The sequence below is a fragment of the Quercus lobata genome, chromosome 1 (assembly GCF_001633185.2).
Source record: "Quercus lobata isolate SW786 chromosome 1, ValleyOak3.0 Primary Assembly, whole genome shotgun sequence".
In the NCBI taxonomy this organism is placed as follows: Eukaryota; Viridiplantae; Streptophyta; class Magnoliopsida; order Fagales; family Fagaceae; genus Quercus; species Quercus lobata.
In genome coordinates, this window is record NC_044904.1 from 26,897,381 (window position 1) to 26,955,301 (window position 57,921).

At 37.1% G+C, this 57,921-nt stretch overlaps 3 protein-coding genes across 3 annotated transcripts; all 3 read right to left on the reverse strand.

Annotated features, from left to right (window-relative positions):
* Positions 1–328: 328 nt before the first annotated feature.
* On the reverse strand, positions 329–3,429 carry LOC115985245 (transcription factor DIVARICATA). Its single transcript, XM_031108213.1, has 2 exons — positions 1,929–3,429; positions 329–1,455 (listed from the first exon to the last, which is right to left on the reverse strand). The coding sequence occupies exons 1-2, from the start codon at positions 2,360–2,362 to the stop codon at positions 939–941; spliced, it is 951 nt and encodes a 316-aa protein (XP_030964073.1). The 5' UTR covers positions 2,363–3,429; the 3' UTR covers positions 329–938.
* Positions 3,430–36,959: 33,530 nt separating this feature from the next.
* LOC115991864 lies at positions 36,960–37,829 on the reverse strand. The gene is made up of 2 exons (XM_031115860.1): positions 37,444–37,829; positions 36,960–37,186 (listed from the first exon to the last, which is right to left on the reverse strand). Exons 1-2 carry the CDS (start codon positions 37,766–37,768, stop codon positions 37,170–37,172), a joined length of 342 nt encoding a protein of 113 aa, XP_030971720.1. The 5' UTR covers positions 37,769–37,829; the 3' UTR covers positions 36,960–37,169.
* A 1,121-nt stretch (positions 37,830–38,950) lies between these two features.
* LOC115951731 lies at positions 38,951–42,964 on the reverse strand. The gene is made up of 2 exons (XM_031068885.1): positions 41,162–42,964; positions 38,951–41,074 (listed from the first exon to the last, which is right to left on the reverse strand). The coding sequence occupies exons 1-2, from the start codon at positions 42,962–42,964 to the stop codon at positions 38,951–38,953; spliced, it is 3,927 nt and encodes a 1,308-aa protein (XP_030924745.1).
* Between the last annotated feature and the right edge of the window lie 14,957 nt (positions 42,965–57,921).

The window sequence follows — 57,921 nt, forward strand, 5'->3', positions numbered from 1 at the left end:
TCAGATACTAAGCAAAACCAAGCTGAGTGCTTAACTGACTCGGCCAATTTTAAATGAGCATCCAATCTATTGGTTTAGTTTTGTGACTTTTGTCCCAATAATACGTGTAAAGTGCACAAATTAATATTAGACTGTTCATAGACAAAACACTATTCCATTAGGCAAAGCCACCTAGGATTCCAAAAATGTTTTGATTGGATTCACATAACTCATAAGGAGCTTTTGCTCTTGAATTCAGCCATGCCTGCAAATATTTGAGGTTCGAGTCATTTGACAAATTTCACTTAATTTTCTTAAGCATGATATTAACTGGTCATGTGAAATGCGCATAGAATTTAATAACCCTTCTTTTGCAAGTTGAAATATGTAGACAGGTCTATCCTAAAACATTCTGGAAAAGGATCCTCTCCAAATGAAATAGATACAATGCCTTCAACTTATGATTTAAGAAACTTATCTCACTAATGCCTTCATCTCTCCATGCAAACTTGGACTTTCATAGGTTTGCTTATTAATGCATAATCACTCTGCATTCTAATCTCATCTTAGACAGAACCATTCTTGAGGTATCAAATGATGGACTGTCAACTGTGTGATTGACCTTTTTGCTTCAAAAGTATTTCCTATGTCTTTGCAGGAACTAGCATTATTAGGTCCTCTGAGTACAAAAGAATGTGACCTATCCAAAAACTTCAGAACTCCCATTTATCAGTCCCATGTTTGAGACTCTTTTCCACTCAATTTCACAGTTCAGAATTTGGAAGTTTCATGAGGAAAAGACAATCCTTGTCCACTTCAAGTTGATATACTATGGACTAACCCATGTTCTGAATAACATATTCACATAAAACCATGAAAAAAGCACAAACACAGCTATACTAGCAAATAGAATAGAGAGATGGCGGTTCAAGCCATTAAGAATCAAAACAACTGCTATCTCATCCATGGGAGTAGTGCTGCGCAGAATGCATTTGGAAAACCATATTTTGAGGTCCAATATTGTAAGATTCATGAGCAACACCTCTGTGCAGATTTTGACCCTCCAATTTTATCCCATAAGAGTTATAAGGAGTGGTCATGAACACATTCCCATATGCTTGGTTGAAAGCCATGGTTGCTCCACCTCCACCAATTGGCTGATTCCATTGAAAAGGTGTTCTGCCCGTGGCTGCGGAATTTGACTGCTGCTGGTTGTGATGGTGGTGAAGCACTGTAGAGTGTTCCGGGGATGGGGGTCTTTTATTGTCTGGTGAAGGACTTTTCATGTCAATGAGATTAACAGTAGTAATATCATGGATGCTTGCTCTCCGCTTATCTTTCCCTCCAGAAAGCTGCCTGATGAAGTACTTCTGAGCATGGCTAGCCACCTGAGTTGGTGTCCTAGTCACAACAAAATTGCGCGAGATATTTCTCCAGTCCCCTTTGCCATACTTTTTCAGTCCCATCAGAAACAATCTGCAGGAGATGATTAAAATTTCATGTCAAAAAAACATGGGAAAAACGAAGATCAAAACGAATAACTACCTGGAAAAGTTCCTCCCCTAAAACAGTGAAGTAATTTAATGAACTACAAATGAATGAAAAAATCCTAACCACAATCTCAACAGTGTTTTGGCCACTGGGTCACATGTACATGCATAAAATACCATAAACTTCATAAATTATATATCCCCCTAAAGACAATTCCAAGAATTTATGCTTTGTTGTTATGACTTATAAATTATAATATCATATCATATCCTAAAAAGTAGATTTTTATTGATCTCAAACGAAACCAAACCAAACCAATCCCAGTTCAGGTTCTGAACTATGTACTAAAGTTTTGTGCCGTATCAGATATCACATTTAAAACTCTAGCATTACGTAAAAAACAAGCAGAAGCAAGAAAATGAAACAAAAATGCAAAACTTATAATAATAAAGACTTACTTATGCTCCTCCTCTGTCCATGGAACCCCTTTCTTTCTCTCCTGCTCAGTTGGGCGGGCCGAGGAAGATCTCTTTCCGGCGATGCTATAGGTTTGTCTAAACCCATCATAGGCAAGGGCATGGCTATTCCAATCCAATGTGAATGGTGAAGTGGAGGTAGTGTAACCAGGAATTGGTATAAGCCCTGCCTCTATATTATTAACATCAACTTCCAAGTCTCTGTATTGCTTCATCACATCCCCAACAGTCTTTCCGGGGATCATGGCCGCCACTTTGAGCCATCGATCCGGGGACTCCTTGTCGTACACGGCCAGCGCGTTTTCGAACAACTTGTTCTCCGCCGGAGTCCATTTCGAGCTCTTGCTCTCGTGGTCCAGACCCCAATTAGGGGGCAGAATTTCAGTTTCCCACTTCATCACGTCCCAATTTACCATGCACCAACTAATTCCGAGACCAATCACCTCTCGCAAACCCCGCAGAAGTAGGAGCTTTGTGAACTGGTTACTGGTTGCGACTTTTATATATGTTTTTGTTTTTTTTTTTTTTTTTTTTTTAATTGCAAATTTGAGGTTTTTGAATATTGGTGAAAACAGAGGAAAAGGCAGAGAGAGACAGAGGAGAATGAAAATGCAGAGTGGTGGACTGGAGGTTGAGGTTTCAGGGAAATAATAATATCAATGTTAAATCATGAAGCATTTTGAAAGGAATCAGAATACCTTTTCCTTTTTTGTGCATAGCAATTGCATAGGCATACCATGAGAAAGAGGAATCTAAAAAAAAGGCCCACCTTTTCAAAGAACCAAAAACAAAACAAAATGTCACCAAATTAATTCAAAATTGAAAATTAATTTAGCTGCTCCATTATTATACAGCCCTAGAAGTACCACAAACTGACGAGTACTGACAACTGAGATCTGAACCCAATGGCCTTCCAAGGAAAACAAGCAGAAATAGAACCAAACAGCAAGGACCCAGATACTATTTCAAGAAAAATGGAGCAGAAAATTGACCAGAATTCAAAAGCTGAGAACTTTCGAGTTAGAGTTAACTAACACTTGTATCTTTAAATAGCTGAACACCCTTGAAATCCCAATTCCAATTGGGTAAGAAAAAGGAAGCTGAGGACTCAGAAAAGGAATCAAACAAGCTAGAAATGAATACCCAATTGGCTGTTGAAGTTGAATTCTCAAGGAAATTAGAGTTCAAGAAAAAAAGGCTGGTCAAGATCTCTTCTTTCTTTCTTTTCACTGTGGCCTGAGCTACAAAGAAAAGAGAAGAAAGAAAAGAAGTAAATGATACTAGAGAAAAAAAAAATTAAGAAACTGAAAAGCAAGTTTGGTAAAGCTTCGAGGAATGAATCTAAATTTTGCTTAAAATCTTTGGGAGAGAGAGAGACAGAGAAAAGCTGGGTTTGAAGGTGGTGGGCTATGATTGGTTGGGATAGCGTTTGTGGATAGTGCAACTTAAGGAAAGTTTTCCCTTATTATGATACACCCTCCCTCTGTTGAAGACTGCTCTCTCTCTATTTGTTTCAAAAATTAATTTAAATTAAATAAATACTTAGTGAAGGCCATTTTTATTTTTCTTTCTAAGTTTGATGTGTGGATAAAACAAGGACTGGCAGCCCATGATGAATGATGGAAGCTCACCTGTACTGCACTTTAGTCATTATTGCACTTACCGTATGATGACATGACTTTAGGAAAATACTCTTTGACCATATTTGATCAGATAATTATTGTGTTTTTTTTGTTGTTGCTGTCAGATTCAAGATGTAGCCTAGCCGTTAAATCAACGGTCCAGATCAATGGTAAATTAGTAAAGAGAGATGTGAAGGGCAATCGGTGCTCAAATGGATAAAGAGAATAAAATGAGTCTTGCTCTTCCCTATATGTTGAAAGTCAAAAAAAGTAAATAGAAGTTGGACTAAATTATTAGGAAATTAGGAAATTTTCGAGTAAGATGTGTTTTTATTCTTTCATGTTTGTAATGGATCATATCACAAATGTTAGAAAATGAAACACCATATTACTATACTTAATAATTACTTCCAAAAAATTGTTGAATTGTGGAAATTTTACTTTAACAATTGTTGGTAGAAAATTATTAAAAAAAAAATTATCGGTACAAAACTCTAAAAAGGTATTCTCATTTGGTGCTTTAAAATGTGGTTGTAACTATTTTACATTTATTGTAGGCAAAAAAACACAATTTTGGTCCCTACATTTTAGTGTAACAGTCAATTTAGTCCCTACATTTTGGTAGCGGTTAATTTGGTCCCTATTATTTTTAACTTGCAATCAATTTGGTCTCTGCCGTTAATTCATTAACAAAAAATGCGTACGTTACAAACGTTTTACATTGTTGATGCACATGTGGCTAAAATAATAATTTAAAATAAAATAATTAAATATTTAAAAAATCCACGTATGCATTTTAATAAAAAAGAAAATTCCACTTCAAACAAGGAATTCTGAAAAAACTAATTGAAAGAAACAAATAAAGAAAATGATTTTTTTTTAAATCCACAATTTCTTTTATTTTCTTTTTCTATTCTTCTTACGCTTTCATACCTCCCACACGCAAAGCAATTTGAAAATCCCAACATTATGAAACCCTTTACCAAATTAAACACACAAATAGAACCTAGCAAACACCAATCACGAACAAACACTGAAAAGATCTCAACTTGCCCAAACCATATCAATCCTTTCACCACTCTAACGATTCCACTTCGCGAGTATGTACATGATATTATTATCCTTACCTATGGCTATGGCGGCTAGCAAGTGAATGAAAACAAAAGAAACACAAAAAATAAGCAATGGATGAGTGTGGATTTGATTAAGGAAATCATGAACTTTGTGGACAAATTTGGGATAATTTCCTGACGATTTTATTCAAGAGTGCTCTACTAGTTTTTTACCAGAATTTACAACATAATCTTCAAAAGAATAAGGGCTCAAATAAAAAATAAAGGACTCACAACAACTACTACTACTACTTAGCAAAAGACACTAAAGCGCCTGATAATGTTAACATTGAAATAACAATTGGAATTGAACTCAAACTCTAAACTAATTGAAGATGATATGATGATATCCCACAAGACCCACATCTGGATCCTAATCCTTTGTCGTTTCAACACCCACCCGCGTTGCTCAATTGATCTGAGCAGACCCACCACCATCAAGCCCAACACCACTGCCTTGACCCATCGAGATTGAGATTCCCCATCAAGCCCAAGCTCCACCGTGACCACTCTGAACTAAGAGAGGAAGAGAGAGAAAGAGAAAGAGAGCTAGTCTGTGAGAGAAGGGTCTGAGTCTATTTGCTGGGAAATATAAGAAAAGAGAAAGAATAGAAATGAACATTTGAGTGTTGATAATTGTGATTAGTGTTTGGCTTCAGATTGCTGTGTTTGCTAGGTATCGTGTTTGGTAACTGAGAAAATGCAAAAATACAAAAGTAAATAAAAGAAATTGAAGAGTTTTTTTCAATTCACTTACTTTATTTGTTTCTTTCAATTAATTTTTTCAGGATTTTTTGTTTGACGTGAAATTTTCTTTTTTATTAAAATGCATACATGGATTTTTTTAATATTTAATTATTTGATTTTATATTATTATTTTAGCCACATGTGCACCAATAATGCAAAACATTTGTCACATACGCATTTTCCGTTAATGATTTAACGGCAGGGACCAAATTGATTGTAAGTTAAAAATAACAGGGACCAAATTGACCGCTACCAAAATATAGAGACCAAATTAACTGTTACACCAAAAATATAAGGGTCAAAATGGTGTTTTCACCTTTATTGTAATACCAATTGCTTAACTTACGCAGGATGCTTTAACACGGTAAAGATTTTTGAATTTTGCCACGATAACATCTAAAAATAGATGTCCATTGTAGCAACATCTCTATCGTAAATACTATTATTTTATTCCACCCATTTATTTTAATCTCATAAAAAGAATAAATTATAGAATGCAAAGCACATAATTATAGCGGTAATAATAAGAAAGTCAAAATATGAGATATATGGTGTATCATTAAAATAGAAAAATTAATGGGTAATTACACTAAACCCACTTGTGGTTTGGGCGTTTGGGCGAAAATCACTTTGCCTACCCGTGGTTTAAAAAGTGTCACTTTACCCACCTGAGGTATGTTCTGTTTGTTTTCCATAACCCACCTCTGTTAAAATCATGGGTAAATAGGTATTTTTGCTCAAATTTTATGTCTCTCTCCTCTCAAAATAAAAAATAGCACAAAAATGCAAGAGAAACAAGATTAAAAGGGAGGGTTTTGTGAAAATTTATCTCACTCTTTCTTTCCTCTTCTCAGTCAAAATCCCTTTCAATTCTCAGAACTCTTCACCAGAATGGGTCTACTGGCATGGGACGTGGGCGTTTGGCAAATTGTAGTGTTAAGATCGATGTGCGTGGGGTGGTGGAAAAGGGAGGGTTTTGTGAAAATTTATCTCACTCTTTCTTTCCTCTTCTCTGTCAAACTCCCTCTCAATTCTCAGAACTCTTCACCAAAGTGAGTCTACCGACGTGGGCTGTGGGCGTTTGGCAGATCGTGGTGTTGAGATCGGCATGCGTGAGGTGGTGGAGATGTGGCAGATCAGTGTCTCGTGGTGGCATTGGTTGCTGGGTTTGGTACAGTGGTGGGTTGTGGTTTGGGTATGCGATTTGTGTCGTGGTGGTTGCTAGGCTTGGTTCATGTGTTTGATTTTAAGTTTCGGTGATTGCTGAGATTTTTTTTCCAGAATTTTGTTTGAGTTTTGGTTGCTGGGATTGTTTTTGCTGGAGAAAGAATTTAAATAAAAACAAAATTAATTCTACACAAGATCTAACCCATCCACAGTAAAGTTGAAAAGAAAATCAAAAGCTAAAAGAAAGACATGGAAGTGAAAAAGAAGAAGAAAACATAACTCAAAACCCAGATCCAACCCAACGTCATGCTCCTCATCAAAACCTAGACCTAATCCAACACCGTGCTCCTCCTCAAAACCCATACCCAACCAACACAGCCAACTCATACTCCTCCACAGTCATCACCTAAGCCACCACGACCCAAAACTGCCGACGATCTGAACTGGAGTGTGAGAGATGAGAGAGACATGTACAGAACACAGAGAGAGAGAGAGGGGCAGAAAGAGCGTGAGGAATAAATTAATGTATAGCGAAGAAAATAAGTTAATGGGTTAAGTAAAATTTTCCTTTTGTGTTATTTTCTTTTGAGTGTGTTACAAAAATATAGTTTATGATTTATTGGAGTTCTTGAGACAAGTTTCTAAATTTTTACAAATAGCGTCTTTTGATCTTATTTTCTCTTGTTTTAGTGTCTTTTTTTTTTTTTTTGGAGGAGAGAGACATAAAATTTGAGCAAAAATACCTATTTATCCCTGATTTTAATAGAAGTGAGTTACAGAAAACAAACGAAACATACCACAGGTGTTTAAAGTGACACTTTTCAAACTATAGGTAGGCAAAGTGATTTTCAGTCAAGCCACAAATAAATTATGTGTAATTACCCCAAAAATTAATGAATACCTTAATAGTATTAGTTGAAAAAATTTTATGAAAAAAAAAAACTAATTTTTTTGACAATTTTATATTTCTTTCTTATGAAAGTGATATTAAAACAATTAATAAAGTAATCTATTAATAAATATTCTAAAAACACGTGTTAACATAACATAACCCTTATTAAAATAGTAAAGTAAAATAAATAAAATAATTTTTTGAAGATGCAAATTTTTATTTTTTTTATTTTTTTATTTTTTTTCTGTCGTTTGGGAGTGTGAATGCTCTAAATAAGTTTACCCCTAGCATTTGCAAGTTAATGCTGTGGGCCCCCCCCACACTGTTACAAGTTACTAGCGTTCTCATTGGACAGCCTCCCCCACATAATTGAATATATGGGTTATGATCTCAAGGCAGAGAGAGAACCTGGGCCCTTCACAAGGGCACTGATTCTCACACACGTGGCACTATTGCATCGGTTCAAACAAGCTGCACTACTCAGTCCAAGGCAGAAGCTGACAACTTGGGTTACCCTCCAATTAGCTAAATCCACGTCAGAACGTTAAAAACTCTAATCATGGGACCAACCACACATAATTGTAACTCTTTGGCTATAGCCAGCCAACCACCGCCTCTCACATCTCTTCACAACTTTTTTTTTTTTTTTTTTTTTCTGCGTTGTTGGTTAGTGGAATTGAGTAGGAGAATTATTATATACTCCACGCGCTTTGATTAGCGCGTGTAGAAAAGGCACTAATCAGAGACCGACAAAAGAGTAGGACCCACGAAACACCAGTTAAAAAGGTTCACATGTCAAACTCGTAAACGGAGCGTGGGGCACGCGCCGACCAAGTTGGTTGAGCTCCACCGTCACTCTTTCTCTCTCTCTCAACCAATACAACCAAGCGGTCCCCTTCTTGATGTGACCAACTGCTCCACTGCTTATGTCTTTGTCCTCTCTTTTCTCTCTGTTGGAAATCTATACGGCTTCCAGGTCCCCAAAACCGCCTTCCTCAGTCATTGTTATTATGGTAGCACCTTTGAAATTTTTGTTGGAATATTACTTTCTAGTACTTTTCTTTTTCTTTCTTCATATTTTAATTTTAATTTCTTTTTACATTTACCAATAAAACAAATCAAAGATTTATACAATAAAACAAATCAATGATTTATAGATAGATTAAAGTTTTTAGAATTTAAATTCATGACCGAAATACAAATTAATAGTATAAAAAATTTTGAAAAAATTTAAATTTAAAATCTATATAATTATTATAAGGGCACGTTTTGCTCCCCAAAGCCTAAGTAAAATGGACAAATATCCAAAGAGCCTAAAACAATAAATTTGTAAAGAGTGAGTTAGAAATTGAACTCTAATAAGTTCGACAACAATTACAGTAGACTGAATGTTACTTGAAAGTATAAATAAACAGTTTTGTGAAAGGAAAATCCTTCTCAGCAAAGTCCAAAGAAGGTTGTTTTTATATATTTCTCTTGGACCCAAATAACATTATAGTTCTTAAGTGTACAGTCCCTTTCTTACAGATTCTCTCATCCCCCCTTTGTAATGGGGTCTTTCTTATTTATATTCTCATTTTTTAGTCCATCTCAGTTCTCCACGTGTAGATCAGATTGCTGGCTTTGATACTTGTCTCATTAGCATCTTCTTCAAGTCTTTATGGGTAGCTGTAAGGCTGAATGTTATTGTTCAAGTATTACCTCTACATTAATGCGGCCAGGAAGTTAGTTGCAGAGCATTCAATGCGGTAGTAACAACTTTCTTCTTAGATATTTCTCAACTTTCCTTTGTCTTATCCCCTTTTGATGCTTATCCTTACCAGTATGATCGTTTGGTGCCTTGATCTTGACGAAAGGTCGGACTTTTAACCTCTACTTTGCTTAGCCGAGGAGGTATTTCTCCTCAAACTACACTCCTAATCCCTTATGGCAAGACTTCTTCCACGGACTACTAACTTGTATGCCTCTGTTCGTGTCTACCTGTCCTCAGATGATTTAATATCCTCGGACATAGCCCACGGAACAATATCCATTTTTGGGCCCTCTATCTCTACAATTATGATACACATTTTATAATTACACAATAAAAAAGTGAAAGAGACAATTTTTTTTACTAACTACTGATGTGGTGAGTGATTATTAATAAATGAAAATATGATGTTATAATTTAAAAATAATGCTACAAATACAAACTATTTTACAACATTTTTACAAAATGCTAGTGTGGCTTTAGTATTTTCCAAATAATTATGAGTAAGAGAAGTGTTATATGCACAAACTATTTTATAACATTTTTACAAACTGTTGATGTGACAAATGTCTTATTAGTTTTTATCTAAACCCACTATTAATAACAATTTTTCATTTACCAATAATCATTCACCACATTGATGAATGTTGTACTCAGCCCTAATTACGTAGCCTACATTATATTCTTTTGCTAGGTAATTGTTTATGCAGGTGTAGGGGCTCGAACCCCTGAGCTGAAGGTCACTAAGGAGACTGGGTACCACTTGGGCCAACAGGCCCGGTGGTAAATAAATGATCTTACTTAAAGATTAATGTAGCATATTTTCCAAATTGTTTGACTACTCCTAAAATGATACATTCTTTTTGAAAACTTCGTTTACACTTCTGTTCAAATAATAAATAATTTACCCTCTTTTATTTTGAATGATATTTAAAAAAAAAAAAAAAAGGGGGGGGGGGGCTCTTAGAATATTCATCAAATTGAAGCTAAATGAACAACCTCATGCCATAGCACCTCACACCACCACCACCACCACCACCAACCTCCATGAACCCACATTTTGCCGCACAAAACCCTATCAAGCCAAATCAGTCCATCATGTTATCCCCCGACAACAGCCACTGCCAACCTACATCACTATTTTAACCATGCCATACCTCAAGCCCCATCTTTTTCTATTCTTTGATGTGGAATTTGTGGCGGACTAATCTACCTTCTGGCCTTACAACTCGGCCCAACAATCACCATAATTAAACCTATACTTCAACAACAAACTAACTCTCCTCAAATAGATCAACATCAACACCAAAAAACCTAGTTCAGCTAAGCCTAAATCTCCACACTATCTAAGACCTAACCTCTCATGCCTGATGCCACATTGCCACCTCAATCATCGTCCAATCAACTCAATCCATTGTCCGATAACAACAAAACCCAAAGAAGTCACCGTCTACCATTCAAAATGACCTTTTAAGAGAGAGAGAGAGGTTGGAAGTTTTTTCTTTTTCTTTTTTAAAGAGAGCAAAAAATGAGGATAATGGAAAAAAAAAAGGTGGGTGAAGATTTTCCTAGGGATCCACCAAAAACCATTCTCACAAATGGGAAGAAAAAGATAAGAAAAAAAGTATAACTTTAAATTTATGCAAATCGGTTTTTGTTTTGTTTTGTTTTGTTTTTGTTTTTGTTTTTTTTTTTTTTTTTTTTTTTTTTTTTTTTTTTTTTTTTTTTTTTTTTTTTTTTTTTTCACTTTTCCATCATCATTAGGAAACATATATAAGAAAAAACTAAAATATTTTCTATCATTTTTCTATTTCATTCATCCAATCAAACACTCTGAGATCAATCTCTTAACATGTGTTTAGGCTAGTGTACAAGATATAATATTCCTAAGAGGGTTGACTGGAAAAATCAATGAAAGAGTGGGGGCGAAATTTTAAAAAGAGGTTCACTATTCACGCTTCACACACCAAAATGGAGTTTTAACTTTTTATATTACTAAAATTGGCTGATGTCGATCAATGTTGGTGACCTAAAAGGTATTAATAGATCTTCATTCACATGAAAAAGAATTGTTGCAATAATTGTTCTAGTTGTCCACCAAAATTGGAATCCGTTAGAATGTTAGAGGCAATGCACCGAGTTATCATTTTGAACTCATATTAGAATTTCATTTCATTTCATCTCTTATGTATGTTTTTTTTTTTTTTTTTTTTTTTTTTTACCTACAATGCATGGAAACTTTATTTGGAGTGTCGTGCTAATGTCATATCTGTATCATACTCGTATCATAATGATGTCTTATTTGTCATATCATGCTATAATCTTTCAAAAATTGCTTATGCCGTCGTACTGTACCTGTACCCACAATGGCAAAGCTAGAAAATATTCTCAATGGAGACCAAGCCAAAGCCCTTGTCTGCTATGGGCTATTGGCAAGAATAGACTTGACCTCCGCTTCGCTTCGCTTGCTCTATCGCTTCGCTTGTTTTACAACTTCGAAAGAACCTGTGAGAATGCACTTTGCTTAACACAGGCTTTTTCGAGTCCCTATGCCTATACCGGTAGTGAATTAGAGCAGCAACAACCCTCACTCCGGAAGAGGGGGGGGGGTACTGTTTACCTTCCCGTAAGGGGGTTGTTAAATAGTTAGCTCCATAGGAATTGTATTCCTTAAGAAGAGCTCAATAAAAGCCCTATTCTCGATAGATGATATATATTATATTTCGGTGGCTTTAACTTTCTCAATATAAATGTGTATGACTTTATTTTTGGAAAGAGTAATGCTACAGACAATACTATTTTAACTTTCTCAATATAAATGTGTATGACTTTATTTTTGGAAAGAGTAATGCTACAGACAATACTATTTTATAACATTTTTATAAACTGCTGATGTGGCTTTAGCATTTATCAAATAATTATTGGTAAATAAAAATGTGATATTAATGATAGTCCAGATTAGAACTAGTAAGAATTTGTCATATTAAAAGTTTGTAAAAATGTTGTAAAATAGTTTGTACATATAACATTACTCTTTTGGAAACAACAAAATCTTTTGCTAAAGAGATTTACTTATAGTATTTTTTTTTAAGTGTATTGTTAACCAATACCCTAAAGGCATTAAGTTAAAAACAATTTTTAGAAATATTTTATGGAAAAATGATAAAACAATTAATTTTTCTAATATATTTTTATGTTTCCCATAAAAGTGATATTAAAAATTTTCTAATATAATTTATTATAATTCACCATAAGAGCACCTGTTAACATGACCATTTTTATAAACTTATACTTTAAATACTCCTTAAAACAAATAAAGGGGAGCATTACCTAAAATTTATTTAAATATTTTAAAATTTTAACATTAAAATAGTGGAGGAAAGGAATTTTTAGAAAATCCCAAGGGGTCTTGGCCCCTCCAACCCCTCCCCACCATCTGTTATGCATACCCACACCCATGTTTTTTTTTTTTTTTTCTGAGAAACCCATACCCATGTTCATGTTTTTATTCATGTCCGTGGTGTCCGTATCATGTCCGTGTGTCCATGCCATTATGTTCTTTTACTTTGAGAAAGTGGAAACCAATGTCACAAAGTACAGGAAATTGCAAATATCTGACATTGGGCTAGGTATTGTTACAGGCCCAAAAGCAAAGATGCTTTGCGTCACATGTAACATGTTCTCTTGTTGACTAGCTAAGCACCTAGGCCACCATCGGTCACCTCACCTCGAATCTCTCACACCCTATTCAATGGGGACAAAGTGTCCATTAATAAGCCGAGCTCTACAAAATGTCACAATTGCCCTTCTTGTCATCCATCCATGTTCCCATTGTGCTGGTGTCATTATCGGAGCAGAATCAAAACAGTGATGGGTACGGTAAATTTTTATTATTATTATTATTTTTTTTGGTAATCGGTAAATTTTTATTATTATTTTTTTTGTTTTATGGTCTTCTTATCAAAATACCGGTTTTGGAGCTCAACATTATTTATATGTATTTTGATTAAGATAACTGCAAAATCCTTCCTTTCTTGGGGGACCAGGTTCATAGTATTCATTTTTTTTTAAAAAAAAACCCAACTGAGTGTTTACAGTTTACCTACCCATAGCAATAAAATGAGTATGAACGAAAACATTCTTAAAAAGTAAAAACTGCCTTTTAGCTTAAATTATTTGCACAGTACGAGGTCTTAAAATAAATAAAATAGAAAGACGTGCATTTTGGATGAGTTGAACTTTTACATTAACATCGTGTTTGGTTGTAGTTATTGAAAGGGAAAAGAAAGGAATAGAGGAAGGGAATAAAAAATAAAAGAAGAAAATTCATTTTGATGTGTTTAGATATAGGAAAGAGAGGAAAGACGAAAATATGAGAGTTTTATCTTTCCCTTGTTTGTTTGCCAAGGAAAAAAAAAATACATACTTTTACCTTTGTGCCCTTATTAGTCAAGTGAAAATTCATATATTAAACCATTTATAATTTTTTAAAAATGTTAAGGACAAATTAGTCATTTTATAGTATAAAGTGGTGGATCCCAAGCAATTAATGCTCTCCTTTCCTTCATTTTTGCTCAAATTGGGTAGATACCAAAACAGTGGACCTGCGAAAATATCATCAGTTCATCACTCCACCTCATTCACTTTTCTCTTCCATTGTATAACCAAAAAGAGGAAATGATATCACTTCCTTCCTTTTCCCTTCTTTTCTATTCTCTTCTCTTAGGGCGGTAAATGAATCTAGCTGATCATAAATAATTCGGGCTCAGCTCGATAAAAAATGTGTTCATATTTGTTTGTTTATAAATAAGCTAAACTTGAGCCGTAGTTTTGGCTCGTTTGATAAACAAGTCGAGCCCAAGCAAAAAAAATTTGTTCATGAATAAACTCGTGAACTATTAGGCTTGATACACAACAATTTAAGCATAGATTCATTTACAAGTTTATATGTGTTGGCTAAATATACTCATTACACACATCTTAATAATGATATGGCTAACATGAGACCACTACCTATATTACCTTAATTTTTTCCTTCCCTTTAAACTGATCAAGAACCAATTTAGACTATAGTTACATTTAAAAATAAATAAATAATTAAGTAGGCCACATATAATACTTCCCTATCAATCATCTAAAGTAAAGTTATGAAACATGTTAGTATTTTCTCATTCATAATAGTTACAAACATGTATTTTTCTAGTCCTTCACTATCTAACGTGAATGTAAAAATTGTATTTTGAACAATTATTGAAGCTGTAGACAAGGAATGATGAATGAATGAATTTAATTATGTAAATTATTAATTTGAATAATAGCTAATCATAATTAAGACTAGATGCATGATAAAATGAGTATACTATTTTCTTTTTATTTTTTCTTAATTTTAGAGACTTAAGCATTTAATAATGTAATTTTTTTAGATCTCAAACTCAAAAACTTGATTTGTGCTCGAGTTTGAGCTTGACATTAAGCTTGAGTTTTACTTGACTAATTAATCAGACCAAGCTAAGCTAAGCCAAGTTCAAACTTTTTGGTTTTCCCACGAGCTCAAGCTCAAACCAAGCTTGAGTTTTTTATTTTTCCTGACGAGCCAAGCTTGAACATTCACTACTCAACAAAACTCGATTCGTTTACAGCCCTACCTTCTCCCATTTCCAAACATAGTGTAAAAAGAAAAGAAAAGTTGAACTTTACTATTCCTTAGAGAGAGAAAGGAGTGTTAATTCCACAAAGGTGAAGAGTTGTGAGATTCAATTTGGTTAGAAGGCTAGAAAATATTTTATTTTTACACCAAATGTGTTTGGTATGAGAGATTAAATAGTGTAAGGATAGAAATTAATTTAATGTTATTTTTTCAAAAAAAAAAATAATTACTATTATGTATTTATTGTGATTTGAAACAATGTGGTAATATTATGGGTGTGCATTCAATCCACTTATCTGACAAAACCGACCTTACTCAATCCAACTTGACGTTGTGGGTTAGAATTTTATTTTGAGTTTGAAATTGGGTTGGATTCAGGTTGATAGGTATTTGTAAGGACTCGATTTGTAATGACCCCAGAATGATATTGGATTCACACGTAAAAAGGCCCAAACAATATAATTTGTAGAGCGTGGGTTTGAAAGGCTAGGCCTTGGTCACCGAACGGTAGTTAATCAGGGTCTCCATAGCGATTTGCACCAGGATGAACCTGACGTGTTCAATAATAATCTATTCCGGTATGTCATGAATGGCTCCAATCCTTAGACCTTGTCCAAGGAGCTTCATGTCCTTATTCTTCTCCATTTTTTAGGACTCCATCATCTGGAAGCCCCCTTTTTTTAGCGCATAGGTCTTCACGTTATATAACCCCTCTCGGTTGATCTTGACCTTCCACCTGTTGATCCGGCAGGTCCCTATTCAACTACATGTCCCATCAGCTGCCTCCCCCTGCTTTTTGTTAGTTGCGCTAACCAAAACCACACTGTTCAGGTGTCTTTTCTCATTAATATGGCTAAGACGTTTGTGGGCGCATTCAATACAGAGGAGATGTATTTACCTTGAACCACCTCCATTCTGTACCCCTATGTGGGTCCCATTCTACTCGTTTCTTCTTTTGGGGGCCTTTTGGAGGCTGCCTTTGACGACATGTCGCTCTTCCCTTTGAAGTCTTGGGATGCTGAGGATAGGGTCATCCTCGGCTGTGTCTCTAGGCCATTTGGTCTTTCCCTACTCGTCCTCGGCAACTACCCTCCTCAGCACGGGCCTTGGGCCCTAGTGGAAAGTGGGCCGGGTCGTAAGTTCTTTGGCCCTACAATAGCCTCTCAAAATCCTGCTATCCGGCTCCTCAGACGGATAGGAGAGTTTTGATGACATCAGGCGTCTGTCAATGCTTGTCAATCCTTGTCACCTATCGGTTCCCGAGACTTTTCGTCTACCCGAGACACGTTCTTAGAGCCTTTGGAAGGTGAAACGTGTCCTCATTAAATGCGGGCAACTTTGTGCTTCCCACTTTCAACGGCGTGATGGAGATCTAACGGTGGAGATTTCCTTGCCTTTATGGGCGGGAAAATTCGTGCAGTTACTTTCGATGGGAGGCACAAATGATTTTTGGAACTGATTGGTCTCTTCACTTTTGCGCTTAAAAGTTCTAGCACACATATTCTGGGTTCATCCAAAATTTCATCCACATTCAAGTCTATCTCTAGCACAAAAAGCCCGTCCGAGGCACCTTTCCTCTTTCCTGTAAGTTTTCTGCCTTCACTAACTCGTGCTTTTTCTTTTCCGGTTTTATTTTTCTCTTGTTCCTCTCCTTCTCCCGTCATTGGTTGAGTCTATTTAGTAACTCTTAGAGATGGTTAAATTGAGACTGAGGAAACTGGTTGATACTGAAGAGGCGATGGAAAAGTTCATCGCCGATTATAGGATTCCCCCCAATGTGAGTCTGAGGTACTGTAAGATGGGAGAGTGGCACCTTCTGAGAAGGACGGGCGAGGTGGTAATTCCTATTCTCGCCTTTGTAGAGGGGGGTATGAGAATCCCCCTAGGGCCGGTAACGAAGGGTTACCTTAGGCATTTCCGATTAGCCCCCACCCAGTGCACCGGCAATATGTTTAGGATTCTGGGTTGTGTGGATGCCTTAAATGAAAAGATGGGGCTAAGATTGACCCACCATGACGTGAATTGGTGCTATAATCTCCAAAATTTGAAGGGAAAATCCTATTACATGAAGACGAGAGACGAGAGACGAGAGAGTTCGACTAATCCAATGCCTCCCTGATTCCAACAAGGGGTTAAATAAGGACTTCCTTATCGTATCCGGTGAATGGCATGATGGCGTTCCATGCCCAATGGTGGAGGGAGAACCAGGTGGGGTATAGAGAATGGAAGGGTGCCGATACTTTGCGCCATTTGAATTTGATGTGGTTCGGTTACTAACCGTGTGCATGTCTTTTTCTTGCAGATCCAAACGCCTTTCACCGTCACTTTCACCTAGTTAACCGGGTGGACTTGGAGACTGTTCTTCAAGCGGCAGTTTTTGTAAATGACAATGATGGTTAAGTCAGAGCTACTTACAAAATCTTAAGGTACACTCCCGTTCAGAAGTCATTCGCCGACCCAAGGCACGTGATCAACGCTAGACATCCTCGGCTTCCAAAAATTACCATAGTCGAATCAGGATTTTCAATCTTCGAAGGATCTTTTGTCCCAGAGGGCATCCCATTAGTGGACCTCTCCCCATCTCACCAAGCAGCGGAGGACGAAGACGAGTTGGGTCAGTCTGAGGAGGGATTTGGGGTATTTGACCAAGCCGACCCATCCGAGGATCCTTCTGGTGATTTAGGTGACCTAGCCTTGTCCGAAGCGGAGTTGTTGTCAGTGGGAACATCCTCCCGAGCCGAGATGGGTCTTAAGAGAAAGCCCCCAACCAGCTTATTCGACCTCATTGAGGGCTAGCCGGGGAAGGGTGCACAGGGAAAACCGCAATCCAACGATTCATCTCCACCACCTCAGCCTTAAACCATCCAGACTAGGTCATCCTCCACTAAGTCGCAGCCACAATCTTCCCGCCCCAAACTTCCTGCTCCTCATCAATCAGCTCTGCCTCCTCAGCCGGAGCCTATTGACTCAAAGAGAAAGAGGAGTCCTAAGGGGAAGGAACCCATGGACGGGGGAAAATCCCAATCCTCTCAGGAGAGGGATGAATCCTCGCGAGTTCAGAAACAGTTAAAGATTGGGCACTAGAGCAAAGGGAAAGGGACCGAGGCCCAATCCGCCCAAGGCAAGGGGAAAGAGATCGAAGCCCAATCCGCGCCGAGTGCTTGGCTTCCTGCCCCCATGCTTCACGGGGGGCCATTGTTGGAAACCGCATCCATGAGGGACCTTAGAGATGGCGAGGGCGGTTATGTGGCTGACGCGCTAAGGAGAACCATGTTGCTTCCCACCGATGTGGATGAGTTGAAGAACATGAGGATGCAAGAGGTTTTCCTCAGCACGAAGAGGTACTTGGGTATGGTAAGACTCTTGAAACCTAAAACTTTATAAACTCTTGCTCTCGGTCTTTCACTCACGATGTATTTATCTCACTTGACAGGCTCTCCAGGCTACCTATAGGATGGAGGAAGAAGTAAATAAGCAGAGTAAGGCCGTCGAGAATAAACGCGCCAAATGCATAGATGCTGCGCGGACCCTCAAAGCTTCCAAGACTGACCTCGCAAAGGCTAAGGAGGACTTAAAGGAGGCTATTCGAGAGAGGGATAATGCCTCGGCGGGTTTAAATGGCGCCCAAAAACAGGCCGAGGAACAGACAAAACGTCTACTCGAAACTGAGGATCAATTGCAGATAGCCAAGGAGCAGATCAGTGATTTGAAGAAAAAACTGATCATGGCAGAGAATGCTAAGGGAGTGGCGGAGTTTTCCCGGGACGAAACCGTGAGGGCCAAGCAGGAGGCTGAGTTTGCCAGAAATGAGGCCGAAGCTGCTAGGGATAAGGCCGAGGAGGAGGGCTACGATACGGGGGTAGCTGAAACCCAAGCCTTCCTTAAAGCCCAAATTCCCGGAGTGTGCAGGCTATACTGCTCCCAAGTTTGGGAAAAGGCCTTAAAACGAGTTGGGGTGGATGCTTCGTCTAATTTGTGGAAGGTGGAGAGCATATTTTATCCTCCAGCCATCCGTGAGACTGCTTCCACCAGCTCCGAGGTTGTGAGCGATCAACACAAGGCAGGGGTTACTCAGTCAGAAGTTGTACAGATCAGCATCCCTCCTGGCGAGTTACTTGAAGGGGAAGAGCCTCATGATGCGATAGTAGCACCTGGAGGTATGAGTCCCGAGATGCCCAAGGAGGTTGCCGAGCTTGCGGTCGGAGCTCAGATTCCTGTTGTCAAGGAGCCAGCCATTCTTGTTCAGCCCCTACGAGCAATTCCCTTTACTGAGGTCCCCAAGAGCATCAAAACCGACCCCGCTCAGCCTTCCCAAGAAGGGGATGTCACCCTGGGCCCCGAGACTAGTCCTGCTCTGCCTTCCGAGGACGTGGACAAGACGATATTGAAGAAGTAGCAGCCCTGGCCGACCTTCATATTTGTTTCCTGTTTAATTACTTAACTCGTTTCCCTTTTGTTTTGAAAACTTTGTAGTTTGATGGTAGTTGAACTTATTAACCATATATATGAAATTCTTTTCTTTCTTTAAATTACATGTTAGTTGTCCTTGCTGATGCTTACTATTGTTGCGGATCTCCCGATTTTTGAACTAGTTATCTTAACATATATGAATGGTTGTGCATATGATATATTTGGAATAATATCCCGGAACTCTAACTTACTCACACCCATAGGATGTTGAATTCGTGCCCGAACCTACTTCAGTGGAGATATAGGCATCATCCGAGATGTCCTGTGTGTTGTTAGGACCAACTTGGTATCCAAATTTCCTTTAGTAGTTGGTTTCCCCATAGGTTTGAGTCCGAGGACTATGCAATACCTTGGTTCTGTCCAAAACTTAGATTTTTAAGTAGTTGGTTTCCCCATAGGTTTGAGTTCGAGAACCATGCAATACCTTGGTTCTGTCTAAAACTTAGATTTTTAAGTAGTTGGTTTCCCCATAGGTTTGAGTCCGAGGACCATGCAATACCTTGTTTCTGTCCAAAACTTAGATTTTTAAGTAGTTGGTTTCCCCATAGGTTTAAATCTGAGGACCATGCAATACCTTGGTTCTATCCAAAACTTAGATTTTTAAGTAGTTAGTTTCCCCATAGGTTTGAGTCCGAGGACCATGTAATACCTTGGTTCTGTCCAAAACTTAGATTTTTAAGTAGTTGGTTTCCCCATAGGTTTGAGTCCGAGGACCATGCAATACCTTGGTTCTGTCCAAAACTTAGATTTTAAAGTAGTTGGTTTCCCCATAGGTTTGAGTCCGAGGACCATGCAATACCTTGGTTCTATCCAAAACTTAGATATTTTCCTTAAGTTTGGGGGACTAGCCCCTCGGCCAAGGTGTGGGACATTGGTTTGGGGGGACTAGCCCCTCGGCCAAGACCCTATAACCATCCGCGCTACTGGCGCTTCGAAGCGTAGCCCCTAATAAAAAAACGTAGCCCCTTGTGGAACTTTAGCAATAAGCTGTTGGAAGTGATGGGGGGACTTTCTCGACCCACCGCCTGTGCCAACACACAAGCCTTCCCACAGACGGCGCCAATTGTAAGGACTCGATTTGTAACGACTCCAGAATGATATTGGGTTCGCACGTAAAAAGGCCCAAATAATATAATTTGTAGAGCGTGGGTTTGAAAGGTTAGGCCTTGGTCACCGAACGGTAGTTAATCAGGGTCTTCATAGCGATTTGCACCAGGATGAACTTGACGTGTTCAATAATAATCTATTCCGGTATATCATGAGTGGCTCCGGTCCTTAGACCTTGTCCAAGGAGCTTCATGTCCTTATTCTTCTTCCTTTTTTAGGACTCCATCGTCTGGAAGCCCCCCTTTTTTGGTGCATAGGTCTTCACGTTATATAGCCCCTCTCGGTTGATCTTGACCTTCCACCTGTTGATCCGGCAGGTCCCTATTCAACTACATGTCCCATCAGCTGTCTCCTCCTGCTTTTTGTTAGTTGCGCTAACCGAAACCACACTGTTCAGGCGTCTTTTCTCATTAATATGGCTAAGACGTTTGTGGGCGCATTCAATGCAGAGGAGACATATTTCCCTTGAACCACCACCATTCCATACCCCCATGTGGGTCCTATTCTACTCGTTTCTTCTTTTGGGGGCCTTTTGGAGGCTGCCTTTGACGACATGTCGCTCTTCCCTTTGAAGTCTTGGGATGCCGAGGATAGGGTTATCCTCGACTGTGCCAACACACAAGCCTTCCCACAGACGGCGCCAATTGTAAGGACTCGATTTGTAACGACTCCAGAATGATATTGGGTTCGCACGTAAAAAGGCCCAAATAATATAATTTGTAGAGCGTGGGTTTGAAAGGTTAGGCCTTGGTCACCGAACGGTAGTTAATCAGGGTCTTCATAGCGATTTGCACCAGGATGAACTTGACGTGTTCAATAATAATCTATTCCGGTATATCATGAGTGGCTCCGGTCCTTAGACCTTGTCCAAGGAGCTTCATGTCCTTATTCTTCTTCCTTTTTTAGGACTCCATCGTCTGGAAGCCCCCCTTTTTTGGTGCATAGGTCTTCACGTTATATAGCCCCTCTCGGTTGATCTTGACCTTCCACCTGTTGATCCGGCAGGTCCCTATTCAACTACATGTCCCATCAGCTGCCTCCTCCTGCTTTTTGTTAGTTGCGCTAACCGAAACCACACTGTTCAGGCGTCTTTTCTCATTAATATGGCTAAGACGTTTGTGGGCGCATTCAATGCAGAGGAGACGTATTTACCTTGAACCACCACCATTCCATACCCCCATGTGGGTCCTATTCTACTCGTTTCTTCTTTTGGGGGCCTTTTGGAGGCTGCCTTTGACGACATGTCGCTCTTCCCTTTGAAGTCTTGGGATGCCGAGGATAGGGTTATCCTCGACTGTGCCAACACACAAGCCTTCCCACAGACGGCGCCAATTGTAAGGACTCGATTTGTAACGACTCCAGAATGATATTGGGTTCGCACGTAAAAAGGCCCAAATAATATAATTTGTAGAGCGTGGGTTTGAAAGGTTAGGCCTTGGTCACCGAACGGTAGTTAATCAGGGTCTTCATAGCGATTTGCACCAGGATGAACTTGACGTGTTCAATAATAATCTATTCCGGTATATCATGAGTGGCTCCGGTCCTTAGACCTTGTCCAAGGAGCTTCATGTCCTTATTCTTCTTCCTTTTTTAGGACTCCATCGTCTGGAAGCCCCCCTTTTTTGGTACATAGGTCTTCACGTTATATAGCCCCTCTCGGTTGATCTTGACCTTCCACTTGTTGATCCGGCAGGTCCCTATTCAACTACATGTCCCATCAGCTGTCTCCTCCTGCTTTTTGTTAGTTGCGCTAACCGAAACCACACTGTTCAGGCGTCTTTTCTCATTAATATGGCTAAGACGTTTGTGGGCGCATTCAATGCAGAGGAGACGTATTTACCTTGAACCACCACCATTCCATACCCCCATGTGGGTCCTATTCTACTCGTTTCTTCTTTTGGGGGCCTTTTGGAGGCTGCCTTTGACGACATGTCGCTCTTCCCTTTGAAGTCTTGGGATGCCGAGGATAGGGTTATCCTCGACTGTGTCTCTAGGCCATTTGGTCTTTCCCTACTCGTCCTCGGCACGGGCCCTGGGCCTTAGTGGAAAGTGGGCCGGGTCGTAAGTTCTCTGGCCCCACAGTATTGAACCCAACCTGATCCACTAAATATATAAGTTTATTTTATTATCCATAATTTATTTATTTTTAGTTCTCTATATTGTGGTATTTAAAAATTTTAGTTTTGATGAGTTTAGAACTTTACAATATAATTTAGGCATATAATGTAAATCTTTACATAATAATCTATTAAAAGAAGTAATAAAAAATTATTCAAATTTCAAATTTTTTATAAAGTATAAAACATGCACTCAACAGTCAACTAATCGATCCAACCCACATGGGTTGGGTTAGGAATCTCTCAATCCATCAAGGTCGAGTTGGGTTAAAGAAACCTTCCAAACGGATCCATGCACGCAATTTCCCTTTTCACTGCAACCAAAAACTAAACAATGATAATCTCCTCTCCCCTTTTACTTCCACTGTTTTTCATCTCTCTTTTCAATTTTCACCCCTCAACAAATAGAGCATAGGACTTAGGATTACATTGTCACTATGTATTAGCCAATTTAGATCCTAGCAAATAACATTGTGCTTAATTATTCAAAGATCATTGGTTGTTTTGAAGTTTGGTGGTGAGATCGTTAATTTGGAGTGTTTGGCTTCTCCAAATAATTAAGAGTTACCACTGCAAGGAGTTAAGCTTGGAATGCTATTATATCTAAGAAGGCCTCAGGTTAATTGGTGAAGAATATTGGTCTGGTTTTCAAGAATATTCTCAAGCATGCCTTCATCAACTGGTTAATTTTTTTTAAAATACTCACAAAAAAGGTTGACCATTATAGATATGCTTGCTAATTGGTGTTATATAAGGGTTACTTAAGTCCTTTATACGAAAGCATAAGGGACCTTTAGATGCTCCTAAAAAATTGTGCGGATGAGAATTCTTATTAGGAAATGCTGTCAGCTCTTACTTCAAGCAGGTTGGGAAATGAGATTTAGAATTGGATAGGGCTTCTCTAAAAAAAAACAAAACAAGATGATAGGGCAGCTACAATTTATAACTCGGCTTGATTAAAATGTTCTAGTATATAACAGGAGTGTTACGTCTGAGTGAAGAATTGTTTGACCTTTGAATCTTGATAGATTGTTTTGGTGCAAACATGCTGATCATACCATTTTAGATAGGCTGCTCTCTGTTACTTATGGAGGATTCTAAATTTGATTCTTGCTAGGATTTTTTTTTTTTTTTTTTTTTTTTTAACAGTTTGATTTTGTTTTTGTTGTTGTAACACTAGGATGTCTTTCTAGGTATTGCAGTTTTACTAGCTGGTGTATAAATGTCGTAAAAAGAAAAAAACAAAACGCATTATTATATATATTTGAAGAGACTTAAGGTATACATCATCAAGGCTTTTTAAAATGACCATTATCATTTACAAGCTAGGAACAAAGAAATGTTTCTCACATACGTACACAGTGGCGTAGCTATTAAAGGACCAAGGGGGGCCTGGGCTCCCCAAAATTTTTGAAAAAATTAAACTTAATTTTTTTTTTGGAAATATCTTAAATAATTTTAAAAATTTTAAATAACCTTATCATTTTGACCCCTCCAATACTAAACATTGTCTACCCTTAAAAAAAGATTTGTGACCACCCTAAGTTTTTTTTTTATGCCCAATAAAATTAAACTCTGGTCCATAATTTGGTCAACTTAACAATATATTAAGGCATTTGCAGCAAAAAGAAAAAGCCCAAAAAAAAAATTACACATTACTATTTTACATTTCATAATATATATATATATATATATATATGGCTCCTCAAAGATAAATTTCTGTCTTTGTCACTGCACATACAAGCTTAGATTGAATGGTTATAGATAAAATAAACACGCATGACCATCTATAATTCATACATGGATGTTGGATGACGCTATTTTTTTGTTGAAAATGCATTTGAATAATCTGTTCCGAAATTGTTGGTCTTAATACATATTCTCCATATATTCATGTTGACTGTAAGAATGCATACACGTCATGAAGAACAGAGCGGAAAATAAAACCAAACAAAGAAATATATATATATATATATATATATATATATATATTTATATATATTTAAGAAGATAATAACAAGGAAAGTTGTTTACTAGTTAAGACAATTTCCAATCTAGTTATATAAAGTGGTTGGCTCCCCCATCCTTATCTTATAAAATGTTCCAAATGGTTGGACGTGTCTCTTTAACCAAAAGATACCAAAATATAACGTCACCCCCATATTCTTTCTATTTATTGACCGACAAAAATAAATAAAAGTTTCTTCTAAATCGATATTCACGTTAATTTTCACCAAGCTGAAATTGGAATAAAAGCTTTAAAGATTTTTTTTTTTAAAAATTGCTATAATCCATAAAGACTAATACGCATGTGTTAACCCTAATTAGATAGTGTTAAAGACAAGTTAAAGCAAATTATAAGGATTAGGTTAGTTAATTAGGATAGAGAGATTCCTAGATTAGTGTTTCAAATCTAGTAATTGTCTATTGGCTCTTGATAGATTCAAGGGGTACATACAGACTACAAAGCATTAATTGTTGGATATTAAGACATGACAACTGGACATGCATTAAAAAAAAAAGAAAAGAAAAAAAAAAGAGAGAGACAGAGAACGTGAGGCATTATTAATCAAGTAGGGCATTGACACCTCATTATAGTTTGTTTCCAATAATGGAAAGATTCCTTGTTTGTGTTCCTTTCTTTTCTTTCCCAAAAAAAGTCAAAAGGTCTGGTGAGTGTGATTGAGATTTGTGTTGAGTGAGGCTGCATTCCAGTAACCGTGTGCGCACGCGTGCAATGTGGTCACAACTCACAAAGTGAATCAAGATTCAAATCATAACAATATATATATGTCCATTGTCCTTATAATTATCAATAACTTCTATAATATTAGGTAGCTTTCCTAATTTTATTTTTATTTTTGAAAAAATTAACAAAAAGAGTATAAAATTAAATCACATAATATTATTGAATAAATCGCATGATGTTCATTTATTGAATTTGTTAGATGAATGAATAACTTCACAATTCATATGGTTCAGCCCAAGGTTAGAAAATAATTTTTTAATTTATGCAACTAGTGGGGATGGGGAAGTCATATTTTGGGGGGAAGGGGTGCCAAATTAAAATGTGGCAATCATTTATTATTATTATTATAGTATGTTATGTTTTATATAGAAGTGAAAAAATAAAGGGCTTGTGCAATAAAAAACTCAAGGGCACAGGAAGGTTGACACCACCTTCTTCATAAAAAGCACATTGAGCCATTAGTGTTTCAAAGCTAGGAAAAAATTCTTCTGGGGTTTTGGGATTATTTGAAGTATTTGCATATAGGGTTTTTGGGCGCTTTTCTTAGGTTGGTGATGGACAAAAGCGTAGAGAATGAAGTAAGGGCAAAGAGTCCCTGCACAAACTGAGGGATGAAGGGAAATTTTTGAATGATCCCACTATGTTGTGTGTGTTCTGTGTGAGGTGAGGAATATGTGTATATTGTACTGAGGGTGAAGGTTTGGGAGTGTCGCCAAGAGGTGCATGTGTATTGGCAAATGGTGAGAAAATCTGTTATTGGGAAATTCTCTAGAATGTTGGATAAGTGGGGTCAAAATCTGTCATTGGAAAATTCTCTGAAATTCCAACTCTTTTCATTAATCCAGTTCCTTCTAATTGGCAAATAACAATGTGACACTCATCCAATAATCAATGGGCCTTAAATTAAAATTGGACACACTCAAAAGTACTTTCAATTAACCCAGGTGCCAAAAGAAATTGAGAAGCAAGAGTATCATCACAAGAGTGCATAGGATTAATACAAACAAGGAGGTAGTGTGCCATAAGCAAAACTATGTGTATGCTATTTTTTATAGCCATGAAATCAATGAGGCAGGAACTTGCATGGTTCCTTTGGTGTCCTCTAATGGGACAATAGTAAATGCAATGGCTACTTGTCGACACACTTATGCATAATGCTTTTAAGGTTCTCAAAGTTAAGCCACGAACTGTCCCTATATATAACACTTCCTTGCTAACAATACCCTTTCTTTGGGTTCCTAATTAGATGTATGAAGAAAGGCTCTAGACCAGGCTTCTTGGATTTATTTTGTGTGTTAAATAATGTTTGGAGGGGAAAAAGAGCCAAATAAATGAAAAGTATGCTTATTTAGAATCATGTATATATAAAACCAACCTGCTATAATGGATGTTTGTAATTAATGTTAGCAAGTCTTATTATACTAAGTACTAAGTTGGATTAATATCTTCTAAGAGCAATGAGCTTCTTCAGTATGATTGCAATCAAATTTTGGAATTGTCAAATGTCAATTAAGGGCATTATTTGAGGTCATAAATTATATATATATATATATTTTTTTTTTTGAGGAAAATATATAATCAGCTTTATTTTATTATTATTATTTTTTTTTTTGAGAGGCAGATTACCAACTTGGATTTGCGGTATATCACTTGCCATCGTATTATTTGAGGCAAAACAGAAGCCACTGCATTATGCTGATCCATTAAACTTGTTATGTAGCCCAATTTTCAAACCCATAAGTGGGCTGGACCAATCTCTAGGGAGCTGACCCTTCAGAATTTTTTAGACACATTTACACACGTTTGTGGATGCACACACACACTAAAACTGGTCTTGATCGAAACTCTAGAAACATGAAACTAGCATCCCAAAGGTTTTGATAGTTAGGATTTGATCAACTAAAAAACTAACCTGAAATTCAATCTTAAAAAATAAAAATTAAGAAAAAAGATAATTTTGATAACAATATAATTTGATCCCAAGGATAACCTAGAATTGTAGTGGAGGCATTGCAAGGAGTAAAATGGGATGGATTCAATATAAAAGTTGATCAAAAGGAGAAATTCTCAATTAAGCCAGAAAATAATTTCCTACCCAATTTGTCTCTCTTTAGTCATTAGAAGAAAATAGATAATAGAGAAGAAAATAGCAAAATAGATATATTCAAAATAAGTTAAAACGGAATATGGAATATGAAAACAGAAACTAGTAAAATCTTACTTGAATAAAAACTTCTGTCTTTGATTAAAACTGAAAACGTCTGTCTTTGATACAAGCTTTGAAAATAAAACTTTGTTTGAAGAATTACAAGATTACAAAGTAAAATATGTCTTTGAAACGGAAATGTTACAAGATTTTGTCTAAAGGGAAGGGTTATAGGATTACAAGAGTCATTCTAAGGGAGAGAGAGCTTTCTTCTTTCTAGAACCAAAACCTCTAAAATTTGAACCTAGAATTTGGACCTGTCTTCTGTCTTTGAAGTTTGTCTTTTTATAGATGAGATAAACCATAGTAAGTCTTTAAAAGTAACCTGAGTTAGTAAAGTTAACTCAAGTTATTCTGTAGGTAGAAACTTGTAGAATATTGTAGAAAATACTATTGATGAACAGTAGTCTTTCATAATTGACTTTTGATGAATTTATCTGGGAATCTGTCAGAGGAATCTGTTAGGGTACTATTCACGCATGCAGATGAATAGTAATCTATCAGAATATCTTTCTAGACTGGATGGTCTGTCTGGAAGCTATTCACATGTGCTAGTGAATAGTGGTTTATTACATCTGTCTGATCTTTCTAGATCTATCTAGATAGTCCGCCTAGAAGCGTATTAATGAATAGTAATCTATCATAATTTTCTTTCTCAATTTTGTCTAATAGTAGCTACATTTGCTATTCTGTCATTATGTCTGGCCTTTCTGATAATCACTACTCGAATACACCATTATAGCTGACTTTGTATTCTGAAGGGATGTTGCCTCTATTGAGATGCTTTCTTGTTGTTTGAAATCTTCATTGAAGATTTCTGTTTTGGCAAAATTCGGTCTAAGATTTTAGCCTTAAGATGGCTATCTTGCTTGCCAGGCAATTGACCATTAATTTTAAAATTAACAAATTAATATAATGCAAGTACGCCTTAGCTGGAGGCCTTCATGCAATTGATGATCAAATTTGGGTAGTGTAGCTTCAAATGCTACTAAGGGAGTTTTTTCAAAGGGTTCTATCAAAGGGCTGTCTATTTCTAAGAGAGACTTAAATATTTTAGAGAAGATTTGAGAAGGACTTTGTTAAATTGAGCAAAATCTTTCAATTAACATAAAATCTTTTTGAAAACAAACTTTAAATAAATTTTTTGAAAAGAGATATATATTTCTTTTTGAAAATAATGTGTATGTACTTAAGTGCTACTGGGTAGAGTTTATAACATCATCTACCATTGGGTCTATAGTAGCAGCAGTATCTGTTGCTGGTACAATTTCGTCGGTACTCATGCCTTTAAATATGGAGATTTCTTTTAACAAATGTATTTCTTTGGGGACTAGGGGTAGGATAAACTTAAAGAATATTTCTGTCTCAAAAATTTGAGTATATATTCCATTGTCTGTCGTAGAAAAAGGATAAAGTAAAGCCAGAAAAAGGATTTCCTAGAATAACTTTAGAGGACAATTTGTCTGTTAAGAAGAAAGGTGTTCTAAAATTGATTCCATTATTATATATGTGTGTCTTTGTCAATTTATTACTTATTTTTAGTCTATCACTTAGCCTAAGTTAATCTGTCTATTGTTGATTCATAATATTGTTAGGATTAGTGCCCTTAAATCCTATTGTAAGATGCTATGTATGTTATTATGTATGGAATTATGTATGACTTAATGTTGTGATTAATAAAATTTCTTTATTATTATCTGAAATAATGGTAACATGAATATTCGGACATTATCATATAGTTCATGAGATGCATAGTATGTGATTTATGTGATTTAGTTATAGAAGATATAAATCATAAGTTCTTTGTAAACTCAGAATTTTGGTTCGTAGTTAGTGATGAAATTGGGCATTTCATCTGCGAAGACTATAACATATCAACTAAGATGATTTGTCTTGATCATGGAAGTGGAGACTTCTAGTTGATATGTTGATATGTTTTAAGAGTTAAGACATATTGAACTGGACCGTTGTGAAATTTATTATTCTCCTAATGACTGTCAAATGAATAATAAATCTCACGACTTCTATTTGCATGAATTCTTAATCTTGAGAGAATAATGTACCTGATCATGAGGTGTAAGTTGCTTTGATATATCAGGAGTGAGATATAAAATTACAATGAAAACCTTAGTATGTTGGGCAGCCACATTTAGTGTTGATGGAACATATATTCTCAAGATGGAATTCATAGTCTCTTAACGGCGAAATAAAATATTCCCTTGAGATAAGTTTAATGGGTTCAATTATTCAGAGAGTTAGTCCTAACCACTTACTAAAGTATATATTTATGAAATTGGATTTCATAAATATATGATGAATAACTTAAAGGATTAAATTGGGTACTCAGGGATTAAGATGTAGTAATCTTCAAAGTGACAGTCTACATTAATGATTTTGAATTACTACGAATATTTTATGAAGGTGTTGCATGTATAATAAAGTCTTAGGATATAATTTATTAATAAGGCCTAGAGTACAATTATATTTATATAGTGGTATTAAATATAATTAATGGTAATTTTGGATTTATCAAGAGTTGGCAGAAAAGCCTAAGGCCCATTGGAGCTGGTGTCTTATTGGTTCTTTTTGGTCCCACTCTAAGCCACACACTAAAACCCAATTGGAAAGGCCCAATAGGCCAGCCCAATTAGATAATCAGTTAGTTATCAAGGACGAAACATACAGAATTTTTTTTAAGAGAGACATCATTGTGAAATGGTGTGTATGTGTGAGTGAAACCAGTCGATTATTCTCCCTTAGAAATTGATTGAGAGACCACACTTCTTGGGCGTAAAGTGGAATTAGAGTGAAGATTAAAAGTGTTCCCAAGTACTTCTAATCTTTTGTTTTGAATTTCACCATACCAAGGTACTCTATCTTGTTCTTAAATTCTAAAATTTACATAGTGCATGTTATCAATCATGAATGAAATAGATCCATATTTGTTGCTTCCGCTGTGTGTTTTGTATGAGATACAAAACCAGATTTTCCAACAAATATTTGGAAGGTATTAATCCTTCCTGTATGCAATTCATGTCAGCACTTGAATCAACAAGTGCAATAACTATTAACAAAAATTCTTTATGAATAACCAGAGTTATTTCAGTATACCATTTCTGGAATATCATTCTATCGATTATATTTAAAAATTCATCTTTATAAGAACTTTTATCAGTATAATCATGTTTGTCGAGAAGAGAGGAGTCTGTCAAGGGTTCATTACAATATTTAATTCTATCTTTTATACTAATTACTTGTGCAGCTATTTGCTCAGGTATGGCTTTTAAAATGAAATATTCTAATTTTAATTCTTTCAATTCTTTTCTTAGATTATTAATATCTATTTGTAAATCTGTCACTGTTACAGGTTTACTGGGTTTAAATTTGTCAGTAATTTTTGCAAAATTATAGGTTGACTTATAATCTTTCAAATCTATTTCAAATCTGTCAGTTTGAGTTAAAGATTCTTTTAGTTTAGACAAATAATCTTTCTTAGACTGTAAATCCGAAAGTTTGTCTATTAAATTCATTATTATATCTTCTTATTTTGTTAAAACACTTATTTTTAGTTTTCTTTCACAATAACAATTATTAGGATTATTGCAATTACATAATTTAACCTTTTCACTATTTGAAGAAATATCTATCGATGATGAAGCGATATCACAATTATCTATCTAGTGAATTTCATTATCTGTTTCATCACTCTCTGTCAGTATATTCATCAATTTATTCTTTAACTTTTTTGATATGTCAAGTTTATTTATCTTTCTTTGAATGTTACAATATTTACCAGTATGTCCTTTTTTACCACATTTGAAACAAACAAAGTCATTTTCTCTGTGTCTATCATGTTTCTTTCTTTTAGACTCTTCTTTCTTATCTTTAAATCTATTTTTATTGTATCTTCTATTACTATTTTTATATCTATCAACATCTTTCTTTTCTTTCCTTCTTTTCTTAGAAGGAGCAATTAATGGATCAAATCCATATTGTTCACAAAAAGTCCCTAGCTCATTTTTAGCATATCTTTTTTCTTTTCTATCTGATTTTTTAGTCTTAGATCATTACATAATCATAGACCTGTTTTATTGATTGAAGATATTATATCACCATAAGTTAAGCTAGGATAGTCTATAGTTCCATCATTATTGGCTATGTCAAGTCTAACTTTTTGAGCAAAAAAATAAGGTAAACCAACAATAAATTTTTCTTTCTAGTAAGATTGTTGACAGTCATTTTTGCTTAATACTTTTGAAATAAAAACATCTTTATACCATCTAAAGTTTGAAAGTTGTGGACATCTTAAATTAATTAAAATGTTTGAAGCTCTTTCTTTATATTGATTAGGAACTCCAACAAAATGTTTAGTTATAGTAAAAATTAAAGTATTAACTACTTCTTGTGAAGGCTGTCTATCTTTCATTATAACACTTCCATTCGTTTCTCTTTTAATAGCTATCAATATTTTGTTTTTGTCATTATTATTTAAATAGTGATCCCACCAGCCTTTCAATTGGCCAGTAAAACTAGTGACAATTAAATGGGCTATCTAGTGGTCCGATTTTCCAAGATTCTTATAAACAGTAGTGAGCAAGGTCATTTCATGTAAAAGGTTTATTATTTCATATTCTGACATTCCATCAAAATTCCTTTCATATATCAAATCTGGCGAATAAGACGAATTAACAAAAGTATGTCTTTCTTCAAATTGTAAATCAGGGGGAGTAGGTTTAGGATACCAATTCTTTTTGGGGTATATATCATCAATTCTTCCTTTTTTGCGATCTTGTGATAAAGATCCTAAAGTCAATTTATTAATTTGTAATTTATCTGTAAATTGTGACTCTAAATTATTTATGTCTAATGAATCTGTCAAGTCTGTTAGTTGATTGTCTTCTGGTTCTTCATCCTCTGAAGACTCAGTTCTTCCTATTGTATTTAACTTCATATCTTTGTTTTTTAGTGACTCCATGTCTTTTTGTGATTATAGTTTCATTAAATCTAACTTCTTATTTATTTTATTAAGTAGATTATTTGTCATGGGTCTCTTTAAAGGTAATCTAAGGTGAGGAGGTATTTCATAAAGGATAAACCGAGGGGTTTTAGACTAATTTTTCTTTTTTATGGAGGTGGAAGGGGGTGTTATTCTGTTTTCTATGTCTTGTAGCTTTTGACCAATTGATTTTAGATATATCTTAGTGTAATTATTCTATTGAATTATGTTATCTAGATTCTTATTATCATCACTTAGACTAGGTCTTTTAATAGGAGTAGCCAACACTTGGACTCCACTACTTTGATTCAATATAACTAACTCAAAGGGTGGATAAGTTTGGTACACCTTTTCATGATTTTCTGTCTTCGTCCATGATAATGTTTTCTCTATTACACTTATCTTTTTGTTATGATAGTCCGAAAATTCAAAGACTAAATTGTGTCTGCAAGTCTGTCTCCATTTCATAATATTTGGTTCTTAAATTATTCCTTTCTTGTTCATTATATTATTCAAAAAATTGGTTTTTTCTGTCAGTGTTTTCAGGTTTTAAGTAATCATGTTTTAGTAATTCTTTATCTAAAACAAATTCTTTAGATAAAACATTAATTCGTCTATCATGATCTATGAATCCTAATATGTCTGTTTAGGTAGGAGAATCAGGTTGAGGTTGGGGTTCATAACGGGCTTGGTGAACATTAGGGGTCAGTTGAGTGGTATTTGTTGGATAATAAATTGTTTCTGTTTGGACTGGGGTTCTTCTAGTGTTTATAGGAGGAAGGTGTATGACTTGGGGAAGATTCTGGGGAGATAAAGGTCTGGAATCAGAGAAAGGTGTTCTAGAGGAGAAGGAGCTTCTAGGGGTAAACATCATAGGGGTCTTTCTGCCTGAAAAACTACTAAGTCTAATAAGGTTGTTGGTTTGTCTATCATTATTGAAAGAAATAATAACTGTGCCGTCTGTCTTTTGAGCTATAAAATCTAGTTCTGTGTTTTCTATATTTGGTGGGGGAGCAATGGCATTTAGTTGCCACCTTTTGGGAAGGTTTATGTCTTTCCATTGTATTTGTCGGTGTACACGAAGTCTACTATTTGGGGTTGAGGCTTGAAGAAGGAGAGTATGTCCTTTGGGGGATGGTTCTACCATGGATTGAGGGTCTAGGGTGGTTTTCATAAGTTTATAATAGATCCTATAAATAATGGCTAAAGCTTTTGAGCCTACTTTCATATAATAACCATCTGTTTTTATATTCAAAGTTAAAGCATCCATGATATTTCTGTCAGATAGAATTAAAGCAAAATTAGGATAGCAATTAAAGTATACCGGTCCTTTATGTAAACTGGTTTCCATCATTCCTAGGAGTGAGTCATTAAACCTTAAATGTCTGTCATCTCTTAAACAAAGTAAAACACTTGTGTTTAAAGCTTCTCTTGTTAATGGTTTTACAGTTACCTGGACTAAACCAACATGTAAAAAAGCATATTTTTCTTTATGTTGGTTAATTGAGTCTGCTGAAAATAACTGAAATTGTTTCATATTCATTAAATAAAGAGTAAGTTCTTTCAACAGTTTTTATAGTGTAGTTTGTCATGAAGGATAATTTAGAAAATGAAGTCTATCGGTAGATTTTATCTGTTTTTTTTGTCAGTATATTTCATTTATTCCAATCTAACAAATTCTTGTCTATATCTTTCATGCTATATTCCTTAGAATTAACTATTCTATTATTATCCATGTTCTTATCAGTGTGTGCCTAAGCTAAGTGTGACCTAGCAATAGATGATGTGCGACTAAACATATTTATTCTATTTCCAAGCAATTAATAATTACTGTTGGAACTATTACTAACCACTAGTATCCTTGCTATCGGGACCACCTCCTCGAGAAACTCCATTGCGGGACCACCCAAACAACGCCTGTTCGTCGGCTAACAAAACGGGCTAACCAACGCGAAACTATGGTTTGCCAACGAGTGTGAGGTTGACCAACGCTATCAAGGAGCAAATAATGGCTATAGTAGTAATATCTGTTCCTAGTAACTTCTTAATTGCAAAGAAATAAATGCAATAGCTACTTGTCGACATACTTATGTATAATGCTTTTAAGGTTCTCAAGGTTAAGCCACGAACTGTCCCTATATATGACACTTGCTAACAATACCCTTTCTTTGGGTTCCTAATTATATGTATGAAGAAAGGCTCTAGACCAGGCTTCTTGGATTTATTTTGTGTGTTACATAATGTCTGGAGGGGAAAAAGAGCCAAATAAATGAAAAGTATGCTTATTTAGAATCATGTATATATAAAACCTACCTGCTATAATGGATGTTTGTAATTAATGTTAGTAAGTCTTATCATACTAATTACTAAGTTGGATTAATATCTTCTTAGAGCAATGAGCTTCTTCAGTATAATTGCAGTCAAATTTTGGAATGGTCAAATGTCAATTAAGTGCATTATTTGAGATCATAAATTATATATATATATATATATATATTTTGAGGAAAATATATAATCAGCTTTATTTTATTATTATTATTATTTTTTTTTTGAGAGGCAGATTATCAAGGTTGAACTTGCTGTATATCACTTGCCATCGTATTATTTGAGGCAAAACAGAAGCCACTGCATTATGGTGATCCATTAAACTTGTTCTGTAGCCCAATTTTCAAACCTATAAGTGGGCTGGACCAATCTCTAGGGAGCTGACCCTTCAGATTTTTTAGACACATTTACACACGTTTGTGGATACACGCACACACCCACACTAAAACTGGTCTTGATCGAAACTCTAGAAACATGAAACTAGCATCCCAAAGGTCTTGATAGTCAGGATTTGATCAACTAAAAAACTAACCTGAAATTCAGTCTTACAAATAAAAATTAAGAAAAATGATAAATTTGATAACAGTATAATTTGATCCCAAGGATAACCTAGAATTGTAGTGGAGGAATTGCGAGTAAAATGGGATGGATTCAATATAAAAGTTGATCAAAAGGAGAAATTCTCAATTACGCCAGAAAATAATTTCCTACCCAATTTGTCTCTCTTTAGCCATTAGAAAGTAAACAATAGACATCATTTGACATGGTGTACTACTGGACGTAATTAAATTGAATGTCCATACATTTCAATCTTCATCAAGATCATACAATTTTTCCTTGTCTTACTATTTTATGCAAAATGGCTATTTTTTTTTTTTATTCAACAAGAAGAGAAGCACTACACATACACGATACATTGGAAAATTATGCCCTATATAATAGACTTATTGTTACAATATCAAAATTTATAGTTGAAGATGACAAGCAACAATTAACTATTTCCTTGACTTCAAATTCATGATGAAGGAACTGTATAGCCTGAAAGAACCATATCAAAATATTAGTGGATGTTAGCAATAAGAAATTAGGCAAACTATAAACAAGTATAATATTATGTAATAATAATCATTTTTTTTTTCCTTTCAAAAAAGTGGGCTAACTTTCATTCCCTACAAATCTCATACTCATGGAGAGTTGAACCCCATACTTCATTTTTTTGAGGATTAGATTATAAGACCATTGATACCATAGTTGCATGAGGAAGAAAGTGAGCGTAAACCTTTAAACTGAGTTAACTGACTTACTTCCACATATGGTTCCGGGCTGGATTGTTAATCCACATGATCGTCCAACATACACAACCTTCTCCATGCTAATGATAAATTCAACCATTCCGGTGACAAGCTTACAAACACATGGAATGTCAACACCTTTCACCACCGCACAACATTCGGCGGAAGGTGGAATTTTCGGTCCGAATCTTTGAACAGAGCTCAAGCATTGTGAAGCAAGGCTTGGAATAGAAGCTTGGCATTGGGCTGAGACTTGATGGTTCCCAGAGATTAGGATAATGGTAGCCATAAGCATTGCCAAGACCAAGCATCTAAAGTTAGCAATTGCCATCTCTTGAACTCTCTCACAACTATTGCTTTCTCTCACTCACAATTTCAAATTATTTAATTTGTGGTTGAGAACTCATGCTTTGGTTAAGATATATAAACTTGGTTTAAATCCTCATTCACTGCTGTAACTATCAAACTAAAAAAAAAAAAAAAAAAAAAAAAACTGAAAAAATAGAGGTTTTATGGTGTTGAAATATTTTTATAAAACTTTATTATTTTTCATTTTAAATATTGATTAAATGCTCATTTAATAAGTGAGTTAATCAACTCAGTTTTTTTTTAATCCATTGATAACATATTGGTTTCTTTTAACAAATTCAAATATAAGTTGCAACTAGTTTTTGACCAATACTTCACACGTTTTTGTTTTTGTTTTCCCCTTAAGAACGTAAATTTATGGATTTTATTTTTGTAGTTATTGTTATGGATAATATTTCACGCCAAAAACAAAAGAGAAGCACTACACGTAACAATACATTGGAAATTATGCCATATAATAAGCTTATTGTTTTATTATTATTGATACATCAATAGTCCAGAGGAAGAGGATTTGAATCATGAATAACTTTATTAGAAACATTAGCTAGGAGATGCCAATAAGATAAGCTACAAGGCTCTTGGCTTCAATATCATAATTTATTGTTGAAAAAGACATGCAACAACTATCTTCCCTTGACTTCAAATTCTTGTGAAATTAAGGAACTGTATAGCCTGAAATTAAGAACAAATCAAAATATGAGTGGGTGTTATCAATAAGAAATTAGGCAAAAGTAAACAAGTATGATAATATGATGTCATAAAATTCTTGTAATTATTATTTTTAGTTTTTCTTTCATAAAATTGGGCTAACTTTTACTCCATTAAATCCCAATACTCATGTAATCAAGGTTGAACCCCATACTTTAAAGATTAATAAATTAAAAGACCATTTAATTAAACATTTAATTAAACTTAGTTAACTGACTTACTTCCACATTTTTGTCCAGACTGGATTGATAATCCACATGTTCGTCCAACATAAACAGCTTTGTCCATGCTGATCATATTTTCAATTGCTTGAGTGACAAGATTACAAACACATGGAATGTCAAGACCCATCACCACCGCACAACAATCCGCCGATGGTGGATTTTCCGGTCCAGCTTTCTTAACAAACGTCGAGCATTTGGAAATAAGGTTTGGAATAGAACCTTGGCATTTAGCTGAGACCTTATGGTTCCCAGAGATTAGGAGAATGGAAGCCACAACCATAAGCATTGCCAAGGCCAAGCTTTTCATGTTAGCAATCGCCATGATCTCTTGGAACTTTCTCACAAGTCACGACTATTATTACTTTCTCTAACTCACAGTTTTCGTTATCTGTTGACAACTCATGCTATTGTTCAACATATATATATACTACTAACTGGAGTACAAACAAATAAGCATGGACGAGCGCTATGGATTGTCCCACGTGGTAATAATATTTTCTTTCCATATTAGGGTTAAATTGAAAAGGAAAACCAAAAAGAGGATTTATTTATTGATTGGGCAACGTGTTAAAAAATGGAATGTAATGAGGCCCTTTTCTTTTGTTTTATTTATGGCAATGAAGTGGTTGGTTTTTCTTCTTTTTTATTTATTCATTTATTTTTGTAAAAATACTAGTTCTTACCTTTTTGGAGTTACTGTCAAATTTTTTTTTTTTTTGGTGAAGGTGTTACTGTCAATTTGATTCATAGTGTGTATATATATAAAAAACTTGAATTTAAAAAATTAATTGATGACATGACTATTAATCTTTGATCACCTTGAAATTTTGCAAATATGGAGAATATACGAAGATAATGTAATTTAACGGTGGATTTGTCTAAATTCACAACCAATTAAAAACTATTAATTGGTGTAATATTATTTAAAGTTACACTAGATGTAACTTTAACTCAACCATATATATATTAAGTCATGACTTTTTGATGTAATCACTCTTAACCAATAGAGTCATACGTATAATTAAATCCCACATATTACACCCCATGTTTTTGTATTTTTTTCACTTTTTTTTTTCTCAAGTTGCAACTTACGCTTATTGTTCATCATGCTTATTGTTTTAATTTAATAAATTCATCTTACTTATTGTTCCTTACTTCTAAATTTGCATGAAAGATATTATGCCAAAAGAAATTTACTATAAAGAAGCAAAACAATGAACATCCATTTAAGTTCTTGATTCTCTTATATATTTTTTTATTTTTTATTTTTTATATTCTTCATTTTTGAACTCTTTTGTGTATGTTTTGATTTTGGGTTTTGATTATTACATTTAATTTTTGAGTGTATTGATTTTTTTAATTAGAGTATCACTAGGAAAAAAAATATGTATAGAAGAATTATTTTGTTTATTATTACTTGTGTTGGCTATGGCATAACCTTTTTTTTTTTTTTTTGAGAAACCAGTCTGTGAGAAGACTGGGCTTTTATTCAGGAAAACAAACCTCAATGAATGTCAAAAGCTACAAGAGAAACAATGTCATCAGGAAGGGAAACAGTCCAAACCCGAGACTCTCTAGAGAACTTGGCTTTTTTGGCTAGAGCATCTACTACAACGTTGCAGTGCCTAGTATTAAAAATAAAATCATGAGAAGAAATTGCAGCAGCTTGGGTACGAATGTCCTCAATAATGTGACCGTAAGATAAGTAATCCAACGTTTCTTGTGAGATAGCTTGAATCACTTGGAGAGAGTCACCCTCAAACACGACATCCTGAAGTCCTAGCTCCACCGCAAACTGCACCGCTCTACGACAGGCAAGGGCTTCTAACTCCATAACTGACTGCGTTGCAGGAACTGACATGGATAATGCACCAACGGCCTCACCACGCCAGTCCCGGATGATCACGCCTATCCCTGCATGGTTGGAATTCTTGAAGACCGCGGCATCGAAGTTGGCTTTGAACGAGCTTTCATCTGGTGGCTGCCATTGCTGGGGCGAAGGATGGTCCATGACAACTGGAATCTGGTCAAGAGTGTCCAGGAATTCTTGAAGATAGCTTCCAGCCAGGGAACTAATATGGTTGATGGGCTGGACTGTAAGGTTGAGCCTCAGTGCATTGCGACGATTCCACAACATCCAGGCAATGGTGATGAAGATTTCGGACCTGTAGTCTTCCTTAACCTGCATAAATTTATCAAGAAGACCTTGGAAGCTTGATGTATGAGAATTAGCGTAGGGCTGAGACCAGGACAGTGGACTCCAAACCGATTCAAGTGTCGAGCAAGACCAAAGAGCATGAAGAGTGTCCTCGGGCTGGGCTTGGCATGCGCTGCAGATTTCATTTGTGGCAATGTGTCTCCGGACCAGATTTGACAAAGTTGGCAAGGCATCATTACAAGCACGCCAGGCAAAGTGCTTAAGTTTATTTGGAACTCTAAGCTGCCACAACTTCCTCCAAAACTGTCTCTGGTTCACCGGCGAGGATGTACCTGCATGATTAGTAGCATTGCGAGTAACAAGAAGCTTATAGGCACTCTTGGTTGTAAACATACCAGAGGGAGTAAGGCTCCATATAATGCGGTCAGGCGGAAGTCTTGTGCTTAGAGGCATGCCGCAAATGACAGAGGCTTTATGAGGGAGAAAGATCTGGTTTACCAATGTTGAATTCCACCCTCTCAGATCTGAATCAATGAGGGAACTCACTTTGGCTCCTGGTGCAACTGTGGGCAGTGGTGATATGACCGATCTGTTTGATTTAACCGGTAGCCACTTGTCCTCCCTTATTCTTACAGAATGCCCATTCCCAATCCTCCAAACCATCCCTTCCCGAATCACATCTCTAGCACCTATAATGCTCTTCCATGCATAGGACCCTAAGCTAGAATCCTTAGCTTCAAGTATTGAACAGTCCGGAAAGAAACGAGCTTTGAAGACTCTATGACATAGCGAGTCTGGATTATTAATCATGCGCCACACCTGCTTTGCCAACAAAGAATCATTAAACTTTTCAATGTCTTTAAATCCCATCCCTCCCTTCTCCTTATCTTCACACAGTCTCTCCCACTTAACCCAATGAACTTTTCTATTTTCCCCACTATACTCCCACCAGAATTTTCGAATGAGAGTCTCCAATTCCTTTATCAAGCCTTTGGGGAGCTTAAAGCAGCTCATAGTGTAAGTGGGAATCGCCTGGATGACAGATTTGATTAACACCTCTCTACCAGCTTGTGAAAGGAGTTTCTCCTTCCAACCTTGAAGTTTCCTCCAAACCCTTTCTTTGATATAGGTAAAGCTTTGTTTTTTGGCACGCCCCACCAAAGCTGGCAACCCCAAATATTTTTCATACTGACGGATAGCTGGCACACCTAAGAGGTATTGTATCTGATGTTGCATGTCAGGGTGGGTGTTGGTACTGAAGAAGATGTTTGTTTTTTCCCTGTTAATTTTTTGCCCAGAGCCTTTTTCATAGACTGAGAGCAAATCAAGGATCCTCTGGCATTCCTCCACTCTTGCCCGACAAAAGAGGACACTGTCATCTGCAAAAAATAGATGAGAAACTCGTGGACCATTTCTGCAAATAGATACCCCTCTGATGTCCCCATTATTTTCAGCTTTTTTTATTAGGCCCTGCAAACCCATAGCACAAAGGAGAAACAAGTAGGGTGATAGTGGGTCACCCTATCGAAGCCCCCTGGTAGGTTTAATGTGACCCACCGGTTGGCCATTGAGAAGGACAGAATAGGAGACAGTGCTCATGCAAGATGATATGAGGGAGATCAACCTACTCGGGAAGCCTAAATGTTCCATAACCTTCACCAAAAAAACCCATTCCACCTGGTCATAAGCCTTGCTCATGTCCAATTTTAGAGCCATGAATCCCAATCTACCTTGGGTTTTTCGTTTAAGGTAGTGCAAGGTTTCAAATGCCACGAGGACATTATCAGTGATAAGTCTACCCGAGAGAAAAGCACTTTGGGAATCATCAATTACATGGGTTAGAATTTTTTTCAGGCGGTTGACCACCACCTTGGCAATTAATTTGTAAACAACGTTACACAAACTAATTGGTCTAAATTCTGCTACTCTTTTCGGATTTTTAACTTTAGGGATCAATGCAATGAAGGTGGAATTAAGAGACTCATGGACCATACCCGAATTTAAAGCATGAAGAACAATAGAGATAACATCCTCACCAACAATGTGCCAATAAGTTTTGTAAAATATGGGGGACATACCGTCAGGCCCAGGAGCAGTGAGTGGGGCCATTTGTTTAAGAGCAAAGAGCACTTCTTCAGCTTGGTATTCACGGCTTAAGGAGGCACTCATTTCAGCTGTGATCACCGGTTGCAAGCTCGCAAGAATTTCCTCAAACTGACTTGGGTTGGATGAAGTAAACATATTTTGAAAATAGTCTTCCACCACTCTTCCCAAATCTTCTTCCTTATCAACCCATTGGCCGGCCTCATCTTCCAAGCCCAAAATAAGATTACGTTTATTTCTTTGGGTAGCTCTACAGTGAAAGTAGCTAGTGTTTCTATCACCTTCCTTCAGCCAGGCTGTACGTGAACGCTGCTTCCACATGCATTCTTCCTTGCTTTTCAGTTGCTCAATTTCAGTTCGAAGCAAATACACACGGGTAGGATCTGAAACATACCCACCTGATTCCTCCACTACCTTCAGTTCCTTCAGTTTTTTGGCTAAGGAATTACGGACATGACCAAAAGATTGACGGTTCCAAGTTTGCAGACTACCTTGGATAGGTTCGAGTTTATTATTAAACCCCCAAATCGAGGTTGCAAGCCTTGCCGTACCCCAAGAATCTTGGATTACCTGTTCGCATGAATCATCCTTGACCCACATGGCCTCAAATCTGAAAGGCCTGCCCCACCTATAGAAACGTTTCAATTCTGAGTCTGTGCATAGTAAAATAGGCTTGTGGTCTGAATGAAAAGCATCCAAATGATGGATTCGGGAAGTAGGGAACCTCAACATCCATTCCACTGTAGCAACACCTCTATCCAAGCGGATCCATACATTGTGCGCCCCCGTCCTCCTATTGCACCATGTAAATGGGTAGCCATTGAAACCCAAGTCCTTCAATCTACAATCATCCAAGGCATCTCTAAATAGTTGCATCTGTCTTTCAGGACGATCAAGCCAGCCAAGTTTCTCCTCACCCAAAAATATTTCATTAAAGTCGCCCATACAAAGCCAAGGAAGAGAGAAGCGACTATTTAAAGCACGAAGCAAAGACCAGGAGTTTTCCCGGCTGGCGGTGTCAGGGTCTCCATAGAAACCCGTAAACCGCCAGGCGTCATCAACTCCATGGTCCACAATAGCATCAATGTGATTCCCAGAAAAAGACTGGACATCCACTGAACAACCTGCCTTCCAAAGTAAAGCCAAACCACCACCTGTGTTAACACGAGGAACAATAAAAATGTTAGCAAACTGCAGTTTTCTACCAATTCTTTCCATAGTATTTTTTTCAACTTTGGTTTCCATCAGGAAAACCATTTTGGGATCTTTTTTGCTCACCAACGTGGCAAGCTCTTCTTCTGTCTATGGGTTCCCATGCCCACGACAGTTCCAGCTAAGGCAACTCATTGAGATTGGTGGGACTGGATACCAGTCTCCACCTGAAAATTTTCCTGCTCAAACTACTCACACCCTGTCCTCCGCTTCTTTTTGGACCCCTGATCATCTTCTGGTTCCAACCTCGGTCTTCTATCTGTACTTCCCTCTGGTGGAATAGCCTGTTGTTTTGTGTTAACCTCACGGGCAAGCCTTTTGAAAGACTTAAGTGAGTTAGGTGTGGGCTGTGTGCCAACTACATTGGTGCACTCACGTAAAGGGGGACGTGCTAGCATGGATTGTGCATGGCTTTTTGTGAGGTCCACCACCTCTTTAGTTTTTAAGCCAATATTCACTCCAACACCTTTGCCCATGCATTTGTCCATGCAAAACCCTTGAATACCCTTAGCCAAACCATCCGTACCTCCCATGTCACCCACATTACAATTGTTAAATTCATCATTGACCCCACTAGTCACAGCCCCACTGCTTTTTGCAACAACCTCACCTTCTTGTACCGGCTTGAATGGGATAGCATCTTCCATGACTACTTCCTGAAGAGAACAACCTAATTCCCCAACCACAGCCTCATGCTTCGAACTTGATTCTGCACCATGACCGGAGTTTGTGGATGAAGTTTTCTCCTTACTGCCTGGATTCCTCCACCACTGTGCCTGGCTCCGAGCACGCCCTGGAATAATTGCAACTGATTTCTTCGAAGCTCGAAGCATCTCCGCCCTCATCCAATCACCAAATTGTTGTTCATCATTCTTCAAACGGCCCTTACCCCTAAGCCACAGTTCACAGTCTCTTTCGCCATGTGATAGACGCCCACACCAGTAACAAAAATTGGGAAGACGTTCATATTTGAGCCCTACCCAACCAATCTGCTTCCCTTCAGACCAAAGCTTACGACATCTCGGCAATGGCCTAGTAATATCAATGGAGATACGGACCCGGAGAAACTCATCGCCCTCCCCATCATCCTCTGGGTCAGCGACATCGATAACTTGCCCAATAGATTTACCAATAGCCTCCCCTGTAGCTTGGTTAAGACTTGTGTGCGGGAGATTATGCAGCTGGACCCAAAAATTAACCATAGAGAATTCCAATGAAGGAACTTCCTCCACTTCAGTCACTTCTCTGAACACAACTATATTTTTATCAAAAGTCCATGGCTCAAACTCAAGAACCTGAGCAAGATCCAGCGAATCTGAGAATTCGAATAAGATGATGTTTTCACCAAGATCTCGGAGTTTTAGTTCACCATTTGGTTTCCACAGAGGTTTAAAGGTGCGTGCAACAGATTCTACATTCAAAGTCCGCTTCGTGAAAAATCGACCAACCAACCGGTGCAACGTCGCCTCCACCGGTTTTGGCACCTCTGCCCCATACTCCTCCTCATCATCCAGAGTGAACCGAGACCACATATTCTCTAAGCTAGCCATGGTAGAAAAACTTTCACTACCAAAAAACCTATCGCCCCAACGTTGGCTATGGCATAACCTAAATAGGAATGATCAAACTCATTTAATATCTCATATTAAGAAATTAATCCAAAGTATAAAGAGAATGTAAAATATAAAAAGAAATAAACACTGATAATGTCCAAACTCTACACAAATGGAACTTAAAGTAATTTTTTAAAATTAAAATTACTTACTTATTTTAGAATTTATTATTACTTTTTATTTAATAATTTTTTTTTTTAAAATAGCTTACATATGAAACTTAATCAAGCTGTGTATCACATGAGAATAATACTAGTATACTTTAAATTACAAATATATTTATCCACTTAAATCAAACTAATTTTTAGAAAAATTGAACAATATTATCAAAGTGTTTAACAAGACAATATCACAACAAAAACAAAAAATCTTATAATACAAAATCAATTTTTCAATAGTATATAAATTGGTTTCTAATAAAGACAAAAGAAAATGTTAAAATTGGTACCCTATTTCCAACATTTCTAGAGAAAAAAAAAGAGGTGGAGAGCCATGTTGGGTACGTAGAATAAAATAAGATGATGATATGTTTGTTTAAATATTAGGGTTTTAGGGTATGAAAAATTTATAATTTAATCTTTATCAATGCGGGGCAGGGTGGGTTTAAAAAGTTGAAAACCCATCCCTGCCTTGTGGTGCAAGGCTAAAATCTCACCCCATCCCCGTCCCACCACCTTTGTGGGACAGGGAAAACCTGCACGTAGCAGGAAGGGGCAGGGCAAAATTGCGATCCCAATTCATAATTTTGGTAGCAATCAATTTGGTTTCAATTGTCAAATGTAAATTGACTACAAGTTAAAAATAAAAATGACTAAATTGATTGCTAATAAAATATAGAAACCAAATAATTAATAGTAACTCCAAAATAATTTTTTTGCCTTCCTATGCTTAACAGGGCTAGAAGTTTCTTCCAGCCAAGCTTCATAATCCTTAACATTTTTTGCGCGTGATATATGTATGTGTGTGTGTGTGTGTACACACACACACACACACACACACACACACACATATATAGGTAAGACTCAGAGAAAGTTCAATTAAAATTTGTAAATACAATCAAATTTTACATCATGTGTCTAAATTTATATAGGGACCACACTAGAATTATCCACTTAAATTTATGCCATGTATCCGCTTAAGTTTTTTAATCTTTGTACCTAGTGAGTCAATGAGTGCAAAATACTAAGAATCTGATATTAATGAACTATAATTAAAAAAAAAAAAAAACCAATCACATATATTCAATAAAAATCACCATATAACAAAGATCACAACATGTTCTATCTTATTAAAAATTAGGAAAAAAAAATGATCATAAGTAATATTAAATTTAGGTAAGAATTTTAATATGTGACTAATTACGTTTACTTAAAAAAAATTTGACTAATTATTTATATTTTATGACAAAAATTGTGTTTAATTTTAAATGTATCTGTAAGGACTCAATTTGTAATGACCCCAGAAATGGTATTGGGTTTGTACGTTAAGGGCCCAAACAACATAATTTGTAGAGCGTGGGTTTGAAAGGTTAGGCCTTGGTCACCAGACGGTGGTTAATCATGGTACTCATGGTGGACGCATAGAGGTGAGTTAAGGTTGTCCGTGGATCTTGTCCATGAAGTTTTATGTTCTTATTCTTCCTTTTCCTTTTCTGGGTACCCTGGTTTCAGGCCCCCCTCTTTGGCGCATAAGCCTTCACGTTATATAGCCCTTCTCGGCTGATCCTGACCCTCCATCTGTTGATCAGGCAGGTACCTACTCGAGTATTTGTCCCATCAGCCGCCTCCCCATACTTTCTGTTAGTTGCAATAACCGAAACCACACTGTTTAGGAGTCTTTTCCCATCAATATGGTTAGGACGTTTGTTGGCGCATTCAATATGGAGGTGATGTCTTTTCCTTGAACCACTCCCACTCCGTACACCCATGTGAGTCCCATTCTACTCGCCTTTTCTTCTGGGGGCGCTTCGGAGGCTGCCTTTGATGACATGTTGTTATTCCCTTTTAAGTCCTGGGATGTTAAGGACAGGGTCATCCTTGGCTACATCCTTAGGCTTTTTGGTCTTTCATTATTTGTCCTCGGTAATTACTCTCCTCGGCATGGGCCCTGGGTCCTAATGAAAAGTGGGCCGGGTCATAAGCTTTCTGGCCCCACAATAGCCACTCAAAATCCTGCTATCTGGATCCTCGGACGGATAGGAGGGTTTTGATGACATCAGGCCTCTGTTAAAGCTTGTCAATCCTTGTCACTTGTCGGTTCCTAAGACTCTTCGTCTGCCCGAGACACATTCTTGGAGCCTTTGGAAGGTGAAACGTGCCTTCATTAAATGTGGGTGGCTTTGTGCTTCCCACGTTCAACGGCGCGATGGTGATCTAACGGTGGAGATCCCTTGCCTTTATGGACAAGAAAATTCGTGCAGTTACTTTCGATGGGAGGTATAAATGATTTTTGGAACTGATTTATCTCTTCACTTTTGCACTTAAGAGTTTTAGCGCATATATCTTGGGTTCATCCAAACTTTCATCCAAATTCAAGTTAATCTCCAACATAAAAAGCCTGTCGAGATACCTTTCCTCTTTTCTGTAAGTTCTCTGCCTTCACTAACTCGTGCTTTTTCTTTTTTGGGTTTGTTTTTCTCTTGTTCCTCTCCTTCTCCCGTCATCAACTGAGTTTGTTTAGTAGCTTTTAGAGATGGTTAAATTGAGAAAATTGGTTGATACTAAAGAGGCGATGGAAAAGTTCATCGCCGATTATAGGATTCCCCCCAACGTAAGTTTGAGGCACTGTAAGATGGGGGAATGACATATTCTGAGAAGGGTGGGCGAGGTGGTAATTCCTATTCTCGCCTTCGTAGAGGGGGGGGGGGGTATGAGAATCCCCATGGGGCCGGTAATGAGGAGTTACCTTAGGCATTTCCGATTAGCTCCCACCCAGTGCGCTGCAAATATGTTTAGGATTCTGGGTTGTATGGATGCCTTAAACGAAAAAATGGGGTTAAGACTAACCCTTCATGACTTAAATTGGTATTACAATCTCCAAAATTTGAAGGACAAATCCTACTACATGAAGACGAGGAACGATAGGGTTCGGCTAATCCAGTGCCTCCTATAGGATGGAGGAAGAAGTTAGGGGGCAGAGTAAGGCCGCCGAGGTTGAACGCACCAAACGCATAGATGCTGTGCCGACCCTCAAAGCTTCCGAGACTGACCTCGCAAAGGCTAGGGAGGACTTAAAGGAGGTTGCCTGAGCCAGGGATAGTGCCGCGACAGGTTTGACTAGTGCCCAAAAACAGGCCGAGGAACAGACAAAGCGCCTATTCGCTGCCAAGGAACAATTGCAGATTGCTAAGGAGTAGATCAGCAATTTGAAGAAGCAACTGATTGAGGCAAATAACGCTAAGGGCGTGGCGGAATTTGTCAAGGACGAAGCCGTGAAGGCTAAGCAGGAGGCTGAGTTTGCCAAAACTAAGGCCGAAGTGGCTAGGGACAAGGCCGAGGAGGAGGGTTACGAGGCGGGGGTGGCTGAAACCCAGGCCTCCCTTAAAGCTCAAATTCCTGGAGTATGCAGGCTATACTGCTCCCAGGTTTGAGAAGAGGCCTTCAAACGAGCTGGGGTGGAAGTTTCGTCTAACTTATGGAAGGCGGAGAGCATATTTTATCCTCCAGCCATCCGTGAGACCACCTCTGCCAGTTCCGAGGCTATGAACGATCCACATGAGGCAGGGGCTGCTCAGTCAGAAGCTGCACAGATCATCGTCCCTCCTGGCGAGTCGACTGAAGGAGGAGAGCCTCATGATGCGACAGAAGCACCTGGAGGTCTGAATCCCGAGATGCCTAAAGAGGGTGCCGAGCCTACGGTCAATGCTCAGATCTCTGGTGCCGAAGAGATCTGAGCATTGAAACTGACCCTGCTCAGCCTTCCCAAGAAGGGGATGTCTCCCAGGGCCCCGAAGCTAGTCCTGCTCGGTCTTCCTAGGATGTGGCCAAAACGAAATTGAAGAAGTAGAAGCCCTGGCCGACCTTTGTATTTGTTTCTAGTTTAATTATTAACTAGTTTCCCTTTTGTTTTGAAAACTTTATAGTTTGCTTGTAGTTGAACTTATTGACCACATATATGAAATTCTTTTGTTCCTTTTTCCTTTAAATTACATGTTAGTTGCTTTTGCTGATACTTACTATTGTTGCGAATCTCATGATTTTTGAACTAGTTATCTTAACATGTATGAATGGTTGTGCCTATGATGTATTTAGGATCATATCCCGAAATTCTAACTTACCCGCGCCCATGGGGCGTTGAACTTGTGTCTGAACATACTTCTGGGGAGATAAAGGCATCATCCGAGATGTCATGTGTGTTGTTATGTCGAGCCGGGTATCTAGATTTCCTTTGAGTAGTCAGTTTCCCCATAGACTTGAACTTAGAATTTTCTTTAAGTAGTTGATTTGCCCATAGGTTTGAGTCCGAGGACCATGCAATACCTTGGTTCTGTCCAAAACTTAGAATTTTCTTTAAGTAGTTGGTTTCCTCATAGGTTTGAGTCCGAGGACCATGCAATACCTTGGTTCTGTCCAAAACTTAGAATTTTCTTTCAGTAGTTGGTTTTCCCATAGGTTTGAGTCTGAGGATCATGCAATACCTTGGTTCTGTCCAAAACTTAGAATTTTCTTTAAGTAGTTGGTTTCCCCATAGGTTTGAGTCCGAGGACCATGCAATACCTTGGTTCTGTCCAAAACTTAGAATTTTCTTTCAGTAGTTGGTTTCTCATATGTTTGAGTCCGAGGACCATGCAATACCTTGGTTCTGTCCAAAACTTAGAATTTTCTTTAAGTAGTTGGTTTCCTCATAGGTTTGAGTCTGAGGACCATGCAATACATTGGTTCTGTCCAAAACTTATAATTTTCTTTTAGTAGTTGGTTTCCTATAGGTTTGAGTCCGAGGACTATGCAGTACCTTGGTTCTGTCCAAAACTTAGAATTTTATTTAAGTAGTTGGTTTCCCCATAGGTTTGAGTCCGACATAGGTTTGAGTCCGAGGACCATGCAATACCTTGGTTCTGTTCAAAACTTAGAATTTTATTTAAGTAATTGGTTTCCCCATAGGTTTGAGTCCGAGGACCATGCAATATCTTGGTTCTGTCCAAAACTTAGATTTTTCTTTAAGTAGTTGGTTTCCCCATAGGTTTGAGTCCAAGGACCATGCAATACCTTGGTTCTGTTCAATACTTATATTTTTCGTGGATTAGCCCCTTCGGCTAAAGTGTGGTGGGCGTTGACTTGATATGGGAAGCCCCTAGATTTGCCTATGCCACTGGTGCTCCGAAACGTAGCCCCTAGTGGAACTTTATATCAGGGCAACAATAGCGTGCTGCCGGAAATGACGGAGGAGCTTTCTCAGTCCCTTGTCTGACAAGAGCTCGATCCTACCACCGCCTGTGCCAACGCACAAGCCTTTCCCACAGATGGCGCCAATTATAAGGACTCAATTTATAACGACCCCAGAAATGGTATTGGGTTCGTACGTTAAGGGCCCAAACAATATAATTTGTAGAGCGTGGGCTTGAAAGGCTAGGCCTTGGTCACCAGATGGTGGTTAATCATGGTACTCATGGTGGACGCATAGAGGTGAGCTAAGGTTGTCCGTGGATCTTGTCCATGAAGCTTTATGTTCTTATTCTTCCTTTTCCTTTTCTGGGTACCCTGGTTTCAGGCCCCCCTCTTTGGCGCGTAAGGCTTCTCGTTATATAGCCCTTCTCGGTTAATCCTAACCCTCCATCTGTTGATCAGGCAGGTACCTACTCGAGTACCTGTCCCATCAGCCGCCTCCCCCTACTTTCTGTTAGTTGCAATAACCAAAACCACACTGTTCAGGAGTCTTTTCCCATCAATATGGCTAGGATGTTTGTTGGCGCATTCAATGCGGAAGTGATGTCTTTTCCTTGAACCACTCCCACTCCGTACACCCATGTGAGTCCCATTCTACTCGCCTTTTCTTTTGGGGGCGCTTCGGAGGCTGCCTTTGATGACATGTTGTTCTTCCCTTTTAAGTCCTGGGATGCCGAGGACAGGGTCATCCTCGGCTGCATCCCTAGGCTATTTGGTCTTTCATTATTTGTCCTCGGCAATTACTCTTCTCGGCACGGGCCTTGGGTTCTAATGAAAAGTGGGCCGGTTCATAAGCTCTTTGGCCCCACAGTATCTATATGTATATGCATGTGTTACATGCTATTTATTTTAATAATTTGACTAATTATTTATATTTTTATAATAAAATTTTGTTTAATTTTAATTGCATCCATACATTTGCATGGGTTACATGTTAATTATTTATATTTTTATAATAAAATTTGTGTTTAATTTTAAATGCATCCATGTGTTTACATGGATTACATGCTAGTTTAGCTAATACATAAGCATAAATATTTCCTTGTGCATGCCTTTTTAAGACTTATATTGCTTTAGTTCTAAAGTTTGCCATCTTAGAGCACTCACAATAAGGTTGCTAAAGTGACTAAATATTTTAGCAACCAAAATACCAAAAACACACACTGCAGCAAAGAAGGTAAAGCTAAAATTTTTTAAGTGATTGCTATAGTGGGCTCCTAAAGGTAACAGCTCACTGTAGCTGAAAGATATAAGAAAAAACATTTTTTTTATCCCACACGCATACACAAAGTGCTCTCTCTCTCTCTCCAAACAACCCTGCCTCTCCATCTCTTTCCTTTCTCACCTCTCTCTCAACAATGATAAATGGGGTAGAAATCAGTGTGCGGTGTAGGCATGCGGTGGGGTTGAGATCGGTGTGTGGTTTTGGTGTTTGGGTTACTGGATTTCAAGGGTCGTTCGGTGGAGGTTGGGTCGTAATGGTGTGGGTTTGATTTGTGATTTGTGGTTGTCGGTTTGTTTTATGGTGTGCCGTGGGTTTGTTTTGTGGTGGCTATGGGTCGATTTGTGTTGTGTTGTGTTGGGAGAGGAAGGTAGGGTGACAATGTTTGTGGGTTGTGGTTGATGGTGGTAATGGGTTGTTGAGGTTGATGGTGGCTGTGAGTTATGGTTTATTATATTTATTTTATTAGTTTGTTTATATTATTTTAATGTGGTGTATGTTAAAATAGAAGTTTTGATATTTGGTGTATTGTAAAGTGTGTTGCTAAAATAGATAAAGTAGGCTTTTGAGTTGCTAAAAGTTAAATTTTTTAGCTCCCTTATTGTGAATGCTTTTGCAACACGAAACAAGCAACAATAAATAAAGATATAAGATAATAAATATAAAATTTTTTAAAAGAATGGATCCCAAAGTAATGATTGAGTGTGTTATTATTGTAGTCCCCTTAGAAACTAATTTGGATTTTAATTTTTTTTCGACTTTAATATAATAAATATAATATTTTATTTTATTTATTCAATGACGTCCATAATTAAATGGGAACATATATATAGCTTAGAGATGTAGAATAAAAATTTTCTTTAGGGCTAATTGTAACTAACCCACCTGTGGTTTGGCCGAAATTTAAGTTGCCTACCCGTGATTTGAAATTTGACACTTTATCTACCTGAGGTTAGCTCAGCTAGGGTTCCATAACCCACTTTTGTTAAAAATGAAACTAAATATGTAATCTTGCTCCCATTTTATGTCTCTCTCCTCCCAAAACATAAAAAACATAAAAGAACAAGGGAAAACAAGATCAAAAAGTAAGAGTTTTGTAAAAATTAAGAACAAACATTATCCCCATTTGAGCAAAGGAGAAAATGAATACATGGGCTTGAAGGAATTGCTCGAGTTCGTCATGCTAGAACAAGAACACTAAATGGATCCTCTCTTGGAAAGGTGTCAAACATGCGTTTTTTGCATTCTTTCATCTAGCCTTCACCATCAAATTCATCATGCATTTTCAAAAGATTGATGAGCAATCTCATGGTAGGAGTAGCCTGTCGTTTCAAAATCTCAATCTAAAATATTATGTAAAATTTAAAGCTTATAATTCTTTTTTCTCCCAAGTAAGGCAACAAAGAAAGGAAACTACAAAATGAGAAGGGCCTTAAGGAGTATTATGGACTATGGTGCAAGATGTGCTAGGGTAGAATAATTATGTAAGGATTCTACTAAAAATCAGCATGATTTTAAACAAGATTCAACAAAGTTTAGTAGAGTAAAGACCTTTCTCAACACGACAACAATACCCATTACCCCAATGTGGTCTCCATAGCCTCTGCTTATCCTTTGGAGACCAACAACAACAATTACAACATCAACAAACAATAGCAGCAACATCAACATGTGTAAAGATACTGAGAGCAAGGTTAGAACAGTGGATCAAAGTGAAGTAAGAAGCAATTGATGTAGCAAGTGAAGTGAAGTGCTAGTGTATGAAGCAAGTGACCATGTAATGTATAATTGACATAAGCAACTATGCTACCTGTAATTTTGTTTGTATTAGTTATTTATGTTCACACGTGGGTGACACACATGCTATAGCTGATGTAAATATCTTGTGCATAGTTTGGGAAATTAGTTTCTCTTTTTGCTAGTATATATGTAGGATCTCTGTATGGTTTCAATTTAATTCATTTCAATCATAATAGAAAATTTCTAGAAGCTCTCTCTCTTTCTCAGCTTTCATAGCACTCTGTTCATCTTTTTGTTACTCTCTATTTCCATTTTTACATGGTATTAGAGCTTGAATCGCTTTCAATGGCGTCCAATTCTCAACAAGCTTCATCTTCAACCTCACAGCGTGAGCTTTCACCAATGGAGGATCCTCGTAGCCCGTTCTTTTTGCATCACGGTGATTCACCTGGTGCGATCTTGGTTTCACAACCATTAATAGAGGATAATCACCTGGTTTTGTTGATGGATCAATTATTACTTTAATGGCAGTTACTACTATGAAGAAGAAGGCATGGTCTAAGTGCAATTCAATGATTTCCTCTTGGATCTTGAATTGTGTCTCACCTCATATCACTGCTAGTATGATCTATAGGAACACAGCTTTTGAGGTTTGGAATGCACTCAAGAATCATTTCTCTCAGGCTAATGGATCACGAATTTCACAACTACAGAAGCAAATTTCTACTGTGATGTAAGGTGATTCAACAGTCACTTCTTTTTTCACAGGGCTTCAAGCTACATGGGATCAATTGCTCAATTTTAGACCTTTGCCTTGCTGTTCTCTTGTGGCAAATGCACTTGTGGTATGAATGATAAGATCACCACCTTTAGCATCAAGATTCAATGATGCAGTTTATCAGTGGACTGAATGATGCTTATTCCCAAGTGTGAACTCAAATTCTCATGATGGAACCTCGTCCTTCTATAGACAAGGCTTTCTCTTTGGTGATTCAAGAAGAGAGACAAAGATCCTTAGGTTTCAATCTGGGCTCATCAGTTGAAACAACTGCTCTTGCTGTTAAAAACCAAAGCTTTACTCATGGCTCTGGTTTTGCAAGCAATTCTGGCAAGAACTTCAAAGGCAATGCTGGGAAAGGAAGGCCTATGTGCAGTTATTGTGGCAAACTTGGTCACATCAAGGAGAAGTGTTACAAATTGGTTGGTTTTCCACCAGGTTATAAGTAGAAAGGCAAGATTCCAATGGCCAATCAGATTAGTCTTGAGAGTGATCAATCTCAGACTGGAGAAGCACAGCTAAGCAGTGGAAATTTTCCATTTACTTCTGACCAATGCCAACAGTTGATTTCTTTGCTCAACACTTATGCCTTCTCGTATGATTCATGTGAAGGTGTTCACTCAGCCAATTCTGCTACCACTCCTACTGCTACTTCAAGTAATACTTGTCATTTGTTTCAAGATTTTATGTCTTTAAACGTGCAACATTCTGTATTTGCTGTCAATCCTATACACAAAACAGCTTTCAATGGTGAGACTTGGGTTCTTGATACTGGTGCTACAGATCACATAATTCATTCTGTCACTTTATTCACCAAAATCACTAGTTCCATATCCACCTTTGTTCAATTGCCTAATGGTGAGAAAGTTACTGTCACTCACATAGGAACAATTCAAATCACATCTACCTTAATTCTTGAGAATGTTCTTTGTGTTCCCTCCTTTTCTTTTAACCTAATCTCTGTTAGCAAATTAACAAAATGCCTATCTTGTTGTCTTGTTTTCCTTTCAAACTTTTGTTCCATATAGGACCTGTCATGTTGGAAAACAACTGGAGTGGGTAAATTGCACAACAATCTTTACTTGCTACAAGTTTCACCAGATTGCACATCCATATCAGGAGCTTCTTCCATTTTGCAGTCTGTTTTTCATTCTCTTGTACATTATGTTTCCACTATTCTTGTTGTTTCTAAGCCATATCTTTGGCATCTTAGACTTGGGCATGTCTTTGATAATAAGCTCAATACTTTGCACAATCATCTTCTTGATGTAATTCAATTTCAAAGTAATAAAGATTGTGTTCTCTGTCCTATTGCTCAGCAAAAAAAGTTACCCTTTCCATTTTTTAATCATATTTCTTCCAATGCTTTTGATATTGTCCATTGTGATGTTTGGGGTCCTTTTGTTAAATCCACTCAAGAAAGTTACAAATACTTTCTTACTCTGGTTGATGATGCTATTAGATCTACTTGGGTCTATCTAATGAAACACAAGTCAGATACTAGGCCTTTGCTTGTTTCCTTTTACAACATGATATGTACTCAATTTCACACTAAAATCAAAGTGTTTAGGACTGACAATGCTCCTGAATTTTTCTTGAAAGAATTCTTTTCTGCAAATGGTATTATACACCAGCATTCTTGTGTTGCCACTCCACAACAAAATTCAGTTGTAGAGAGGAAACACTAACATATCTTGAGCATGGCTAGGGCCTTGAAATTTCAGTTTAATGTACCTCTTTATCTTTGGGGTGAGTGTGTGTTAACTATTGTACATATCATTAACAAGCTGCCTTCTCCTATTTTGAACAATAAGTCTCCTTTTGAGAAATTATATGGCAAACTCCATTCTTATGAGCACCTCAAGATCTTTGGGTGTCTTTGTTTTGCTTCAACTTTAGTTCATCATAGGTCTAAGTTTGATCCTAAATCTGTCCCTTGTGTTTTTCTTGGAATCCCCTTTGGTGTTAAAGGTTACAAGCTTCTTAACTTGTTTACTAAAAGGATTTTTGTTTCAAAGGATGTAACCTTTCATGAAACAATTTTTCCTTTTGTGTCAGATCCTTATTCTTCTTCCCATTCCAACATTCCTTTACCTCATTTGTTTCCTTCAGTGGCTTCCCCTCATGATCCTTTGCTTTCTTTTCCATCTTATGTTCTTATCATAGATTTTATTTGTGCACAGGTTCAGGTCAGTCCATCTACATCTAAATCTATTTCTAATACTCCTATTCCTGATCCTGTTTCTTCCTCGCTTCCTATCCTAGACCAGTCACCAATTGAGGTTGTTTCTATACCTACTCCACCTATTCTTGCTGATATTGCTCCATACTTAGATATTGTTCCTCCATCTCCATCTTTAAGAAGGTCACAAAGGGTTTCTAAGCCTCCTGCCTATCTGCAATCCTAGAAATGCAACTCAGTTCAATGTGATCAATCTTCTCACTCCACTTCTTCCATCAAGTCAGGTTCCTTATCTCCTTCTTCAGGTATCAAATACCCTTTATCTTCTTATCTCTCTACTTCTAAATTGTTACCATCTTATGCCAATTTTTGTTCCCTCATTACTAACATTCCTAAACCCAAGTCATACTTTGAGGCTGTCCAAAATCCTAAGTGCTAGGAGGCAATGGATGCAGAAATTGCTGCTTTAGAGTTTAATAAAACCTGGACTCTCATTCCTTTACCTCCTCATAAAAAGGCAGTGGGTTGTAAATGGGTCTACATATTTAAATATAGGTCAGATGGCAGTGTTGAGAGGTATAAGGCTTGTTTGGTTGCAAAGGGGTTTACACAACAAGAGGGTCTTGACTTTATTGAGACTTTCTCTCCAGTTGCTAAAATGACTACAGTCAAGACTTTGTTAGCTGTTTCTCCTGTTAGGGGTTGGCATTTGACTCAACTTGATGTCAACAATGCCTTCCTCCATGGTGATTTACATGAAGATGTGTATATGCAGCTTCCACAAGGGTTGCACTACAAGGGGGGCGTGGTATGTAAGCTCAATAAGTCATTATATGGACTTAAGCAAGCTTCTAAGTAGTGGTACTCCAAGTTTTCATCCACAATCTTGTAGTATGGTTTCACACAATTCAAATCAGACTACTCTTTGTTTACTATGAAGTCTCACAAGTATTTTTTGGCCTTATTAATTTATGTTGATGACATTCTCATTACCAGCAATGATGTCAAGGCAGTGGAAGATCTTAAAGTGTTTTTAGATCAAAAGTTCAAGCTTAAAGATCTTGGAAGTTTGAAATATTTCCTTGGTCTTGAAGTATAACCTTGTGCTAAAGAAAGTTTGCTCTTAAGATACTTAAAGATGCAGGGATGACAACTTGTAAGCCTTGCAAGATTCCAATGGACCAAAATTTGAAGTTAAGTAAGTATCATGGAAGATTACTCGTTGATCCTAGAGTCTATAGAAGATTAGTCGGTAGATTACTATATCTCACTATTACCAGACCAGATTTGGCATATTCAATACATAAGCTTAGCCAATTCATGTCTAAGCCTAGAAAACCTCATTTAGATGCAGCCTATAAGGTGTTGCAGTACATCGAGGGCTGTTGGTCAAGGGATTCTATTGTCCTCAAGGTCTAATTTTCATTTAAAAGGGTATACTGATGCTGATTGGGCAGCATGTGTGGATACTAGAAGATCAACAATTGGATATTGCATCTTTCTAGGTGATTCTTTGGTGTTATGGAAGTCTAAAAAGCAATCCATTGTGTCCAGATCTTCTGCAAAGGCAGAGTATAGGGCAATGGTTGTGACAGTATGTGAGATAACCTGGTTGCTAGCATTATTGAAGGATCTTGAGGTCTATCATCCATAACCAGCCTTGCTTTTCTATGATAACCAAGCTGCCATATACATATGGAAGAATCCTGTATTCCATGAACATACAAAGCATATTGAGATAGACTGTCACTTGGTTAGAGACAAAGTGCAAGATCGAGTGATTAAGTTGTTTTATACTCCAACTCATACATAGTTAGTAGACTTATTGACAAAGGCACTTAATGCTTAACAATTGTTTTCTTTACTTGTCAAAATGAGCATAATCAATATTCATGGACCTAAAGCTAACCTTGAGGGGGGCTGTAAAGATACTGAGAGCAAGGTTAGAGCAGTGGATCAAAGTGAAGTAAGAAGCTATTGATGCAACAAGTGAAGTGGTGCTACAATAGTGAAGTGAAGTGCTAGTGTATGAAGCAAGTGACCATGCAATGTATAAATGACATAAGCAGCTATGCTATTTGCAGTT

What these genes read in the sequence shown, in the direction of transcription:
- LOC115985245 (XM_031108213.1), bottom strand. Translation starts at nt 2,362, where the DNA reads ATGGTAAATTGGGACGTGATGAAGTGGGAAACTGAAATTCTGCCCCCT. An exon ending in TGGACAGAGGAGGAGCATAA is followed by an intron (nt 1,456 to 1,928) that starts GTAAGTCTTTAT and finishes CATCTCCTGCAG; the next exon opens with ATTGTTTCTGATGGGACTGA.
- LOC115991864 (XM_031115860.1), bottom strand. Translation starts at nt 37,768, where the DNA reads ATGGCGATTGCTAACATGAAAAGCTTGGCCTTGGCAATGCTTATGGTT.
- LOC115951731 (XM_031068885.1), bottom strand. Translation starts at nt 42,964, where the DNA reads ATGGTTTTCCTGATGGAAACCAAAGTTGAAAAAAATACTATGGAAAGA. An exon ending in TCCTTCTCAATGGCCAACCG is followed by an intron (nt 41,075 to 41,161) that starts GTGGGTCACATT and finishes ATGGGTTTGCAG; the next exon opens with GGCCTAATAAAAAAAGCTGA.